The sequence below is a fragment of the Parus major genome, chromosome 2 (genome assembly GCF_001522545.3).
Source record: "Parus major isolate Abel chromosome 2, Parus_major1.1, whole genome shotgun sequence".
Classification (NCBI taxonomy): domain Eukaryota; kingdom Metazoa; phylum Chordata; class Aves; order Passeriformes; family Paridae; genus Parus; species Parus major.
In genome coordinates, this window is record NC_031769.1 from 139,388,719 (window position 1) to 139,456,701 (window position 67,983).

General features: G+C 40.5%; 1 protein-coding gene across 1 annotated transcript; it reads left to right on the forward strand.

Annotated features, from left to right (window-relative positions):
* The first annotated feature begins 1,991 nt into the window (after positions 1 to 1,991).
* FAM91A1 (family with sequence similarity 91 member A1) lies at positions 1,992 to 29,116 on the forward strand. Its single transcript, XM_015619214.3, has 24 exons — positions 1,992 to 2,144; positions 3,889 to 3,973; positions 4,641 to 4,792; positions 5,608 to 5,665; positions 7,243 to 7,310; positions 8,513 to 8,626; positions 9,670 to 9,760; positions 12,041 to 12,103; positions 13,175 to 13,281; positions 14,005 to 14,043; positions 14,149 to 14,261; positions 15,144 to 15,262; positions 15,689 to 15,801; positions 16,006 to 16,092; positions 16,519 to 16,651; positions 17,297 to 17,445; positions 17,864 to 17,998; positions 20,142 to 20,255; positions 21,168 to 21,240; positions 22,452 to 22,601; positions 23,115 to 23,222; positions 23,485 to 23,608; positions 24,614 to 24,683; positions 26,006 to 29,116. The coding sequence occupies exons 1-24, from the start codon at positions 2,073 to 2,075 to the stop codon at positions 26,180 to 26,182; spliced, it is 2,514 nt and encodes an 837-aa protein (XP_015474700.1). The 5' UTR covers positions 1,992 to 2,072; the 3' UTR covers positions 26,183 to 29,116.
* The last annotated feature ends 38,867 nt before the right edge of the window (positions 29,117 to 67,983 follow it).

Here is a 67,983-nt window from a genome sequence, read left to right on the forward strand (position 1 = left end):
AACTTCAAAGACCTCAACTAAAGTTCCAGGAGTTCAGACTTTTATCTACAACCTTCATTTAGAAAGTGAAGTTAAATCAATGGTCTGCAAACCATTGACTCTCAAACTCATTAATAAACACAGAATAATTTTGTTGTATGGTATCCTTTCTGGTACTAAATTAAAATCCTCAAGTACTCAAGTACTTTCATTGTTCATTTCTAATCACAGGTCTGCTCAGTTACATTGCCTTTTTTGTGTCAATACTTTCTTTGTAATTGTCTTGCTTTTTCTTCTCTTTTGCCAACCCTATAACTGAAAAGTATGAGGCAGATGATAGCAGTATTATTATATGATATTAATTATATTAAAAGAATAGGAATACTCCCTAAATTACTGTTATTCTGAGCATCTGGGTTTTTAGCTTGTGGATTCTCACATCTGTGTCTTACTGAAAATATATTCAGGTGGTGGTGTGTCTAACAAGAAAATTTACCTGAGAACCATCTGAGAAAAAAATCGTCCTGCCTTATTTAAAGGTGTACCTTAACTGCTGATATCAAAAGTAAACAGACAGTACCAGCCAACAGCCCGTACCATCTGGTTTATGTGGCAATGGGCAAGATAAACCACGTTTTTTATTAATGTCTTTTCACAGCTTATTTATAAACCATTGTGGGGTGTGACAGACAAGGGCTCTTAAGAAATCCAACAACTGGCATTAAGAAGAATTGAGGGATGAGGTCAAATTTGCAGGCTGTGACTGTGCCTAGACTGAATCATGTTGGTGATATGAGCAGGGAGGCCTTATCATAGATTCTGGAGGTGGTGTGAGCTGCTTCTTACTGCAGGGAGCCCTGTGTTGGCACCATGGGGCACGTCCGTGGGCTGAGGCTTTGTGTCTCCGCAGTCACATGTCAGTGGGATCCTGAAGATGCCATTGATGCTAAAGGAGAACTGGGTCTGTAGCTCTCTAGAAATTTACTCATAACAGAGCACTGAGTTTCCTTCTGCTGCTACTGGTCTCCTTTCAGCTGTCACCACTGCTCCAAGATTATTACTGAGAATGCACCAAACAGCCTTGAAAATAAATGGCACAAGGGATCAGGGTGTCACGTGCTTTATTTTTTTTTTTCTTATACACAAAATTATTCACTTTAACATTGCTTAGTGTTAAAAATAGAGAGCCCTTCCCACATCAGTAATTCCCCAACAGCCAACAGTAAGAAAATACTTGGCAGTGATTTCGACACAGGTAAAATTTTAAACGACTCAGAAGCACTTGGATCCTAAGGTCAGGGGGGCACCTGCACTTGGATCCTAAGATCAGGGAGCACCTGCTGCTGTTTTATTTGCAGCAGGGTCTTTGGTGACACTCTCCAGCGGCCCGGGGGTATATGCAGGATGGGACTCCGAGCTGCAAGCTCCCAGTCACGGCTGAGCACAGCGGGGCAGCTCCGCCGGGCAGCCCCGGGCCATGGGGGCACGTTCACTCCGTTCCACTCCACACCGGGACGGTCAGCCCAGGGACCACGGTGGGGGTCACCGGCCCTGGAGGTGTTTAAAGAAAAACTGGATGTGGCACTCAGTGCCATGATCTATTTGACATCGTGGCATTCGGCCACAGGTTGGACTCGATGATCTTGGCGGTCTTTTCCAAACTAATTGATGTTGTGATTCCTTGCCGTGGAATACTCGTTTGCGCCCCTGCAGCCGCCCTTGCTCTGAGCAGCAGCTCGTCTGCCCGGGCGTACCCCGAGCGGCATTAGGCGGACAGTGCTGTTAAACCGAACCAAGCAGGCAGCAGAGGCATTTCGGGCTTGGCTCTGTTCCCAGTTAGTGTCAGTCCGCGGTCGGAGGTCGTAGGAAGGTGAGTGATCATCTTCCCGAGGCCCCCAAGGCTCCCGTCCCGTCCCGGCCGCGCCGAGCGCCCGCCCCGCCCGCGGAACTGCGTGCGCGGCGCTTCCGGGGCGGTTCGGGGCAGCGGCGGCGGGCGGAGGGCAGGGCAGCGCAGGGCGGCCCCGGGCCGCAGCGGCTCCTTCCCGGGCCGGAGCGCCTCCCGGCGGCGGGGCTCGCCGTCCGGCCTGCTCGCCATGAACATCGACGTGGAGTTCCACATCCGCCACAACTACCCCTGGGCCCGGCTGCCCGCCAGCGTCAGGCAGGTGCGGACTGCCGGGCTCCCGGCCCGGGGAAGCTGCGGGGGGACGCGGGGCACTCTGCCCTGCCTGCCCCGGGGCAAGGCGGGAGGGTTCCGGTGCGGGGTGTGGGGCTCCCTGTGAGACAGGGGGGATATGGGGTGTGCACGGCCCCTGTGTGGGGAAAGGGGGCTCTGTGTGTGTGCGATGTGTCGGGAGAACGGGATGAGAAAACGGGGTGTGCTCTGTGTGTGAGAGCGGGGAGTGTACGCTTGTGTGTGTGGCCTCAGTGAGGAGAGTGGTGAGTCGGGGTGCCTTGGGGACCCAGTGGTCAGAGGAAGGTGTGAGGTCCTCGCTCAGCTTGTGCAGGTGTAAAACTGCTGAGTCGGGTGTCTCTTCTGCCACCCCTGAGTGGTGGCAGCCGGACCAGGTCGGGCGCCTTCGGAGGCTTGTGCAGCCCCGGGTTTCAGTAGGCAGGGAATTGTTTGCTGCAAGTGGCTCATAGCAAAGAAAACCTCATGAAATTTTGATTGCCTGGATTTAATGGGCCTCTGATAGCAAAGGGGAGGTATTGTGTCGAGTTGAGAGGAGGTTCTTGTTCCAAAGTCTTAGGCTGCTTTACAGCAGGTGCTGTTAAGCAATTCCTTCTCTTGCACAGAGGAAGGGTGGAGAGGATGAGTAGTCGCTGCAGGCCACAAGTAATACAATTTCTTGAGTTTGAGATTCCAGGAGCAGTAAGAGGAGTATAAATGATGATTTTTTTTTTTACCTGTCCAGCTGAGTGCCATATTGTTTGCTTTGTGATTCAGGATAGAAAATATGCCAGTATTTATTGCATTATTTAATAATGTAACTTCTGGAATACTATTTTGTCTACTTTAGTGTTAGTATAGTCCTTAATATTTTTGTCCTTTGAGTAAGTATTTTGGCTCCCTCTTTGGATATTTAATTAATTCCAGAACCTGTCTCTGATACCAGGTGCTACTTTTCTAATACCTGATTCTGCAGTTTGTCTGCAACTTCCTTGTTTATGCCATATGTGCTGTAAAATACTCTTTTGTCAGAGGATCTCTTTTAATATAAGCTTCAGCGAGGGAACCAGGAGAGGGAAGAGAAAAACCAAACAACCCAGATCACTTGTTGCAAATGCTAGAAGAGTACTATGGAGGGGACAGTTCTTGAAATAAGCATCTGAAGCATGAACCAAAGTTCTCTTTTTATCTTCTTTTGTGATAGTCAAGTAATATGCTGTGCTTGTTCCTTAATCTTGTGACCTAGGATCACTTGATAGTTTTACTTCCGCAAAGCTGAAACTTGAGCTTTTTTTGTTTTAGTTTTTGTTTTTGGTGTTAGAAGTTTCTTTAGGTGCAGCAAATAAAGTTTCACATCATTCACCATGCTTGTTTGTGCTGCACTAATTCAGGGTAATTTCTTAAGGCTGAATGACACTGAATACTTGGTAAATGTGATATATCATGTCTTTGATTTGAAGATCAGATACTCCCTTTATCAGAGTGGTACTAGGAAAAAATAATTGAAAAATGATTGCTTCAATATGCATCCTGTGTAGAGACCTATTTAAAGGCATTTTTGAACTCAAAGAGAGAATAAAGATGCTGTCATATTGAGCTGGAGGACTCCTGTGCAATGACAGCTGCCTGCATATGTTTCCCCATAACACACTTTACAGTGTGTTTTGTTTTAACAAACACATTTAACTGAAATTGTGGGAGATTGTGCAAGTCAGCTAAAAAGCCTTTATGTTTTCAAGGGTCTTGGAAACTCCCAGAGGGAATATGAAAGGCAAGTTGTACTCTACAGCATCCGCAATCAGTTGCGGTACCGGAATAACTTAGGTGAGTTATTAAAGCAAAGTTACTTCTGATTCCTGCCCCATTCTTCTGTGTGGAAGCTTGCCTCTACTGCAAAACTGCAAGAAGAAATCCAGTTCAAAGTTCCTTCCTTCCTTGAAAATAAATGTTTCTAAATAAAAAAAAAAACATGAAAAATCTTGACTTTTTCAGTCCATTTGGCAGCTTTTCTAATGAAGTAGTCTTGAAGGTTGCTGAATTGACAGGTGGAACTGAATTCCTACTGTAGTTCTGCTGCCATTTTCCAAGAAATTAAGTGATGTTAGTTAAGCCTCTCAGGTGAGATGCAGGCAGTTACCTTGACTCACAGGAGCTTTTGGCTATGACTTGTTTGCAGACTTTCAATTTTGTTTACATTGACTGACTCTATTTGTCCTACTAAAGCAGATAATAATTCCACTAATTAAAAGGTAATTTTCTACAGGCTGCATAAGTTCTGTCTCAATGGGCCACTTCCTAGATTTTAGATAAATCTATTCCTTAAACTCTCTGAGGCTACTTGTATCACGTTTAGAAATCCTTAGATGTTAAATTCCACTACTTTATTTTGCTTGTAGTTTTCTGTCAATTGCCATTATGCTATTTTAAATCCTTTGTTGTAACACTTTTTAAAAAATTTGAAGATCATAGAACACTTTTTCTCCCCTTGTAGTTAAGCATGTCAAGAAAGATGAACGAAAATATTATGAAGATTTGTTAAAATACAGTCGAGATCACCTCATGTTGTATCCGTATCATTTGTCTGACATCATGGTAAAAGGTCTGAGGGTAACACCATTTTCCTATTACACAGGCATCATGGAGGTGAGTGCAGAGCTGTGGTGGGAGGGTGTTGTTCTCTGTCTGGAGATGTTGGTAATGGCCCAGTAATGCATATGAGGCAGTGTCAGGTAGTTTTTTTGGTTTTGTGTAGGCCTGCCAAAAAGTAAAGAAACAGTAAGGAAAGTTTGTTGAGAACCGCTTTTACCTGCAGTGTTTTCCCTTCTGCCCCATTAGCCTTTCAGGAGCTGGACTTTGGTCATATGGAGCTGGGGTGGAACTCATTCTGAGACCAGACTTTCTCTTTTGATGTTTGAGATTTGTGAGTCTTCACTTAAAACTGCAAAAGACATACCTCATTTTAACCATACTGGAAACCTTTTGAGAAGCCTGAAGCAGATCTGTTTTTATGAGAACAATGATGCTTCTGTCTTCTGTCAGCACTCTGACAACCTTCTTTTATTTTTATTGGATATTTGAAGTGCTTTTATTTTATTTTGTATATAGTGATTGCAGACATAATAGATTAGTTGTTTGTTTATTCTGTTATTACTGTTAGCAATTCTACGTGCTGGTTTGTTTTTGTGAGGAGAGACACAGGATTTTGTTTATTAGTCTTTCAGCCAACTTTTTTCTTTGCAAAGCTTACGTTAAACAGGAGTCTCACATTTTATGTATTTAACTTACTGTGTAATGATTAATCAAATAATTGTCAAGTTTGATAAGGTAACTGACTTTAATAGATCTCTTTAAATTCCATTTCATTCCTAAAGTAGAAAGGACAGGCAGAATTTTGGACTTGCTTCTCTGAAACGATGGCTTTTTTTCTTGCAACTTAAAAGTTTTATTTTCTTTTTGAGGATATAATGAACAGTGAAAAAAGTTATGATTCTTTACCCAACTTCACTGCTGCTGACTGTAAGTATTACCTAGAAGAATTACTGCTTTCAGTGAGTTAGAAATAAAGAGCTTCTGAAAATGGATTTGTGGGCATCTGTTTGCTTGAATATGAGCATGTGAATGAAGGTGTAAAAACATTTAAATAGTGATATTAAGAAGTGTGTGCTCTTCGTACAGGGTTCTGTCTGTACAGGCAGGACTGGAATTGGGCTGGTTTGAGTACAGAGAGGCATGGTACAAAACCTTGCCTGTGTCCTTGCTTGCTGTGCATTCCTGTTTGCCTACACTTGCCATTGCTGTACATCAGCAAGCTGAGCTGCTGGTTCTTTCCCAGTGTGTGTTTTTTGGCATGTGTTGGGCAGAAGACTTCAGCAGGGCACTGAGAGGCTGCTGACACTCCCGTGAATTGGCATCAATGCAGATTGAGGGATTATGTACCAGAAAAGAGAGGCAAGATGATCTGGTATTTTATTACACTCTGGATGTGCCAGAAGTTTTATCTATTACACCTGGGAATGAGATGGGAAAGCAGAAACCTTGAACCTGCTGGAGGAGAACAGAGTAAGATCACTAGCCCACTGAGAATTCTTATAGAGCAAAATGTAAACTCATGGCACAGGCAGGTTGTTAACCTGTGACTGAAATGTTAGATATATTTAACACTGATTTCCTTGCCTTTGCTATGCATTCATGAAGTTCATTTTAAGGATAGTGCGTAGGCAGGTGAGGAATAGCCCGCAGCTTTTGAAAACAGTTGATTTTGGTTTTAGAAGGATATTCTCAGTTAACTACTGGTTAGCCTCTGTGTAATGTTCACAGCAGAGGAACAGATGAGGAAGAAATTTCCTCAGCACCCTACTGCTTATTGGAAATTTAGTGGTAGTCAGGAGTTTAAAGAAATAAAAGGTTTTCCTGCTTTTGTTTGATTTCTGCTGCCCTCAAACAATTCCGTTATTTTAGCACAGCTGCTGATTAGTGGCTGCAGTGTAATTGACTTAAACTTCCTTCATTGCTTCTTTTCATAAGTGCTAGTGTTGAACTAGAAAGTTGGAGTTAAAGCTGAGACAGAATATGGATTAAAACTAATGAATAGTTTTCTACTATCTGTAGATAGTACCATCTACCATATGTTTGTGGTACCTTAATGGTTGAAGGCTAGAGATTGTGGAATTAAATTTTTATTCAGTTTAATTCAAATATATCTCAGTCATATTCCTTACATGATTAAGTGGCCTTTTGTGTCTAGTCCTTAGAGTTCTAATCCAGTGCATGGTATGGATGTTGTTGAGGGAAAGAAAAGCTATCACTATTAATCTGAAGTTGTTGATGGGAGTATAGGAGGAGTTAGATTATTACCTGCTACCCTGTGACTTGAGCGATAGGGGATTTCTTTTTTTTTTCCCCCTTAACCTAAACACAGTGAAAGAATGGGGATGGACTATGGAATGAATTTAGCTCCTATAACTGTCCTTGTATTTTGGATAAAAGTAAATAAAAAAGTTATTTAAGAAGAAGGTCTGATGCTTTGACAAAGGTTTAATATATTTTCAGCTTAAACTTGTCTTAAGATAGATAAAATATTGCTTATTTTTCAGGTCTAAGACTTCTTGGCATAGGAAGAAACCAATATATCGATCTAATGAACCAATGTAGGTCTTCAAAAGTAAGTTTGTCTTTAATTTTCTCTCCCTTTCCTTTACCCTTCTGTCCCTCTTTCCCATACTATTTCATAGGAAATTAAGAATGGAACCATCTTCTGACTCTGGTCAGTTTAATAGTGTGGCTAATTGAGTGTGATGTAGTGTATTGTTAATTATATTATGTTTCCTCAAGTTAATAGAGCTTTTTGGTTTAAAATTAAAGTATAGTAAAAATTACTAATTTTTAATTTTTATTAGTCTTTTCTTTTTGGAGCTGTACTATATAATACCAGATAAATAATGTCTCCTGGCCACTATAAGCAGGGAACAATGATACTGGTTCTGAAAGAACTATTCCATGTTTCTATGTGTGCCATTGAGATCACAGTTTATTCTGTAACAGTGATCCATCTAGGTGTAAATTCTTTCAGTGTGTAAGTTTTTCTCTAAGACAATGCTAATGAGTGCACAGACAGCCTTGGATGTGAACAGCCCATGTGGAAAGCACTGTGATGGTTGATAGAAGTAGAGCCTTTAGTTTGCAACAATTCCTTCCTTTCTTCAGGGAACTCAGAAGTGCTCTTGCAGTAGCTTCATAGTCCTTTAACTGAAAGTGAGCTTACCAAAACATGCAGCTGATAGTGAACCAAAAAGCAATGACTGTGCAATGAAAGAGAAGGTATTTAGCTCTATAAATAAACAAACAAACAGTAACCTCCAATTTTTCTTTCATGGATTGACACTCACTGTATTTTTATAGCACTGTGCTTATTTAGAATGTTGTACTTTGTCCTTTAAAGTAAATAAAATATATTCCTAAAATGTGTTTTTTGAAACTCACTGAACTTCTTTAAAATACTGTTTCCATACTTTGCTCTCTTACTGGTTCAAATTAGAAAATGTCACAAATAGTTTAAATTTGGACTTGATCCTAATACAATGGAATAGTGTGGATTTTAATTAGCATCCCCTACAATATGGAGCTTATGGGAAGATATAAAAATATCAAATGGAATTTTTTTTTACCTTTCTGTCTCCATGTGATCTGAGAGAGGAGAGAAACTTTTGCTACATGACAATACTAATAGCATGTATGTCTCCAGTCTGTAAATATATTGTACTTAAAAATGGATGTTTATACAGATCAGTTTTTATAAAGGTAAATGAATGTCTGTGCATGTGAAGTGCTCTTTATTACTATCTCAAATGGACTGTACCACTGCAGAAATTTTTCAGAAGGAAAACTGCCCATGATCTGTTACCCGTGAAGCCTGTGGAGATTGCTATAGAGGCGTGGTGGGTCGTGCAGGCTGGTTACATCACTGAGGATGACATCAAGGTAGTGTAGTATGGACTGCCTCTCTAAATCCAGGTTAATACTGATAGTTCCTGAAAGCAGGGACTTTCTTTCATGTGAAATACACAAAGATTATATTACAGATTTGCAGCAACTCTCTTAGGAGTGTCTTAGAGATTGGAACTAACCGGAAATCATGATGTTTTCTTTGACACGTTCTGCCTTCTCTCCCCTTGGTACTTTCTGCACTATGTACAGTGTAGAGGTTGTTCTACATCAGTCAAACTGTGATAACTTATGTGCGTGATCATATGATTTGTAGGAAACAAGCAACAAAGTATATTCTCTTGAATTTCATATTTAAGCCCGGACAGGTCAATTTTGACTGAATCTTTAACTTCACTATAATTAGTATCAGAATGGTGGTGGACTTGATACATATTTTCTTTGTTTCTGTTCTTTGTGTCTGCTTAGTTTTTCATTGTTTGCACGTGAAAACCTTGTGAGATGACTTACTGTTTCATCCTCATTCTGCTTTCATTTCTCACAGGTGTTTTTTTTTTGCAGTCATTTGATCTAGATTGATTTTCTTCTAGAGAAGTTTTTTGTTTAGATTAGAACATACTTAAAGCAGTGATGCAATCCCTTTTTTGAAATACCTTAGGCTACTCATGTTCGGATATCCCAGCAACCTAGGGTAGTTCATTTGAAGCCAATCACTTTGATATTGTAATGGGCCACTTTCTAGAATATTCCAGTTGTGTGGCTGAACACTCAGTTGGGAAGTTTTAAAGAGCAAATCTGTTATACTGGACTTCACTTGCCAAATTCTTGTGCAATTAATTTCCTTTCCTAGAGCATGCATAACTTTGTGTGGGGACAAGCTAAAAAATTTAGAGACTTCTGACAGGAACTGCAGTAAATTCTTCAGTGCAAATCTTTTAGTTAGGAATGTGGGTTACTCCCTATACTGTTACATTACTTATGACTGATTTGAGGCTTAAGTGTTTGGGAGTTTATTGAGTGGTATTAAGTTACATAGACTCACTTCTGCAAGAAACTAATATTATTTTTTTTTAACCTAGATTTGTACTACATCAGAGAAGTCTGCTATTGATAAGATAATTGATTCAGGTCCTCAACTTGCTGGTTCATTAGACTTCAATGTAGTTCACAGTAAGTTTTAATGAACATTTCTGATTTTAGATATTGCTTAGTAAATCCTAGTAGTGTCTGGAAATTAGGAGTAAAGGTGATGTAAACTGCTGAGGCATAAAGGAGAGTTGGAGGAAAATATTCACTAGCTTGTGCAGACTGCAGTCTAGATCCTGTAAATGGTTTATTGGTGAAAAATTAGCAGCTCTGTTATTGCTCTGTTGTTGTTTGAGTCAAAAAATTCTTTCATTAGAAGCTGTCAGTAAAGATTGTGGGGGAAGAGAATGTAGATGAGAACAACAGAAACTAAAATTAAAAATGTCAGAATTGGTAATCCCAAGTAATTAAAGTGCACTCCTTGCTTTTCAAAGGAGAGTTTTTTAGATTCTTCTACTATCTTAATCCCATAAAATGGGGCTGTCTTGTTTCACAGAAGTCTGCAGCTGTTACTGGCTTCTCATTTCTGTGTAACAAGTAAAAGGTACAGACATATCGTGTTAGGGAGTAAAAATTCACTGACAAAATCCTCCTGGAAAAGTCTGTAAAGGCTTGTCTTACTACAAGCACTCAAACCTGCACATGGCAGTTTTTCATGAGAAATTGAGGCAGAATTTCATTGCCTGTTACTGAGCAGAACGAAAGAATTACAAAAGTGAGGTTGATGAAATTCATACTCTTAAGGGGATCTAAAACAGTATAAGGCTTAATAAAATTCCAAAACCACTTCATAATCTTTTTTATAAATGGCCCAGTGTTTTTGGAGAATCTTACAGTACAGATTTAGTAGGTTTAGAAGGATCTAATGTATGGAAAAAGAATGTACATGCAGTTAATGTAATGGGACTGTGAGAAGGATCATATTTTCTGGGCAAAGAAGACTGTTGAGTCTAGACTGTGATGCCATCAATACATTTCAGGTGTATAGATAAGGATGTATCAATCATAAGAGCTGAACCTAAAGGAGAGACAGTGTAAAGCATGGTTAGCATGTAGATGACTTGTAATATCACCCTGATCTATAAAAACTGGTTTGTTGATACACATCATTGTGTAAAACTGATTGTGTTACTGACAGAGCTGAATGGTGAATCAGCATGAATCTAAGTCAGTTGATGGGTTAATGCAGGTGTTTTATTTAAGATCTGATTGAGGATGGTAATTTAACTAGATACAATGATGGTAATTTAACTAGATAAAATATAGTTCTACAGGCACATACTGTAGCTGAGCTCTCTGTGTGTATAAAACATCCTGACAGTTCCACTTCAGGTGTTCGGTACAACTTCACCTGAGGGCTCTTGGTAACTTCACCACCACCATAATGAATATGGTGTAGATGCACTGACCTTGGGTAACACCAAAGAAACCACAGATAATAAATTTGGCTTACTTGTGCTGTGCAGTTCAGCTTTATGCCTTGCCATTAAAATATAGCTAATGTTCAAGAAGCATTTTAATAATGCTTTCAGGCAGATGATGTGATTCTTGGGGCCAGGAGTTGGACTCCATGATCATGATGAGTCCTTGCCAGCTCAGCACATTCTGTAATTCTGTGATAGCTGTTAAAAGCTTAGACTCTAAAGATTACCATACTGTAATTTTTTTCTCTTTCTTAAGATCTTGGTACTGGCTTCTCTGCAGAACTGAGTTGAGATGCTTAGTGCTCAGTTTTGAGCTGGGAAAATGCAATTTACATGTTTACCATATTGTTGTCCTTGTTGTATACAGTGTCTGTCTATATCTGCTGCAGCTTTGCTGATTCTTTGTGCTGAAATGCACCAGAATTTCTTTTTGTAATTGTGTAAACAACACAATGTGTGGCAAGGATGTGTAAGGATTGGTGTGTTTTGTATCCTTGCTACCACGTGTGTCACTTCTGGCCTGAGTAGCCAAATGCCAGCATCCTCAGGTGACAAAGCCAATTGAGGATAAAACCCCTGCATCTTGACAGTACAGTGGTGATGGTGAGAACTCAGTTAACATTTAGGGAGAGATATGATCATGTTTTTTAAATGGAGCTGCTTTAATCTGTGGTCATTTCACTGTGCTGTCCTGGAAGTACTTGTAGAGGTCCAAGTGTGCTGCATCAGGCTGCAAGTGAGGAGCTCTGGTTTGGGGTGACACCTGGTTGGTATTAGGTGTGGTGTATTAATCTGTGCATTGCAAAGAAATACTGGTGAGGATATGAGGGAAAATTACTTTAGAATCTGAGTTTGTTGGTGGGGAAGTCTGCTTTTTATCTTAAATATTTTGCAAAATGCTTTTTTGCTTTTTTTCTAAAATGTCCTTTTGTTTAAAAAGGTTTGTATAACAAAGGATTTATTTACCTTGATGTACCAATATCTGATGACAGCTGTATTGCAGGTAAGTAAATACTTCATGTTATTATACCTGTGTTGTCTCAGTTTCCTCTGAATTGTCCTGTAATTCTCTGTCTTGGAAGCTGCTTGTCTATGTGCATGTGTGTGTTGAAACAAAACATTTGAGCTATGAAACTTTTTACTGACTAAATGTTTTCAATCCTATTAAAACATCAATTTTATTGTATATAGAATTTGTTTCAACTTGAATTGTTAGGTTATATTGAACGCATATGTAGGTAAGATGAGATTCTTTTATGGGAGTCATGGCATGAATTAATAAGTACCCTCCTATAAGTTTGTAATGAAAAGGAAGATGAGCATATAGAATTGTAGTTACCTTACCAAACAGACATGGGGTTTTGACTTCTTTTTAGACAGATGTAAGTTTCTAATAGATACCAGTTCTATTCTTCATGGGTATTGTCACCTCAATTAGTCACAGACTGTGCCTGGGGACTGTGTAGGAGCTTAAACTAGCACAGCATGTGGGCTGGCCTTTGAGCAGCTTGTTATGCTGTGATAGGTCTCAGGGGTTTCTGAATTCACTATAATCAAAGGCGTAAGTTGTTTGGAACTTGGTCTTAGAAAAAGTACCTGGCATTGCTGTACAGAGATAGTTTAAGTGAAAGTTCTCTAAACACAGGAGACTTACTGCTTAGGTAATTGCTCTGATAGTCTCAGTTCTGGAGTATGTGGGTGGTGTGAGATTGTTCATGTCCTGTATCAATCACAGTCATGATTTAATCTCCATCCACATTACAAAATCATTTTATGGGCTGGACACAAAATTATCTGTAGTTGATGAGCTGGAAAGTGCAAGGCTATGATGGAAGGCAGTGCAGTTTATTTTCTATAAGAAAACATACTGACAATCATTACTGTCCTAAGGAGTGGCAGAATTTTAAATACCTCATTTGCTATGTTCAGGTTTTTGTTCTTTGTGCTTGGGAAATCCTCCAAATTGCAGGTACCATGAAAACTAAAGTGTAAACTCATTTTTATGTTTTAGTATAGTTTCAGTTCAATAAACTAAGTTACCAAATTGTAATTTTGAAAGTAATTCTTATTTCAGTGCCACCACTTGAAGGTTTTGTGATGAACAGAGTGCAAGGTGATTACTTTGAAACACTATTGTACAAGATATTTGTTTCAATAGATGAGCATACTAATGTGGCAGAGGTAAGTAAAACTTAACCTGTATCAGGGAGATAGGAATAATTGAAAATGGCCCAAAGCACAGTGCTAAAAATACTTAAAGGTACTGATAGATAGACAGTGATTTTGTTAAGATACAGTGCCAGACTTAAGATGCAACCTGTAGCTTTTATAGTGCTTCAATCTTGAAGGAGTACCTTCAGTTCAGTGAAACAATTACATTAGCTGAAATTAATTTATACAGAGTTGACTAAAGTAGGCTTTTATATAAGTTAGAACTGGAACAAGGTCTGTTTTGCTAATGTGAAAAAAATTCAAGTAATTTTTTCTTTGGCAGTGAAAGCACACAGGGTGTTGGCTTAAAATAGGAATGTAGCTTTTGGATAAGCATAGTTTTAGTATGAGACCTTATGTTTTCATAAGGTCTTCCCAAACTTGCTGAATAAATATCTGAAAAATACCCATTAAATGTGTCCAGGATTTGTTTTTTTCTTTGTGTGTCTTCTGACATACCTGGCTAACTTAAAATGATATATACATGGTTAGCCTAGAAATTACAAAGTGGAAGCATGCAGAAGAAATATGAGGCTAAGAGGTTTCATGCTCTTTTTTCATGATCTTTGATGCAGACAAAATTTCTTCTACCAGTACAGGTTTAGAAATAAGACCAATAAAAAGATGCTAAATCCCACAAATAGTGATTACCTGTCCTGTTAATTTGCTTTCTTGTCTTTTTTTATTTTTAAGCTGGCAAACGTGTTAGAGATTGACTTATCTTTAGTAAAGGTATGTGTGTACAATGCATTTGTTTAACTGGATACAGAAAGTTCACTGTCCTGCAGCCTTGGTTTCATACAGCATTTCCTTACTCTGTGTGTGTGTGTTCTGCAGAATGCTGTGTCCATGTATTGTCGGTTGGGCTTCGCTCATAAGAAAGGCCAAGTAATAAACCTGGATAATCTTCATCCATCATGGAAGAATGTTCCTTCAGTAAACAGACTGAAGTAAGTGTTTTTACTCTTTCTTAGGCTTATTTTTCCTTTTGAAGGGAAAACTTCGAATATCTGATTTTAAAGCTACTGGTTGCTTTCTTTGACTTCTGCAATAACAAATCTCACTTGGCTTTCTAATGTGTATAATGACAAGAATACATGATTCTCATGTTAAACTGAGGATGAGGAATGGTAATTCAGCCTGTAAGTTCAGAGTACTCCATTTGGTGCTATTACTTAGTGCTGGCTTTTTGACCTTTAGGTACCTAGTTGCTCACTTTTCCAGCAGATGAATGTGTGTTTGTTTTAGACTCCTGGGGCCAGAAATAACAGCTGTCAGTGTGCTATTAGAGGGGCTGTGGCTCTTGGCACTGCTGGCAGTGAATATGTGCATAAAGTTTGCTGTCAGGACCCATTGAAGTTGTCAGTGACACTCTCACATAAGTGTGCATCTATATCACTTCCCAGGAAATTGCTGTTAGTACCAGTCAACAGAATTCTCCAAGTCAAAATGGCAAGTTGTATTAATTAGGAATTGTTAGGTGCTTTTAGTTCTGCTAAGCCACTTAAAATTACTGCTATGCCTGTTTCTTTAATGCTTTTTCAGACTGTGAGAACAAAGTGGATTAGATTTTTTCCATTGGATTCTTCAATGATGGTGGTTTGATTTTTAAGATCTCTTCACAGTCTGATATTTTCAGCCCCCCAGTAAGCCTTTCTGCTGAAGCTAAAGCAGGACCCTGAGGGATATTAAATTGGACTGATTTAGGGCTTGGACATACTGAAAGGCATGTGTTGGGTATGCCTGTGCATGAACTTTTAGGACTGGAAGGCAGAGATACTTCTCTGGTGCTACAGTGACCGATAGATGTGGATTTTAATTCACATTAATAGGAGTACTTTGGATCCTCAAAAGATGCTGCTTTCATGGGACAGTGGGGAAAACAGAAGTCCTATACAGGAAGCTGGGTCATCAGCCACAGATACAGATACCAACAGTCAAGATGATCCAGGTTAGCACTAACAGTAAATTTTAATACATTAGGATCAATTATTTTTATATTTGTAGAGTGGCATAGGCTGTAAAGAGGTCTAGAAACAAGTGAAACACAGATTATGTAGATCTTTTGTCATATGGACTACTCAGTGGGGGAGGTGGTGTCTACTTCTTGGTTTAAGAGTCTTGAGCTAAATAACTTCTTTCTGAAGATGAGACTGATATGTATTGTGCATATAAACTTGACACAAAGATACCAACTTCTGAATTAAATTAATCAGTAGTTTTGTAGTAATAAGGGTATTTTGTTTTACTTGGTATGGTGGTAACTGTCTTGGTTTCCTTTTCTTTTTTTGTTTGTTAATAGATATGATTAGACTTGATTATAGTATTTTAAAATAAAACAAATGTGTTCATCTACTTCCTTTTTATTTTCTATTAGCTGAAACAGCCAGTGTGAGCAGCCTGAACCTGTCCAGTGGACACACAAAGCGCATTGCCTTCCTGTTTGATTCTACTCTCACTGCCTTTTTAATGATGGGAAATCTCTCACCAGTATGTCAAAATTGTTTGATGTGTTATGCCAAAAATAAATATGTAGAACTTTAAATTACTTTGCCATCAATATAATACAGCTTTATTTAAAAAGTAAATACTAGGAAATCTTCTGTATTATTTGTTAAATAAGAGTTTTGCTTAATACAGCTTCTACTTGCCCATTCTGTTCTCAAAGAAGACAGTTTTGTTTTGTTGTTCCAGAACTTGAAAAGTCATGCAGTCACTATGTTTGAAGTTGGGAAACTGTCAGATGAGAGTCTTGACAGCTTCTTGGTGGAGCTGGAAAAGGTAAATTGTTACAGTTTTGACAAAATGCTTTTTCAGCGCTTGAAGTGTTAAAGGGGGCAACTCCACCTTCTAAAGATAAGATAATTCTCTAAGTACATCTGTAGAATCATGTAGGAGAAGTGCTGTTAATTGCTGTATCATTTCATACCAGTCAGGATGACTGGACACTTCTATCCTTTTACCTAAAGAATGAATCACGGTTCTAATTTATAGATAATGTCTTTGTGTGCTTTTTGACCATTCCACTAGCATGGCCAAGGCCTGCCTTTCATTTAATAGTTGCTGTAGATACCTTTACATATAAGCTGCAGGGTTATTACTCAAGAACAATGCTTTAGAATGCTAATTTGTTGATCTTTCCTTTGTGTAATTGATCCTTATATAAACAACCTGCCACTGTATGCATTGGTTTTGTTTCTTGTTTAGGTTCAAAGCACAGGGGAAGGGGAAGCACAGCGATACTTTGACCATGCCCTTACGCTGAGAAACACAATACTGTTTTTGCGGCACAATAAAGACCTGGGGGCGCAGGCTGTACAGCCTGATCAACCAAATAATGGTACTGTGAGCACTTCTGGAAATCCTTCTAAGTTGGTTTACTTACCTGCCATGGACTCAGCTTTCTGCTCTTGCTGCTCTTGTAGCAGTCAGTATCCTACTTGACTGAAAATATTTTGAAATATTTTTCATCATCCTTTGAGCATTTGTTACTGGGTTTGCTTGTTGAATGACAGATTTGGTTGCTGAGTCTTGCGCTTAAGATCCAGAGCAACAGATTAAAGCGTAATGAAGGCAAGACAAGCTGAACTTGAGAAAGATTGTTTCAGATCACATGCTTCTGAAAGCCATATAAAAGAGTTAGCTATCAGCTGTTCTGTCAAAGAAACATTCTTCAAGCCATGAAAAGGAATGTATTTTTCTAATGGGGACAATTTTTTAGGTTTTTCTTTTAAAACTTAGTTGACTTTCTCATTATCTCTGTGTTTATTTCCTGTGTTCAATTAGTTGGTGAGGAACTAGTGTGGTGTCAGACAGCCCTATATGCCTAGAATTGCTAAAATTTTGTACAGATTTACTAAAATTCACCCCAATTGTTTTTGTGGAAAATACTGGCTTATCAGAGAATGGAAATTCTGAAATCATACTTAGTGTTTGTATCTTCCACTTCAAGTGATAATTTAAGAATCTTGTATTTTGAACATAGGGTTCCCCTTGGACCTGTTACGATGTGAAAGTTTGCTTGGTTTGGATCCAGCTACCTGCAGCAGAGTTCTCAACAAAAATTACACTCTGCTGGTTTCCATGGCACCTCTCACCAATGAAATTCGACCTATTAGCAGCTGTACACCCCAGGTGAAAAAATGTCAGATGTCCCTTTTAAAGTGACAAAATTATTAGCATGTAGAATATTACTGTAACTAATAAAAGATGTTGAGGAAAAATGTGAATATTTAGTAAATCATAAAATAACTTTGTTTAACTTACTAACAGTTTTTCTGTTCAAGTTAGCAAGTGACACATATTTTGTTCTTGAATTTAGATTAATAGCAAATACATTACTGTCATCTTTCTGTGAAGACTCCTGTGTAACTGGACTAATTACCTAGAATATAGTTAGTGGAGAGTAATGAATATGTACTTCAGTGCTCAAAAACTGGATTTATATTTCTTTAAAATTGTTGCTTCTTAAATTAAATTCTTAAATTAAATCTGTATGAATGATGGTTGCAATCTGAAGTTATTTCTAATTTCTTGAATTATCTGCCTTCAGCATATTGGGCCTGCAATACCAGAAGTCAGTTCAGTTTGGTTCAAACTGTATATATACCATATAACTGGACAAGGACCACCCTCCCTGTTGCTCTCTAAAGGAACACGTCTTCGAAAACTCCCAGATGTTTTTCAGGTAGTCTGTGTATGGATTTATTCTCCTTTCCTTCTCCAAGTGTTTCAAATATATGCTGTATGCTATTTAGAGGTAACAGTTGAAGTCAGAGGTACAATTCATTGTAGATGATCTTCCTTTTCTAGAAGCAAGTTTTAGGTAGCATCTTGATTTGTTTTCTTTCAAAGTTCTGAAAAAGGAATGCCTCTTACAACTCTCCCTTTGTCAGAATGTGACTTCAGTATATTTAATACCACCTCTTTGAAGTTTAGTGTAAAATGTGGCACTGCAGTATTAAGAATTGAGCTTTGTTAGCCCATCCACAGAGAGTGTTAGAAAGATAGAGAAGAGCTGTGTGAAAAGATGGAGACCTAGTATATTGTGCTTTTTTTTTAGCATTGTGCAAGAAACATCACTTCTACATACAATTCTGCCTGGTTTAGAAGATGGCTAACGTGATCACTTACAACTTGTCCAGATCTGTGCTGGAGACTTTGGAGTTATTGGCTGTAGTTCTCCCTGCAGTTTAAATGACAGAATAATAAGGATTGCATTAGGTTGGAAAAAAGGTCTTCCTTGCCCTGTAGCCTGACTTGTAGCAGTGTCTGGAAGGAGGAAGAAGCAGCACATTGTGCAGTAATTCCTTGTAACACATTTCCACTCTCCTGCATGTTCTGGTCAGGAGCTTCCTGTACACACAGATTGTGACTCAAATTGTTGGTTGTGCACTGATGAGTTGATTTCCTTGGTTCCTTCCAGCCTGGAATCCACCTAACTTTTTAGCATTCATACAGTGCTTTGGCAAGGAGTCCCACAAAACAACACAGGTGATCAACTTCTGCCTGAAAGATTTCAGATGCTGCCTTCTCCCATTCTGTCTCTGAGATACTAATAAAGACAAATGTACCACAAAGGAGCACTGCTGGGTATTCTGTATACTAGACAAATGTAGGTGGAAGTGGCCATGACAACTTCTAAACTTGCCCATATTGACTTTAATTTGAAATGCTGTGGGCATTTAGCAGTGTTTGGGTCTTGCTGCTCACAATGGAATTTGTAAAATAGTATTGTTCAATTTTATAATTGCAGAGAGGCCTCTAAAGTTTTTGTCTCATTTTTTTCATCCTGTAGATACATGAGGACCTAAATATATTAAGAAGGTTTGGAGACATTCAGAGAGGGAGTGGTTTCTTTGGTGTACCTATATCAGCAGTCCTCTCTAACACTAGGATCTGTAGATTCCATTCCTCAAACCTTTCATGTGTCCCTTCCCTTGTGATTTCAAAAATTTTGTAGATACCTGTATTTCTAAGATCTATTGTAAGATCACACTGGATTAAGTGAATCAAGTCTTCTAGAGCAGAATGCATTTTGTAAGGCCATTGGTGATGACCATGATTAAAACTGTAGTTTGTCATTAGGTTTAAACCACCTGTACATGTACAGGTTGTGTGCTTTTGTTAGTAAAGAAGCATTCAGTGTGGTAGCCTTGGAAAACTTAAAATATAAAACTTGGAAAACTTAAACATACTGGATGGATCTCAGTGTGCTGACAAGACAGATTTTCTTGAACTAAACAATCTCCCAGTCTGGTTCTTTTTTTTTTTTTCCACTGTGGGAATATGAGTGCTTCTCTCCTGCTGCTGTTTTGTAATGTCATTTTCTTAGGGAACTGTCAAGATACTTCTAGAAATCTTATGGAGATGCAGTGGAATTCAATCTTGAAAACTGAGAAACCAAGAAATTTAGTGGTTTTGTCTTCTTGTTCCCCACTGTGCCCTTGATAGATGTTTTGGGGATTAATTTATCTTTGTTCTTTACTGATAGTATTAGTCTATGCAGTTTATATTTTGCTTTTAAATTTATGTGGGATTATATCCATCTCTTATTTGCTAGAAGGCTGCTGCAATAGCCACATACCTTTACAGGATATGGTGACAGATACCTCCTGTCCAAAATGGCACTTTGAGGTTGGCAAACTTCTGTCTTTACCAAGAATATGAACATGAGAGAGCCTTGGTTCCAAGTATAGCATTGTGGAGCTGTAGTTACCTATGGTAATTTCCTAGTCACAATGGTATGCTAATGCCTAACTCAAATATTTCACTTTATGTGCTTAGATAATTCATTACTACTACACACACTCTTAATTTCTCTCTTCCAGGGTTATGATCGCTTACTAATAACGTCTTGGGGTCACGACCCAGGAGTAGTTCCTACTTCAAATGTGCTCACAATGTTGAATGATGCTTTAACTCATTCTGCTGTTCTAATTCAGGTACAGAGTGCTCTGTATAAATGATGAGAACCTGCTTAATTTTTTGAGTTAAGCTGTTCTGTGGTAGAGGATATTAACAATGTAGAAGAGCTACACTTTTGTCAAGAGCTGAAAAATATGTTTAACTTCTGTAGGCAGTGCTGCTGTGATTCAGTGGCTGTTAAGACAGGTTCTGAACTGAATTCATATTATGTATGTGTTATTGTATTATGGGCAGGCATAACAAGTTTTGGTAGCTAAAGTAGAGAAAAAAGTAAACTGGGATGAAAGTGAAGGGTCCACAAGGTTTTTAGACAGCAGTGACACAAGGTAACCGGTATTACGAATTGTTAATTAAAGATATACAGCTTTTCAGACTGCTTGCTATTTAACTCTTGGAGTAAAGTATGAACAGAACATGCTTTTTATCCCAAATAGCAGAATAGGTTGGGTTTTTCTATTTGGAAGAATTAAAATTGTTTCCTCATCAGTTTCTTTGGTTCAGCTGAACTCTCAGAATCAGTAATCTAAAAAATAGGTGTTTAATATTGTAACAAACATAAAATTACACATTCTCAAAGGCCAGTTTGTAAGCAGCCTGTGACTGCTGAAAAATGTTCTGTGTGCAGGGTTGGGAAGTCCCTTTTGCTCCAGAACTGCTCAGCCTTTAGGAAAATACTATTATAGCCAGTAATTGGAGAGAAAAATTGCTTCTCTTCAGCGAAGGGAACCTCACTGTGTTTACCACATGCATTTTAAAGAGAAAGGTGGGGTATTTCAATTATTTCAGCTAAGCAAGATGTTTAATGTGTAAATACCTCCATTGGTTTGTTTCATCAACTTGGCTGGTACTCCTTAAAAGGGAGCAGAAGTGGGACTGAGCTAAGCTGATGAGTATTTTTTCTGTTCCTGATTTAATTTCTTGCTGTTCAGGGTCATGGCATGCATGGAATTGGAGAAACAATGCACATACCTTTCCCTTTTGATGAAGCTGAGCAACAGGGAGGTAACAGATCATCTTCAGTGCAATTTCTTCTTTACATTACACGTCTGTTGCACATCACCTTGTGCAAGAAGGTTGCAATAATCCTTTTAAAACAAATTTTGTTGATCTTATGAGTCATATGAGAAAATAGAAAGTTTTAAATGGTTCATAAGTCTGTTCTGAGCTTAGAGATACCACCTTCCCCTTTCTGTCTTCTCTAAGTAGAATGTGTTTTCTTGCCTCTTATCTCCTAACACAAATGTAAAGAAGTAACTTCTACAAATACCCCAAAATCCTTTGTGCATACTTGCTTATTAACTAGCATATTTATTAACTGCATAAATAAATTTTCCATATATTATATTGAGCATTTCTTAACTGTAAGACAGATGAGACCAAAAGTGAACAAACTTACCTTGATTATTAGCACCAGAAACCTACTGTGGAGGTTTTTTCCTCAGGAAAAGCTAGCAAAATCTATTCTTTCAAAGTCTGCCTAGTTCTACTGATTTTGAAAGGGAGGAATTAACAAGTTCTCAATACTCCTTGATGAGTAGTACAGAAGCTTTGCATAGTTGAGGCTATAACCTCTCCAAGTGAGAGCTGTCATAGAAGTATGAATTTCCAGATGTGAAATCTAAAATTATTTTAAATATGCTTAGAAGATTCTGGACCAAGTAGAAATAAAACTAACTTCATAGTATAGTTTTTACTAGGTTCAAAATTCATTACTATTATATTTGCTCTCTCTGATATGTCTGGTTTTCCATCTAGTATCAAGCTGGAAGAAACCCTGAAGTTAGAATCTCTTAAGTTCTGACATGAACAACTTGGTATTGAATTTCATGTTAAGCTCTAATGCTGTATTCTAATTCTTTAGAATTTCAGATGTGTGAAGCATGTATCTTTCATTGCATCTGCCATAAAAGATCTGGCACTGAAAGAGCTGGACACCTGATTCCTGGCTGAACCTTGCCATTTCTGTCTCTGAATGTGTCTGTGTAGGAGAGAGATTGTCTTTTTTTTGGTATTTTTCTTTCTCCTTGACTCTATTACTGTATTATAAAACACCTGGTGTTTCATGCTTGGTGTTATCCCATATCTAACAATGTGATCACTAAGATGGAGAATTACAAGCAGGAAAAATCTTACCCTGGCCTTGACAGGAGCCCACATGGTTATGGGGAGGCCTCTTTTAAAATGTGCTGCAATATGTTTTCTTTCCTCCTTAGACTTCTCTCGTGTGAACATGGGCATTCATACTGCTTTAAAAATACTGAGGAGCAAAGTCGACTTGCAGCATTTTTGTGGCTATGTCACAATGTTGAATCCCTCAAGTCAACATGCTAACAGAAAGCTGAGTGATGCTTCTGATGGAAGAGGTTGGTTACCAGTAATTGTCTTTTTCATCTGTGTCCCCTCAATTTCCCATGCGATCCCTTAAGTAAAGGTGAGCAAAGGATTAAATTCTTTGATTTGTAACTCTACAAAAATACTATATACTCTTGTATACTGGTCACTCTACAAAATACTATGTACTAATACAGATAGGAACCCATTTTGAGTGTAAATCTATTGTCAGTAGGCTTGCTTCCTAATTCTTCTTTGAGACTTGGCTCAGAGATACTGAATACAGACTGATATATGACTGAGCTAGAGCAGTCAGTAAAGGGAAAAAAATACTCCTTTAAATATTAAAAATAAATTGTGCTGCTTTTATATGCCAGCGCTTAATCTTTCATAAGTGTTGAGGATCCCTAAATAACTCTTCAGTCCCAAAATGAGTCCAGCCCCATGTTTCCCTTCTTTCAGTTTTGTAGCTTCATACTCCTTGGGAAAAGGTAACAAAACTTCTATTTGTGTGCCTGTTTATGTAAGAATTACTTTGCCTTTAGGAGAGCCTGAACTAGCATCAGGATCTGATGTAAATGGGAGCACAGAATCATTTGAGATGGTAATAGAAGAACCCTCAATGGATTCTGCAGTCAAGCAAAGCCTTGAAGGTAAAAACATGACAAATGGCTTGTACTAAAAATTACCTTGTTTTTAAGGATCGGAATTCATTGTTTGATTATTCTCTGGGACAAGTCCAACGCAAAATTCTTCTTCAGATTCCCTTAAATATTTGAGTAGTTCAGTAAATGAGCTGTCTTTAAAGAGCATGAGTTGTCTAGTGGATCCAAATCTAAGATCTTTGACCCCAGAATGAGCTTTCTTGCTTTCTTTTTCTTACACTTTCCTTATCTCTTGTTTTTCTTTCTGTAGTACCCACAACTGAACTGGAATGGGTTCCCCTGGAGTTATGCTTTGGCATTCCACTTTTCAGTTCTGAGTTGAATCAGAAGGTTTGCAGAAAAATTGCCACTCATGGATTATGTAGAAAAGAAAGGTGAGCTGTAATTTAATGGTTGCAAGTTTAACAGATGGTGTGTCTGGAGATTCTGCAAAAAGAGATACCTACAACTTGATGACTACAAACCAGAACTGAGCTATGTTTATAGAGTAGCTTATTCTGATGCAAAAGAGTTGTTTTTTGGCTCATATGTGTACAACTAGTCCTCAGTTGTGGTAAGATTAAGATTAGGCTATTTTTTATAGTTTCTGTAAAGCAAAAATTAGTTCTTTGTTGTAAATTGTCTATGAGCAGATCAGGAGAAAAGCAAATTTGGGTGCCATCCTACTTGTTTTCCTTTCCTAGCCTAGCACAGGCTTTTTTTTCCTCCTGACCGTTCTGGAGTAGGGGAGGAAAGTTTGCAGTTGTGCTTTGATGTAAAATACATTTAGCTCTTAAGGAAATTTTCATTACTGTTGGTATCATACTTGATAAGTTTAGTCACAGCTTATGATCCAGCTTTTTTCTTTATGAAAGATTATTCTTTCAACAGTGGAATTTTGGGGTTTGTTTCTTTTGTTTTGTAGTGGGGTTGGTGGAATTTTTTAGGATTATTTTTTGTGGCTTTTTTTTCTCTAAGGCATGGCTCTGGAAATGAAAAGGCTGCTTGAAAATAAGGCATATGGCCCTTGCTATAGTAGTTGACCTGCTTTTAACAATATGTCACTAATGAAGTTCTTAAAAGCCATGTTACCAGGCTGTCCTAGATAGGAATGAGTCTAATATATTACTTTACTTCAAATTATATTTTCCAATTGCAGTAGTTTCATTTCATTCAGTGTAAATGGTGTGGAAAATAGCTTTTACCTGACTAGACTGATGAGCAGGTGAGTCAAGCACCTCTTCAGTGATGATAGTATTGTCAAGCTTTAGTGTGAAAGCTTTTGTCACATGATGTTAGATACCACTGGAGTTACTTGTGAGCAAGGTACTACAGAGGTACATTACTGGTAAAAAATTGTGTACCTTGACCATAGCTTCTTTTCTTTTGTTTTTTTACAGCCTTCAAAAACTCCTACATTCCAGTAGAAAGCTGTCTCTTCAGGTCCTTAATTTTGTTCATTCATTCCAGGTAAGGAGCAATAACCCAGATGTTAATTGCTCTGTATGCCTTTCTGCCCTCTTATTTGCCTTTCTTGGGCATATGAAAACATACATGGTTTGTTTTATTTGCCTTTTCTTTAAATGGTAACTGTATTAAGCACTCAAGTGCTACTTGAAGGACAAAGCAAGTATTATATATATATATATATATCCCTATTTTAGCCTCATTTAATACTTATCTCAACAAGTGTTTGCTTCCAGTGTGTAATTATTTTCATTGTTCTTTATGGCACTTGCTCAGCAAAGTTGTCCTTTCATTCATTCTGTAGTAACACAGCCTACTCTGCTGGTTATGTGGTGGCTGCTTGGATATGTTAGAGAGATTTACTGCAAACCAGGGAGATGCTAAGTTTATCTGCCTCTCAAGTCAGTGTTTCCTTAGAAAAAAACAAAATATATTAGCATGGATTTCATGCTAGTTACTTTTGTACTTGTCCTAAGATCCCTCTAGACCTTAGTGTTCAATGAGATATGTAAAGCTACATATTCTGGAATGATTTTTAGGAGTGTAGGTAGGAAATATGGATCTTGTGTAGCAAGCAAAGATGAATCCCAGGTCTGAAGCCTGCTCTGATTCTGCCTGGAAGTAAGCCATGTTCATGTGTAACATGGAGTATGCTTAGCTTCTCTGTCTTATGATACTTTCCTCTAAAACTCTGTTTTTAGTAAGGTAATGAATTTGCAAATTAATTAACCAGGTAGTGTTATGGATGATGTCATCCTGAAACTGTCTCCAGATGAGAATACTGGAGATTCCTGATAGGTTTGAAGCCCTGAAACCAACTCTCAGTCTCAAGTGACTCCAGTCCTAATGTGTTAGATGTTATCTCTAAGATACACTTTTCTATATGATGTCCATAGAAAGGAAAAAAAGATGCTGCTGTGAGTTTTAAGATGAGAAAACCAAACTTCTGGGAAATAATGCCCTCTGCATATGGTCAAGTAATTGCCTCCAAATACATGTATCTGTCTTAGCAGGGTACAGGATAAATAGCAGTCTGATAGATGTTCTGAAGATTTTGGAGCTTTCCATTAATTTTTTCTAGGTCTTCAGTTTTGAGTCTTAAGCTTCCCTGAAGGTTTCTTGGAAACCAAATCATACATGCAAAGATACAGCTGAGGCATCTGTATGCTTATTTTATTTTGTTTGTTCTGTTTTTACTTCCATATTTATTTGGCATTCATTGGATTATAGTAACACACTTCAGAAACTTCAAGTGTATTTGCAGATTAGATTAACCCATCATATTCTTTGTTTTTAAGACATGTTTTTTTTTGTTTTGCTTTTAGGAAGGTATTTCAACACTGGATCAGCTCCATGATGCTGGTTCTTCAAGTTCACTTCTGCAGCCTATTTCTGCAGATTTGGGTGTTCCTCTTCCTGCCAAGAATCTCATGTTCAAGGAAGGTGTATTATCTGAATGGAATGGATGGGCCCCTTCCTCAGTTTTTTTCAACCACACCTAGGGAACAGGTCAAATAGAGGTTCTTGTGCATTGATCACTAAATGCCTTTCTTCTATTATGGTTAATTCCTAGTGCCAACCACTAAGAAGTGTACTGCTGCTGCAGCATAACCCGTGTAAAAGTAGTGTTACAAAAATGTGTTGTGTTGCAGTATTGGGGAAGTACTTAAACTGTCTAGAACTTGTTACTCATTACTGCATATCTTGCTGCAACAGAGAGCTTTTTAGCTGTCAGCACTATTTTTATCTTGAGACAATCTTCCTTTTATAACTAAACATGCCCTTTGTAGGCTTTCTGATGATTGTTAAATTTCTATGCTGTCACCACAAAATTGCAATAGTAGTTTTCTATGTTCGTTACTCAGACATAAATTCTGTTTAGTTTTGTACTGTATTACTGAAAATTTTTCTGTATAAAGGTAAGAGATTTGGCTCTTCCTGTGAAAGCTCAGTGATACCAACTGTTTAAATAAAAGTGTCGTGATGATATGGGGCATTAAAGATTGTTGAGTTCTGTAGTTCAGCTTAACGGTGGGGCCTTGACAAATCAGTACAGTGGGAGGAGGAGGCTGAGTTAGTGCAAACTCGGTGTCCTGCTGGATGATTTAAGGCCATTTTGAAGATGAGTGATGCACTTCCATCTCTGTCAGTATTTGGTGGAGGTATGGAATTGTGGAAGATAGGTGGTGGTTATCTCTGTTCGCACTGTTCTTACTGGTAATGGATTCATCCTCCTCTTGGTAGAAACCAGGAGTGTCTGAGATTTGATCCCGCTGGGAGTCTTCTGCTGTAATTTGAAGCTAGTGATGATTCCTGTGGGCAAACTCCTGTCATCATAAATTGAGTTTAAGGTAGTTAACTAGTTCTGTCCTGTTGATTAATGTTTGAAAGACCAGAGCTCTTGATTTTTCACATCAGTTGTTAGCAAAGGAAGGTAACAACAGAGGATGTGAAGACAGAAAATTTAGTGAATCTGTGTTCCTTGAACTATTAGCTGTTGATCATGAAAAAATTAAGCTTTTTCATCTAAAATCGTGTTCTGGGTCTATTTGTAGGGGATGACTTTATGTAGCATGACTTTACTTTGTTTATATTAGGTATTAACTTTTTGCCAGCTTAAAAAAGTCTGTTCTGTTTAGCACATGAGGAGGATGAGCAATGTAGTTTGTTAGGACTTCTTTGCTAGCTTCCTTCTTTACTAGAACTGCCTTGTTTTAAATAGTCATAACTAAATACAAGAGTTAATCATCCTGTCATTACTATCCTGCAATACACAGTGGGTCAAGGATCTGTGTCAGGGATGGTGCTGAACAGCAGCAAGGAGAATAAATGCAACATGTGGGTTTGTATCCTGTTCTCGTTAAAAAAACATGTCAAAAGCTTGAAGAGGACAAATGTACAAATGTATAGGATAATGCAGTGACTTAATTTACAACTGTGAAGATCCCATTCTTTTTCACTGGCTTTGTGTACATTCCTGAAGTGTAAGCATAGGACTTGTGCTCTAAGCAACTCGAAGTCTGTAGTGCTTCAGTTTGCTCAGTGCTGCTTTCTTACATCAGTTTTGTTCTGGAATTTTACCAGCAACAGCCGAACATGAATATGATATATTCTGCATATATGACAGTTACAATACCCATATGCAGTTGATCATTTACACTCCTGTGACTTTTTGTACTGGACATGCATACTCTCATATTCTCCATAGCAGTTTTTAAGTTGCCTTATTTCCTCCAAAGTAAATTGAAGAGGAATTTGATGTCAGTCTGCTATAAATGGCTGAGAAAACCTTTACTGTGAGAACTGTTACATGGAGATGAAGCCTATACCTGGCACTGTAGAGGAATTAAGCAGCAGAGATGGCTTACACTTTCAGGGCTATAGATGTTACTTCAAGTGCTACTGTGAGCTGCAGTAGGTGAGCTAGTTTGCTGTATTGTATTCAATTTTGCCATGCACTATCCATACTAGTATGTAAAGTGATAGTGCAAATTTTATGAAAGTTTGAAAATAGATGAAAACGTTCTGTTCTCACTGCATATTCTTCAGTGTTGCTAAGTGAAGGATATTATCCTTTGTTATTAGATTGTCTAAAGTAAAGTTTCTCGATAAAAGTAGCCTGCTCCTCACAGTTGGTTACTGTCCACAAATCTTAGAATTAATGGTGAGAATTCCAGATGTGTTGCAGTTATTTAGAACTCAAACCACTCTAATTTAGCTGTTTCAACACTAGTTTAGGAGCTTATATATTCAAATTTGCATATCTGAAGTTTACTGAATAAATTACAACCAAAGAAGTCTGTTGAAATTCCTGAAACTCTACTACAGCACCAGTGCTTGGGGTGGTCAAGAGACTTCAAACTATGTGACTTTTGTTTTAAATATTGTGTAAAAACCCAACAGGTCTCAAAGATCTTCATACCAAAAGACTCTATTTTATATTGTATTGCAAATAAAGACAAATAAAATAAATTTCTTCAGGTAGTTTCATTGACTGTGGGGAAAATCACATGCATTACACATTGTAAAGCTTCTTTTAAGTTTCTGTTTCAGCAAGATTTTTAACTTGCAGAGGATGGCTTGGCTTTGTGCTCTGGCACAACCCAAGTAGTACTGAACCTAGATGGATATTCTGGAAGATGTTCAGGAGCCAACTAAGAAGTGTGTTACATTTGTTTTCAGGTTTTTTTGATCATGATTTATTGCACTTTTTTCCTTCATTGTTCTCAAATTTTCCCTTTTTTGTTCATTGTTTCAAATGGTTTGTATTTTGGAAGTTTTAAGTACAACTGTAACTGAATACAGTTGTGCTCTTCTAGTGTGGCATTGTTAATATTATACATTGAATTGTACAAAGTCTGTGTTCAATTAAATTATTGACACATGTAACAAATGTTTACAAATAAACTGTGGTGTAGGTCAAACCATGTGCAGAATCCTTCTCATGCAGTAGTTTTATTCTTGGGCACAGCACTAAAATGTCCATCTGTCACCTTGGTGCTCAAGCCCACCAAATGTCATTAAGTATCTTTTCCCAGTAGAGCTGCAGTTCTGCAGTGATGCAGTTTCACTATTGGAAAGACTGTTCTGGTTTAGTCTTTCCCAGGCCTTGTACTTGTCCTTCCCCTTCTCAGAGGTTGAGAGATGTATGCTGCATCTCCTCCAGCCACATCTAAACCTGTTGTTTTGGATGCTGGGTATTTGAAGGCACTTGTGCATGTGGAGTCTTACCTGTTTGCTTTGGCTAAAGACATTTTTTGACTAGGAACTTGAAAAAAGTGAGATGAAAATTGTTTATGTAAGGTGAAGCAGGCCAGGGATCAGTTTTAGCAGTATAACTGCACTGAATCTGATGTCTGTATGAAAAATATGGACCTGGATGGTGAAAGAAACCAAATAACCTCCTCCTGTGTTTAAACATTCCATTATTCTAGCCTGGATTTTCTTGAGAATCATGTAACTACCTTTTTATGTGTTTTTCCTCTTCACCATTTGTTCCACTTGAACACTCCCATTGTGTCTCTAGCTTTGTCATAGACCACAAGGCTTCTTTTGGACCACAAAGAAAGGGATGTGTTTTGATTGTGCAGCACTTGAAGCTAATGTTAATCCTCCCCCAGTCCCCTGGAACAAAGCCAAGCTTCTTAATGCTTCTTGGAAATGGCTTTGGGTGACTTTGATAATCAAGATTGCTTTCTTAGGGGCTACTTGGTACAAAAGATTCCTTTTGGAAATGGTCCTCTTGGTGAGGGTGGTTTGGGGCAGGGCAGGGCTTGGGAGTGAAGCTGGGCCTGGAAACATGAAATCCTTGTGGATCTGCAGTGAGGTGCTGAGCTCAGGGTTCTGCCTGGTACACACGGAGCTGAGTGAGGGGGCACAGTGGCCTCGGGTTGTGCCAGCCTGAGTCTCTGCCCTCAGCTGCACAGGCTTTAGGGATTTAGGGCTGCACGTGACTCCTCGTGTGCACACTCCTTTGTCCTTTATTCTGCAGAGCTGTACACAAGTGAATCAAAAGTATCACACTGAACAGGGTGATGGAGGCATTGGTTTGTGATGGCTTTAATATATTATTATATTCACCTGGGAAAAAATGGACATGAAAAGAAACTAATGATGATGAGGGGGAAAGAAAAAGTCTAGGAAAAGTGTTGGGAGAGGGGGGAGAAGCATCTTCCTGACTTATGTCCTTGAGCTTGCTCTTAACCGAATAAATGGAAATGCATTTCCTAATTACTGGTGTCCAGGGACCCTTCCCTGCCAAAAAAAGAAGGGAAAGAAGCTAGACAGAGAAATGAGAAGTGCCAAGGTTGTGAGCAGAGTGGGAAGTAGGGAGTAGAAATGGAACTGGAAAGTACTCTGATTTTTTCAGCTTTCTGAGAGCTTCAATCAGCATTAATTGGCCCAGATTGTATGTTCATGAGATGTACTAAAAAAAGTGTTGAAAAAGTGTATGAAGTATTACTCAAGTCATTTGTAAATTAATTCTGATTGAGTAGCTGCTGTACTCTGAAGCCATCTGCTTGTTTAACTGTACCACAGTGTGAGTGATGCAGGACTTAACCAGAATGGGTTTCTAGACACACAAATGTCCTGTAGATGTCAGCACTTCTCTTGCTATTTTCCTGACTTGCAGCAACGGGAGTAGCAGGAAAAAACAGTGGATTTTTTTTGTTGTTGTTGGTTGGAGTTTTTTTTTAATTAAAGTATACAAGTGGATATTCTTTGCTAGTGAATGCTATTGAAGCACATTTTTATATAATTAACAGGCAGAGTTCTCCTTACTGGATAAAGAGGCTTCAGAAAATTGACTTGGTTAAAATGCTACTTGCAGAATATCCTATAGCTGTTTATAAAACTGTCTAAATAATAGGACTAAGCCTTTGGCAAATATTGAAACAAATGACACCAGTTGTAATGTGCTCTGCCATATGCAACAGCATCTCTGAGGTTAAGCACAAGCTCCAGGTTCTGACTTGAAGCAGTCATGAACATCAAATGAGATGTAGGACTTAGATGCAACTGGTTCACATTCATGTTTGTTCATCTGCTGTAAACCCAGCAAGGGCAGGCTTACTCCAAGCCAGCCTTCCTGGAGCACCCGAGTCCAGCTCTGGAAGGGTGACTCAGCAATGAGTAAATGTGACTCAGGGGTCTGAGCAACATGGAGACCTTGGGTCTGGGACACCTTGGAAGCAGGAGGAGGAGGAACATGGTTTAGCCCAGTGCGGTTTACAGAAGATTTATTTTATAATCATGGTTGGGAGGATGGAAGAGTTAATATTAAACATCTTTGTAAAGCATAGGAAGAAAATAGGCATGGAGCACCCTCTCTTTTGGACTTGGTATCTCAGCAGCCTGGCAAGTCTGATGATATTAGCATAGCCATTTGATTCAGAAAGAGATTTGGGATTTGTGTTTAGAAGCCTGCTGAAGCTCAGTTTTATAGCATTCCATGCTTTTGTTCCTCTACATTGAGCCTGGTTAGCAATTAGTCCAGGTTGTCTCTCTATTTCTGACCTCATTAATTATTAAGTATCTCTTTTTCCTGACACTTGTTTCCAAGGCAGTCCAAGAAAGTATTAATAGCTGAATTTCCATGTGGCTGTTTCTAAAGTATTGGTTTCTTTGGCTAAGGAGTGTGATTTTGTTGACTCCTGTTCTTCATTAGACCAACACTTCTTGCCCTCTTCCTAGAGAGCTGATGTCACAACTATGCAGAATATATTCTGAAGGGACTGAATGGGTGTCAGTGACAAAACTGAAGGTTTATCCACAGTAGTACACGTGATGATATTTCAGAAGGGGGAATTACCCTGCATTTTCATCTCTAATCTTCAGCACAGATGCATCTGAGATCCATTATTGAACAGATGGCAGGATCTATAATTCAAGTGTTCTGTGCACTTGTCTTTAGGATGGCTGTATAGGAGGTGGAGATGCCATGAGTGAAGCAAGATAAAATAGAGCCAGTTCCTCTGGATATGATAGTCTGGAGATTATATTTTTACTTGAGCTTATGCATTGAAATAATTAATTTATCTATGTCAAGCCTGCAGATTGAGCAACTCTTGAGTGGGTCATTAAATCTGTTTCCAGTGAGGTGAGCTGGATAAAGACCAGCCCTGTGCAAAGCTAGCAGCAGTGAAGAGCTTGGTCTTGGCTACAAAATAGACTCATGATGGTCCAAGCCACCTTTTATAAGCAGTGCTGCACAGAAGATGCTGATTTGCTAAAAGGGAAGAACTACATGGGCCTGAGATGCCTGGATGTGTGCAATGGAGCCTTGAGACTGATGGTCATCCATTGATGGATCAGACTTAGTCCCTGTTTTGAATCAGGTGAGCCATTACTCTGAACTAATATAATCTTCTTTGCTGTAACTATTGTAATTCATATGAATAGCTGCATATGATAGAATAAAACTCTTGAGGCCAGCAATTAGGGGAAAAAAAAAAGAAATCAGCATGCCATGTAGGACAATTGTTTATTGTCCTGGCTCTGAGTGGGGCAGAACATCTGCTTTGTTTTTCAAGGGGAAAATCTAGCTACTCCTTTCCTAGGATGCAGAACAAACCGTTACTTTTTTCATAAACACATTTTTAATTCCCAGCCAGTTGGACCAATGTGCTGCTGATACTGGAAGAGCACCAACTGCTGCCTGATAGGACTTTAAAATGTTGCAAACAGCAGGCAGGACTTCTCCAGTCCTACAGAGAGCAGCCTTGCACTAAAAAGATTGGATTGATCTATTAGAGAAGTGCTGTTGTGTCTCATTCTCCTAGGGTAAAAGTCAAGAGCAGCTACCCCGGAGCTCTTGATTTTTAGAAAAATACTTTAGTGTTTTCTAAACACGCCCTCTGTCTTCCTATCTCTCTTCATGACTGAATTGCCACCTGCAAAGATTGCATGAGCTTGGTGTGGAAGTTTAAACTTCTGACTGCAGCTCTTGGCTTGGCTTTTTTTTTTGGTCTTGTTTTTCCTTCATCTCTACAAGTGCCCCAGGGCTGAAGTGTCCCCTGCCGTGTTCTGGTGCGTGCCTGCAGCAGTGGTCCCCCACTGCCCACCGAGGGCCCTGGCAGGTGCTGGTGTGCTGTGCCAGGCAGCCTGAGCTGTAGTATCTCCACCTGCCCAAATGCCTTCTGTCAGGAATGACAAGTCCATAGTGTTCAGAGTCCAGCTGCCAACAGCTGTGTGCTTGCAGTCGGTGTTTGTGGCCCCGTGTGGTGAACACCATCGCTCCCTTTGTGCTTAAAAGGGACCTCTGGACCACGTCAGCCGTGTCCAACCCCTTTGGACCATCCCACACTAGGATTCATTGCAGTGGGGTGGGGGTTGGCTGGCTTGTAGCAAACCCAAGCTGGGGCCATGGCCTGATAGATTACCTTAAGTAATTTGTAGACAGGCAGCCCCTGGTTATGCTTTGCCCTTTTGTGGGCTAACAGTCAGGTAGTATTTTGTGGGAGGAGGGAAGGAGAGAGATGGGAAGAAATTATTCTTAGTGCAAGGATCTTATTAGGAAAAAAACCCCAAGAGTTTTGAATGCTCCTAATAAATTTCCATTTGCTTGAGTAGAGAACAACTTAGGTGGATTTCTTAAAATATTTAGGTGATAAGTGTAGTTTGATTAAATGCTATGTGGTCTGCTGAAGCTTTTCCACGATGGAAAAAATCTCCCCTTCTGCAATCAATTAGTCTGTACTGAGATAAATTAGCAGCACTGGTGAGATGATTTAAGAAAAGGAGCCTGACACTGGGGTACCTCTGGGCTCTTAGCAGGGTTGCAGGAAAGGAAGAGTAGAAATTGGTGGTACAATGCAACTGAGGAGATCCACAGGAATTTTATTGCAGTTGCTGCTGCATTCTGTGCTGGGACTGTTGGACCAGCGCTACTTTTACAGATCTTTCCACTCCATTTCCTCTGTCCCTGCTGTCAAACCCATGAATTACTCTGTGTTGGTATTCCAACACATAACAGCTCTTTGGGAAGGGTTTTTCCCCATGACAGTGCTGTGCTGTAAGCTGAGGCTCCTGCCTGTGCCTCACTTCTCACCTCCCCTTCCCACTCACAGGGCCTTTACCATGCTTGACAAGAAGAGATGGAGAGCAAATGTGTCCCAAACTGCTCCTGAGGGACTTGGGGTCCTGTGGCCTCAGAAAGGCCTGTGCAGGGACCCATGGTTGGAAGGGACAGCTGGTCACTGAGCAGCTGTGGCCACTGGAGTGTTTACTAAGCAGCAGAAAAGACTCAAAGAACTGTAGTGTCTCTGTAAGAAGAAATGGTATTTCCTAAAGATGTGCTCTGAGAACAGAGGCTTTCAGAGCTGCAGAGCTTATGTAGCCATTACACTCTGATGTTGTCAGAGGCCTTGCAAAGTGTTAGAAGGGGGATTATATGCATGGAAAAAACATGCAGCCAGCTTATTTTTAATTCTGTGGACCCTTTTTAATTGTTATATTTGCATCTCTGAAATAAATCTTTCTGATCATAATCACTACAATGTTTTAATTTTTCTGGAGCAGGGAGTTTAGTGGCATCTCAGGAAAAGGGTAATTATTGTTGAATGAATTCTTGAAAGAAAATTCTGAACACATTCTGAAATAGGGTTACCTTTAACCTGGGATTAGGTGTCCCCATGGGGTGTTACACTGCCATACCTGAGTAGCTGGTCACTCTACTGGAGCATTGCTTGTCCCTTCCTCTGTCCTCATGTCTTCTTACAGGTCTCAAATGCTTACATTTTGCTTTGTCATACATTATGGTCCCTGAGGTTTAAAAGTGGAGTTAAATTAATAGCAATCTTCAAACTGCCAATCCAACTTTACCTGCAAATAAAGGGAAAAATGACAAAATGTTCAAGTTCTTCAAAGAAGTCATCAGATGAACTTACCTGTCAAGGGTGTTTCTAGTCTAACATATGTCTGGTAAAGACTGTAGCTATCCTCCAGGATCAGGCTTGGCTTAGGAGAAAAAAAAAAAAAAAAAGATTTTGCAGAGCCAGGCTCCTATCTCCTTGGACTTTTGCAGATAAACATATTGAAATGTATTGACACATGGGATGCAAACACCTCTTCCTGTCTCCCATCCTGAGTTCCTCAGTAAGTGCCTGCCCCAGGGATCTCTGCAGAGCTTGGACACCCTGCAGTTTGCTCAGTGTGTAAAGCTGCTCCATGGAGACCCATCTCTATGCAGAGACTGGCCCAACTCAGCTGATTTCATTTAAGGGATCATTAAGAATGAGGCTTCAGGTTCAGGGCTTACCTGGTTGTGAGCCAGAGCAATGGAGAGCCTGAAATGGAAACCATCTGAAGTTGGGAGGCAATGGCTTCATGGATAGCAAGGCCACAGATGACTTTTAGGGATGAGATGTGCAAGGGTTGAGATGTAGTATGTTTTTGTTCCTGTTCCTTCAGTTTTTATAGTCTTTACTCTTAAAAAATGTTTAAAGAGGAGGGAGCGAATGGTGTATGACACTGAAGTAATACTGGATATCACATCCCACTTGGGAATATTTCCTGGGGGTTTTGGCTTTTTTTAGCAGCTCCAGTGAGCCAGTTTGATGTCTTCACTTCTCTGACACCTGACATGTGCATACAGCAGGGAGATGGAATGGTTTCCTCTTGGGTTTCATCAAACTCCCATAGGAGTTTTTGTATCCCCATTCTGAGCATGGTTTAGATATATTTAAAATGTTAACTCTGAGGATATATGTCTATCGTCTCCCTGCTGTGGTCCTGTAACCAGATACCTAATATTGGCTTTAAAAGTCAGTCCCAGGAAAGTGGTTTCTTGGATTATCTGGGACTATAAAGCAATTACATCCATAGCACATTTTACCTTGACAAAAGGGTTAAAATTTGCATTTGGGGAATGTTGTGTAATTTTTACTTGACCTGATTTATGCTGGGGTGAATTAGATTCCTTTGCTGACTTAGTGCTCTGCAGAAAAATGAAAATGTTATCCCCAGAGTGGATATACTTTTTCATGCAGTGGGTAGGGGGAAGCTGCCTTTGGAAGCGTATGCTTTGGAGCAGCTCTGGAAAATGATCCAAGAATTAATTGCCTTGCACTGGATCATTTGAAAAGACTGTGGAAACTGATGCCCGTTATTTTTGGGAGGAAATATGTCATCACCAAATGTATTTGAATTTCTTTGTCTTGGTCTGCAAATGTGGAGGGCTGAGTGAGAAGCAGTGACATCTTTCACAGCTCCTCTTTGCTCCCTGCTATGCTCAGAGGTAAAGAACAACAGGTTAAACTGGGCACAGGAGCTCAGCTCCTGACATAAGCACTGCTGCCAGATCCTGCTGCCCTTTGCAAGTTTTTTCTCTGCCTCTTTTTGTCAGAGAGATGTGAATGCAGCATAACTGGCCTCACTGAAGGCTGTGGGGACATACTGCCATCACCTCTGCAGAAGGTCTCACAGAGGAGGTGTGAGAGGAGCATTTCTGGTCCTGCAAGTGCAGCAGAGGGAGCCTGGCTGGACTTGTTCTGTGCTGGCTGTCCTGGTCCACAGTGGTGCTGAGCTCCCTTCTGCCAGGGTTAAGCTGCAAGAAAGCCACTAGCTTAATTTAGGCTAGGTCTTTGCTGGGGAAATCACAGGTTCAGTTTCTTTCCATCAGAGGATTTTGGCAAGACTGGGCTGGAGGCCTTAACAGCATGCCTGAGCACCCTGACCTGTTTAAAAACAATCTGATACACTTAGCACAGAGCTCATCAGGACTAGCTGGGGTTAGAACTTAATTTGGAAACTTTTGTGAAGGATAATAAAAAAGTCTTTTACAAATATATTAATGGCAAAAGGAAGGGTAAGAACAGCCTTTGTTCTCTACTGGATGCAGGAGGGAACTTAGTAACTGCAGATGAGGAGAAGGGGGAAGTGCTCAATGCCTTCTTTGCCTCAGTCTTTAGTGGGAAAGCAGCTTGTCCTCAGGACAGCTGTCCTCCTGGGTTGGGAGATGGTGTCAGGGAGCAGAATGGTCCCCCTGTTACCCAGGAGGAGGCAGCCAGAGAACTGCTGAGCTGCTTGAATGTTCATAAATCTATGGGACCAGATAGGATCTATTCCAGGGTGGTGAGGGAGCTGCCAGATGAGCTTGCAAAGCCACTCTCCACCATTTACCAACAGTCCTGGCTCACTGGTGAGGTTCCAGATGGCTGGAACCTAGCCAATGTGACACCCATTCACAAAAAGGGTGGGAAGGAGAATCCTGGTAATTATAGGCCAGTGAGCCTGACCCCAGTACCTGGTAAGGTAATTGAGCAGTTTATGCTGAGTGTCATCATGCAGCACTTACAGGATGGCCAGGGTGTCAGACCCAGCCAGCGTGGGTTTAGGAGGGGCAGGTCATGTTTGACCAACCTGGTCTCCTTTTGTGACCAGGTGACCCACCTGATGGATGCAGGAAGGGCTGTGGATGTGTCTATTTGGACTTCAGCAAGGCCTTTGACACTGTTCCCACAGCATTCCCTGGAAAAGCTGCAGCCCAGGCTTGGACAGGAGCACCCTGTGCTGGTCCAGGGTTAGGACCTGGCTGGATGCTGGGCCCAGAGTGGTGGTGAACAGTGCTGTATCCAGCTGGGGGCCAGTGACCAGTGGTGTCCCTCAGGGGTCTCTGCTGGGGCCAGTCTTGTTCAATATTTTTATTGGTGACATGGATGAGGGTATTGAGTCCTTCATTAGTAAATTTGCAGACAACACTAAGCTGGCAGTGTGTGTTGATCTGTTGGAAGGTAGGAGGGCTCTGCAGAGAGACCTGGAACAGTTGGATGGATGGCAAAAGTCCAATGGGATGAAGTTTAATAAGTCCAAGTGCCAAGTCCTGCATTTTGGCCACAATAACCCCCTGCAGCACTACAGGCTGGGGATGGTGTGGCTGGACAGTGCCCTGGCAGAAAGGGACCTGGGGGTACTGGTGACAGCAGCTGAACATGAGCCAGCAGAGTGCCCTGGTGGTCAGGAAGGCCAATGGCCCCTGGCCTGGATCAGGAATGGTGTGGCCAGCAGGAGCAGGGAGGTCATTCATCCTCTGTACTCAGCACTGGTGAGGCCACACCTGAGTGCTGTGTCCAGATCTAGTCCCTCAGTTTGGGAAGGACTTTGAGACACTGGAGCATGTCCAGAGGAGGCAATGAGGCTGATGAGGGGTTTGGAACACAAGCCCTGTGAGGAATGACTGAGGGAGCTGGGGTTGTTTAGCCTGGAGAAAAGGAGACTCAGAGGAGACCTTACAACCTCCTGAGAGGTGAGGGTTGGTCTCTTTCTCTAGGCAGCAACTGACAGAATGAGAGGACACAGTCTTAAGTTGCACCAAGGGAAATACACAAGGGAAAAAAGTTTTTTATGGAAAGAGTGATAAAGTACTGGAATGGTCTGCCCGGGGAGGTGGTGGAGTCACCATCCCTGGATGTGTTTAAAAAGAGACTGAATGTGGCACTCGGTGCCGTGGTTTAGTTGAGGTGTTAGGACTGGCTTGGACTCGATGATCTTGAAGGTTTCTTCCAACCTAGTGATTCTGTTAGGACCAGCCAGCCTGTCACTGCAGTGATCTTGTGTCCTGTTGTTCAGCTGCTCTTGTGTTGCCTGACTGATAAACCATCCTGACACTGTGGATGTGACAAGCAAGCAAAGCCCTTTGCAGGTGTGTTCTCATTTTGCCACCCTGAGCTGCATTGCACTGTAATGTGTCCCTGCACACCCCAGTTATGATTGTGGAAGGGAATGCAGAAACCTTGGTGCTCAAGCTGCCATTCACTACCTCATTTTTCTGCATCTCTATCACGTTAACAGTGAGCTACAGCGGCATGAAAGAAAAGAACCAAATAGTTGGCTTTGGACATTTAGAAATTGGGGGAGTTTGTTAATGCCTGTCCCTAGGATGACCCCAGTCTCACATGTACAGAGCAGGAAGTATGCTCTGGAATTTCATAGCACCACCTGTAGCTGTCTGTGCCCAGCCCTGATCTAGATGTTAACATTTCTGTAGGTAATGAGTACAGTAACCAGGATCCCAGCAGGCTTTTTATCTCCTTCTCCAAACACATCTAGATTCCCATGTAATTATGAAGCCATCATGCTAATTAGAGCTGTGGGAAAAGTTGTCCCTATCTGCCAACAGTTCATCCCTATGGCTGAGGCACAGGTCAGGCTTGGGAAGAATTAATGTCACTGTATTTGGTCACATTAGCAGTTCTAGGCTTTATTATTAAACAGCACAGACACCCTCTGTTAACCCATTGTTCTGCTGTGTCTGTCACACGTGGGCTTGGGGCTTCTCAGGCTGCATGAAGCTGTCTGTGAATGGGTGATGTGGGGAGCAGGCTCAGGACAGGGACTGCAGTGTTCAGGGAAGGAAAGGATACTTAAACCAATGAAAATGGATGAAGGCCTTCTGTGGTTTGGGATATCTTATTAATATTTAGAAATAGAGCTCCTAGCTGCAGAACAATGCTGTGGATCAAGTAATTTTGCTGCGGGCTTATCTTTGCTCTAAATGGAACAGAAGACAATGCAGTATGACTGCATTGTGCCTTTTTATTTTTAAATAAAAATAGTTAGGCCACCAGCAATTTTGCTATAAGCAATATATTCCTTCTTACTAATAAAAAAAAAATCTTCACTCACAAAGGTGAATAGAGATCTTCCAGCTGCCAGTGTAATGTTTGCATGGTACCTGCAGAGCAGAGCACTGCAGTTAGAGAATTGATGGAGACATTTTTCCCCAGATTTACCCCTTATCCCTGGGTTGCTGCCAGAGCTCTTGCCAGGGTTAGAGTCAGCAGGAGGTCAGCTGTGGGTGAATGGAGGGAGATGAGTCAGGAGGTGTTCAAGCTTTGTCCTGCCTCTGTGCTGGGCTGTGTCTAAAAAGCATCAAGCCTCAAAGGAATGAATTTGCTGTAGATTTGCAGACTTGACTGAGCTTTAATTGCCCAGAAATCTGTTGGAAGGTTCTTCTGCATCCTGCATGGCAGACACAGCCTTGTCTTTGGTGTAAAGAGCTCTCATGTAATGTTGCCTGCTGCTTCTGAAGCCTGGGAGTCTGATGGATAGTTTTGGGAAGCTGGTAGGGAAGCTGTGTATCTGTGCAATGTGTGTATACAGTGCCACATGTGTTCCTTTCCTCTGTGCCCTCCTTCCCTTCTCTGATGTGTCCCCCTGCCAAGTGCCTCAGGAGGAAATGCTCTCAGGTGAGTCTGTGTGTGAAATGCAGAAAAACCTCCTACCTTATCACCCTGCCAGGGACACTCCCAAGGGATGGATCCACATTGTCTGTTTATGCCTGATGCCATTAAGAGAGATCTCAAGTATATAAATTCACAGCAAAAAGTCATCTTTGTCCCACATGATAAGCTGATTAAAACTCCTACACTGATATGCTGAGGAGTAAAAAAAAAAAAAAAGGTGTTAATGAATAGTTTGGAGCTAATTAAAGTCTAAATCTGGTAACACTGTGGAAAAAGCACAACTTTCTGTTCTAGGTTCTGCCTTGTTTCAAGATAGATGATTCTCATGAAGTGACTGAAATTAGCCAAAGTGGTCATTGTTCCACATGCTATCAGATATGCAGCCAGCATGAATCTCCCCAACCTGAAAAATGTTGTAAAATATTTTAAAAAACCTGTATGTTAGGGGTTTTTTGTCTTTGACTGTAGAATCAGCAGTATATGCTCACACCATGGGCAACAAGTAGGTTTTCTAACACACAAAGATGAGAGCCAAGCATAGTTGCATGGCTCCAGGAGGAAACACCAAAGTCTTTTGTACTTGTGGCATCAGTTATGCCACAAGAAAACTTTCTGAAAATTTCGGCAATAAAAAATGGTTCATTGTATTGCAAACAGCAAAGACTATAAAACATCAATTCACAGTCCAGATCCTTCTTTTTCTTAACTTCAAAGAATACAAATTGTTTTAAGGAAAGGAGAATTTACTTTTGAAGGTAACCTTTTCTTCCCCACAACTTTCTCTCACAAATTCTTTAAATACTTTGCACAGTTAATTGAAATTATTATTATAACAATTTATTACGGTTCAGCAGCAAAATGCACAAGTGGGTATTTTACCAAGTTGGATTGTAAAAGCATGCAGCATGTGATTGTGCTTGGAAGAAACAAATGAAAATTTGCAAATATGTCTGTGTAATATTCCTAAAATGTCAGGTCAGGGAGACATCTCTGAGCTTTTGAATGGATTTGGTTGAAAGCACTCAGGAAGGTAGCAAAGAGATTACCAAAACTGAGCTGGGGCTGTCCAGGATGAGGAGCTGCGTGAGTGCTCAAAGCATGAAGCAGATCTGAAACTTGTCTGAGCATGGGACTGATGCTACATTGATGAACAGTGTTTTGTCACTGTATTTTGAAAGTTTACTATAGTGTCTGCAGACTGCAGCTGTGCTTCATGGCATTTTGCTGTCATATATAATATTTACTTTTTTACCATAATTTTTTAACTTCCTAATGTGATTTTTGTGAACCAGCTGCCCTGCACTCAACTTGATATTTTTATCAGACCATCCTGGTAGAAGATGAACGGGAAATAAAACTCAACCCAAATGTGTATGAAGCATAGTCATGCTACATCAATTTATGTCTTTAAAACCTATTAGACTGTTGTATGGCTCAAATGTTTGTTTTATGCACAGGAACATTAACTTAGTATGGCTCAAATGTTTGTTTTATGCACAGGAACATTAACTGGTATTAGTTGTTTTAGCAGCTCTGGATGGAGTTGCACCTCTGAGAAAGGATTGGAGGGTTTAGCATGTGCCTGCTAAAAGAGGTTTTTTTAAGTGACTGTCTTCCCTGGCATTTAATCCCTGCCTAACACCTGCTGCCCTGATGCTGGTGTTGTAGTTCTCTGCAAAGTGTTCAATATTTGTACAGGGTGCTGGGATTTCTGTAAATGGGTTTTAGTTATCTGTTCTGAGGAGGTTGAAAAGTCACTGAATCAAACTCTGGAAGAGCTGTTCCTAGTTTTACAGATCATTTGAGCGTGACACTCGCTTTTTCCAAAAAGGAAGGGGAAGATGAAAATTAACAGAATAATGCAGGTTTTGTATTTCAAGCAAAGAAAATTTAAAAAATCCAAGTTTTAAGTTAGACACAAACTTTTCAATCTTTAGAAATTTATTCATTTGTGATTGTGAACTGTGCTTTCTTACATGTTTGAAGCAGATAATCAGAGCTGTGGCAACAGCGATGCATTTTAATTTGCTGCCACTCAGTGCTCAGGTGAGAAAGGCTATTTTCAGCACAGAGGCTTTCTGCATGCATTTTACTTCATGAATTTCGTGTCTTGAGCAGTGATGTTGGAACGGAAATCCATCATGATGGTTCTGTTAAAGCCCCCTCACTGTGTGAGCTGAGCTGTGGCAGCTGAGCTCTGTCTCTGAGTGCTCAGCCCTGGGAAACTGTAATTAACACATCCCCACCCTGGGCTGTCGGGCTGATGTAGGGTGTTCCATGCTGTGGCCAGAGAGGAAAGCAGCAGCTTTCCAGATTCAAGTGCCATAAGCAGTGAGGTGTAGGGGATGGAAGGGTGTCAGGCAGGGAACACAGGCAGCCAGGAGCCTTTCCCACTGGGATGGGGCTGTTCTTTCTCTTCCTCAGTACAGGCAGGGACTGAGATTGCTCCTCTGTAAGATGTAATGCCCTGGTTGGGGTATTCCTCTCAGGGGGGTGCCATGTGCTGTTTTCTGGCTCTTGCTACAAACTGCAGCAAATCTACAGTGAGCCTGGACTGCTGCCTGCCTTAGGCAAAGTCAAGGGGAAACCAACTTCTCTGGTGGGTTTTGGAGCAAAACACACAGTTCATTGGCCAAGATGGTTGTGGCTTCTTGCTGGTGTTGTGTTTGATGCTCTTTGGGGTTTTTTTAGCTTCTTCGGGTGAGAAAGAGCAGTGGCTGGGACAGCATTTCATACATACATTATCTGGTCTATGTTTTAACTATGATTCCTCTCTGCAAAGCTTCCTACCTTGGGATTTATGGCTGAAAAAAATTTTTAGGAAAAATTCAGTAGACAGTTAGTGTTTAGGAGTATCAGAAGTTTCAATTCAGTGTGCTGTGAGCCCTGGGAAACAAAAATCACTTGAAGATCTTCCTTTGATCATATTTTATTTATTCTGAAATAGGTAGAGTTTCACTTCTGCAGCCTGTCATCTCAAACTATGAAGACTGGAACAGTTTTTGCAAATTTCTGGCCAGATATTAAGGAAGAGATCCAGCAGCCATGCCCTACACATCATCTGCTGTGCTGCATACCTCTCACAGGTGTCCTCTACAGGCCTGGCTTTTGGCAGCTCTTCCTTGGGATGAATACAGACAGTAGGACAAAAAAATTAATTGTCTATTGTGCTCAAATTTATCTCAGGATTTCACATTCACTTGATTAAAAAATTTGCAAACCAATCTGCAGTTCTGTGCAAGGAATAGGATCACAGAAAGATTTATTCCTGCACCAAGCTCTAATTTATTTTTATCACTTGCTTCAAAGAATACTGATAAGTGGTATTTCCTAGAGAAATGGAGATGATGTTTTCCTGCATCAGATATAAACCAAAAATAAACAGAAAATTGATGAAGAATTTATATCTAAGGAAAAAAAATGCTTACACTAATATCAAAGTATGTATTTACAGAGGGATGTCATGGTTTATGATCATCCCTGAAAGAATCGTTGTTTTTAAAACTTCAGGCTGAAGGGTCACCTCATTTTTTCCTGATGGAAACAAGCCAGTTAAAATTGCAGACTGGAGCTAAGACTCTATTTAAATTACTTTAGTTGACAGATAATTTCCCTGTTGAAGAAATTCAAATGAAACAGGCTTCTTTTGCTGAGCTATTTGAAGATTTAATCTAAATATATGCCATTGTGAGATACTTTGCCTATGTTTAAATTTTGGGGGGAAAAAACCCCAACAAAACCATGCTAAAACAGGTGTTTGATTAAATTCCAAACTGACCAAGGTTATGTTCTTCACTTCACTAGCAGAACCAGGCTTCCCCTCTCCTTTTGGTCAGTGGCACGGCAGGAGACAGCTGTGAGGCTGCTGTGTGTACCCTCTGGATGGCAAAGTGCTGTGCTGAGGCTGTAACTAAGTCAACAGGTTTATCTGTTGGAGAGATGTAAAGGGCAATGAGGTTTTAACTCTGTTTAATGCCTCAGTTTTCTTGCTTTTCTGAGCTGTCTGTGTGGCTGGTACCTGAAACAATAATACTTCAGAATAAGAAGTGAAGAGCTGGATGAAAATAGAACAGAAGTGAAGGGATGTCCTAATCACAGTGGCCTCCACCAGCCTCTCAGGACTGACTCATCAGCTCCACCATCACATCAGTGTTATGGATGGCATTGTGCTGGTCAGAAGTTCTTTTTGTTCACAGGAAGAGAGCAGAGACCTGTATCATTAAAATGGATTAAAGTGAAAAGCTTGTTTATTTCCTAATTGTGCCTAATGCAAGATTGCTGAAATACTCCAAAGCCGGTATGGTTACCACAACAGTGAGCTCACCCAGGAGCAGCCCACCTAATCTGATCTGTGACAGTAAAAGCGATGAAGTGTCCAAAGTGTCTTAGCTTTTAATGCAGCAGATTGGTTCTGAAAATGCCATGCAAATTCCTTTGTTGGGTAGTTTCAAATACAGCTGGTTTTGTGTACTTTTGGAATGTCATTTTGGCAGACAGCATTTCTAAACAGATAAAATGCACAGTGTCCTGCCTTTCTGGCAAATATTTGGTTAAATTGGATGTTTTTGGGAATGTGCTCTGTACTGCTGTTGTTGACACTAAGGATTTGTCATTGCAATTTAGAGGACAGAATGATGGGATGGTTTGAAATCATAGGATCACTGAGTGGTTTGGGTTGGAAGGGACCTTAAAGATCATGTAGTTCCAGACCTCTGGCACAGGCAAGGACACTACCAAGATCCACATACCTGTCCCTATGCTGGTTGTAGTAGTTTTATCCCACTGTCAGCCAAAATGGGAATTTTATTGCTGCTGTATACTTGAATTAGGGTAAAACCCCCAGCAAATGTTGTTGAATTTGCTGCTGCAGTCATTGCAGTATAACCAGACAGATAACAGAAACACAAGGTCTGGCTTTAGCTCCTCTGACCTATATCTATAGGGACTTTTGTAGTCCTGAGTTATTTAGGAATCTGCTGCCAAGATTCAAGCCTAAATATGTCCTATAAATCTGCTGGAGCCTTTAAAACTGCAAGGTACCAGGTAACAGAGGTTGAGGTAAATCTGGAAAAAGAACTGGACAGGCAATGGCTCAAGGTTTTCCAAGACAAGGGTTTGCTATATGGGAACAGCCTGTAGTTAAATAGATCTGCAGAATTGTGCTGGTGAAGGGGGACTAGAATTATGCAGTGGGAAAGCTCCAGCAACCTGGGAACTGCAATCAGCATAAGTAAGGATGGTTTTATTGTTCTTGCAGAAAAATTGGTTTTGAAGGTAGCTGATTTGAAAAAAAAATATGAAACACTACCACCATCCCTCAAAGTCTTGCATTTGCTCTGCACTTGCCTGTGCGCGCTCTGCTGCCATGGAGCCTTCCTGGGCTGCCCCAGGGCAGGGCCATCCTGCTGCCTAGCACCTGGGGGATGGGTTTGGCAGAGATTCAAGGTCTGTTTATTTTCTGTTTTGGTCTATTTGGAGAACATGTTTGTCTGCTGGCTCCGAGTCCCTGCCCGGACTCAGCACAGCCAAGGGCAGGGAACCCACAGCTGGAGCAGTTGCAGGCTCCCTGCTGCCACATCAGTAGAGGAGATTCATTGTATAAGGCAGAAGAACAAGGTCAGGAGAGACCAAGACTCATGTTTCATGTTTACTGTGAGGCACTGAACAGATTGCCCAGAGAAGCTGTGGCTGGCCCATCCCTGGGAGTGTTCAAGGCCAAGTTGGATGGGGCTTTGAGCAACCTCTTCTAGTGGATGGTATCACGATCAATGGCAGGGGAGCTGATGATCTGTGAGTTCCTTTCCAACCCAAATGATTCTATGACTAGTAACTGGCTTTATCAAGCCTCTGATATGTGGACATTTGGCTCCTGAATATATATATATAATGAAAAGATATAGACGTGACATTATTTGCAGCATGTGGTCAGAACTCTGTGTGTTCCTGATGCCGCAGCTGTGTTTCTGTAGCTGTGGTGGAAATGGGTCTCTAAGAAATAGGATGGGGCAGCTTTTGAGGGGAAAGGAAGAGAGCAGGAAGGCTTCAGGCCCTGCTTGCCAAGGGTCTTTTACCAGGAAAGGGGGAAATTAAGTGACAAAGAATTTTGGTTATCCTTTGCAAAAAAGCATCAAGTTTTCTTCCCTCCAATTCTGTTCTGTGTTTGGATGAAAATATAATGGCAGTTAAATAAGCTTTGCTAAATCTTTCATAAACCACACTAGCTGTGGAGAAAGCAGAGGAGTTAAAATAAAGTCTAGTGTTTTCCCTGCAGACTTTCTTGCAGAGACTCCTACAGATACCAAGGTCTGCAAGTCTGTGACTCCTAAATGCAGTTGCTCATTTTTGCACTCAGAAATTCCTGCAAGTGGCTCTTTTCAGAGAAATCTCACAGATCCTGAATTTTCCTCTATTTCATCTGCAGTAATTTTCACTCAAATCAGTTCCATTTGAAATTAATTTTGTTAAATTTTCTCCATCTCTAAAAAAATGCGGAATTCCTTTTTTTGGTGTAGATGTAACAGCATTATCAGGTGCACAGCTCTTTTCATAAAGGGTCAGCTAGTTATTTTAAAAGGAACCACACAAAGAGAAGAAGCAGGCTTTTGGATGCAGCTATAAATTTCTTAAATATTCCCATTTCCTGTGTATGAGTGGTTTGATAAACTACCCCTGGATATGAAACCCTGTGTGAGAGCAATCCAGGCCTGTGTTTTAGAGAGATTTTGCAAAAAAGAAAAAGATGTATGTGCTCAAATGCTGGTGTAAGTTATATTGCAGGTGACAGACCTGCATTTCCAATTTCATGGGTTTCACAGTGCTGCTTGGATTTGTTTTTTACTATTTAAATTGTATTACATCTGAAATTTCTGTTATCTTTTAATTATATTAATATCTAAATTCATATTGAAAAGTGTGGCTTATCAGCCTACACAGTACTTTTCACAAAACTGAATTAAATGTCTTTAAAAAAAAATTAATTCATGTTTATTGAGATGAATGACAAAAGAGCTTATCTGCCCTCTCTCTGCTTTTTCTTATTTATATTCCTAGATGCTTATTTTATCTGGCTTTCAGGTCCCCAGTGTAGCAGATTTTTCTGGTTTAAAATAGAGCAATCCCTCTGCAGGCAAACAAATGTTTTTCCAAATGAGAAAGATAAGTATTTGGCTTTTTGTGCCTTACACTTAGTGGTGCTGTGAGGAGGTTGGGCTGTTTTTTGTGTTGATCTTGGCAGTGTTGCTGTGTTCAGTAACTGGGCATTTCTGATGTGACTTATGGCAGTTCAGAATATAAAATATTATCCCTAACTTCATTTTATGCATATAACTATCACAAAGTGATGCAGCTTTTTGTGTGCCTCCTTGTTTAACCAGGACTATAATTTTTGCAGCATGTGTTTGGTGTGGGAAGACAATTTAATGGAGACATATTTCCTCCCATTTACAAATCAAACCCTCCCAATAAACAATGAGTCAAATCACAGGGAGCTTAGGGAGATGCCTTATCTCTCATATAATTTTCTCTTTGCTGGGTCATGGGTGATTTGAGGCAGCAGCTACATTTTCCTGTCTCTGTCAGATGGAGCTCAGTGGAATGTTGGCTTCAACATCTCACAGGGTGATATAAAATGAGCACAGAAGTGGTTTGTATAAAATGCATAATCTACTTTCATCTTTACATTTCATTTTTACTGTATATTTAGCAGAGTGTGAGGCAGTCATTAATGAAGTTGCCAAACGTTCACTGTGAAATCACTTCATCATGCAATCAGAATGTGTACTTTGTGTTTGGAGAGGGATGGAATAGTGTATACCTATTCAAGCTCCTTCTAGCCCTTGGTTTGGGTTTAAAACTCTTAATTAAGAGTCCTGGAACCAAAATGCTTTTGTCCATTCTTTGAACTCTTGGTAGGGAGAAGATGCTGCCACAAAGAGAGCTTGGACCCACGTTTCAGCCAGTTCTGTTTAGATGGTTAAAGATCACCATCAGCAGCTAAGAGAACAAAATCATGCAGGGTGTGAATGAACAGGAGCCTGGTTATTACAATTATCCCTATTGAGGCTCAGGGTCCCTTGGGGCAGGTTCTGGGTAATGCAAAGCAAAGGGGCAGTCTCTGCCTCACCGTGGTCCATGGCCTCACCGTGATCCATCCATGGATCACAGCCTGGGCTCCCTTGCTGGAACCTCCAAGGGCTTCAGCCCTGCTGAAGTTCCTGCCTTGGGGGCACACTGATGCTCTGGCATTTCTACATGCTTCTGCTTTCTTCTACACCTCAGTGTGGAGCTCTGAGCTGCCTTGTTCATTCTCCAAAGTGGGAGTTGAGTGCTCTGGGCTCAATCTGTGTTACCATACCCACCTCCTGTTTTCTTGAGGTAATTTTTTCCCAGTTTGTTGTTTTGTCAATCAGTTTTACACTTGAGTGATATAAAAGTGATATGAAAAGCAAAGTTAATGAAGAGAAGGCCACGCCTTGGGGTCTATTATATGGCAGTGCACTTACTGAAGCAGGGCCTGTTTGCTCAGGTTTATAAGTTTTTTTTGGGGCAGGAACTATTCCTCTGCATTGGTCTGAATTGATGTCAAGATGGTGGCACCCAAAGTTTGAGGAGGGTCCTTAAGGAGTTGTCACTCTTGCTAAAACTGAGATACTCTTAAGCACTTAGCAGTTGTTGAGGCTGTTCAGGGAGATATAAAATGCTTGTATTTGGCCAACAGCAGCATCTTTCTGAGAAAGAGGTTTGTGTGACCAAGGAAAAAGGTATGAAGTGCAAACATGGAGCCAGGAAGTACCTACCAGGGGCAAGGCTGATGAGATCCAGAAGGATGACTCTGCTGGTCATCTGATGTTTGCCAGCCTTGCCATCTCCTCTGTGTCCTGATAAGGAAAGTGGGTTCTCAGAGTCAGAGAAACCCCCATCCTGGCTTTGCATATTCCATCCTGATTTTGCACCTGAAATCATGACTGTGTAAATATACATTTGACAAAAGCACAAGGAAAATTCTCATAGCAGTGGAACTGAAATAACAAGATACTTCCTCAAATTTAGCTCCTTGTTCAATATTGACTCACCTGAGTCACAATACACAGTGTACAGGAGTGTTGATACACCAGACAACTTGGCAGAGTTCCATGTTATAGCCCAATTTTATATTTCTATCTGGCCTGCCATTTGATACCTACTATGCCTGAATAATTTACGATAATTGTGTCATATTCTCTGTCATATTAGGACTGATTTGCATGACATGTGGGAACATTAAACACTGCAGACCACCTGGAATGGAGTCTCCCAATGGATAAGATTTGGAGTTATTCCTTTCTCAGCCTGGTGGTTTGGACATGTGGATGGGTTTTGCTTTGCAGCCAAATCATACTAGAGGTGGAGAGTAGTATTTCAGAAAAGGCTGAGATTCTTGGGTGATATTATTCCAACAGCTCAGGCTATTTAAAAAAAACCCAAACCAAATTAAAAATGCAACTACAGTATGAGACTACAATACTTTGTTAGACCTTGAATGAGAAATCAAGATAAACTCAGTCATGGAAATACTTGTGAAAAATGTGTAGCACTGATCCTGTCCATGTAATGATTTTGTGCCCTATCCACTAGGAAAAAACTTGTTTCTTTGATATCAGAAAATGTGACATTTGTTTGTCATTTTCTTTAACTGAATTAAGCTAGTATTGACTGAGTGGTTTGCAAGAACTAATGAGAGCTAAACCCCATCTGGGATGCCTAAACCAGGGCCAGGTTATCAGATATTCAGAGGTTCCATTATGGTTATTTGTGGAGGTGTTTGCCGTGCCCAAAAATTAACAGAATAATTTGGAAAGCTTGTTTGAAGAGATGCTCAGAAGGACAGACAGTATCTGGGTAGAGCTCTTCAATGTCTTCACCTCCTTATAAAATCAAATAGGGGGAGAGTGGCACCTCATATTGCTAAGTGGGGCCAAACATGAGAAGTCTTTATCAGCAGTACTGGGAAATACTTTTGGGGCTCTGAATTGCAGTGTTTGGCTGACTGGGCATTTTAGGGACTGCAGTGCCTGCACTGGAGGCTGTTCTTCAGACAATCCCTGTCTACAGCTGTAGATTCTCTGCTATATTTTGGTTTCTGGAACTGGTCTGCAAGAATTCAGGAGGAGAGATTGCTACCTTTTGCTGCTGTGATCTCTTGTTTAGGACCTGCATGCAGCTTCAAAGACAAGCCATATAAAGACATTACCATTCTGGTCTCATCCTGGTTTGAGACATCACAGAAGAAAATTAAATAAGGAGATAATATGAAAACTGCTTTACAAATTATACCACTAGTATTTTGAAGGCAAAGCAATGCAGATAAAATACATGGAGCAATTCCAAATCCATTAGCAGCGGATGTGCTTTGAAACCCCATGCCTGTTATGGAAATTTGTCGGCAGGTGTCCATAAATTGATAAAAATGCATTCTCTAAGCAATGCTCACAAAACTGAGGCTGGAACAGTAATGGAGAAGCTATGCAAGGCATTGGCAATAACAATTCTCCATAGCTATACACAAAGAGAGAAAAATACAAAGCTGGTGAAATGAGAATCAATGGCAATCTAACTACAAGGAGAAGTGAAGTCTCACAAATGCTTATAGAAGAAATTAAGTCTGTTTAATGCAGAAATTGGGAAATTAAAAAATCGTGGGATATAATCAGATATAATATAATATTTATAATATTATCAGATACAATCAGGGCTTGGTCTGAATCACACCCAAGTTAAAAGCATTTCAAAGGTATGCCTTTGTCTTATCAACCCTGTGCTATAGAATAGGGTCTGAACAAATAAAGAAGCATGTGATGTTATAGATGCAGTAACTACCTGGTTTTGCAGAAGGTGAGAAGGTATACAAATAGTTTTATGGGCAATGTTAGCTTTGAAGCAACTTTCTTGTAGAAAATTAGGTTCAGGATCAACAGAGGACAGTGACATGATAAATTTTGGAAGGGGGAATGGAAGATTACTGTGGGTAATGCTGTGTGAGGTTTTAAAGCACAGAACATCCTCATGTATATGACCAAGCCACTGAGGCTTGGAAGCTTGCCTAGAGGTGGGATTTGAATTATGGACGCTGCTGACAAAACTCTGTATAAAGTTGCTTCTGAGGAAGAGAAAAAAACAAACCCAAACCAGACATCTGCTAACATATGGGCATGAAAATCTCACCTGCAGGATTTCAGATTCAATTTAAATGAATGAGCTTGTTGTGGATTAAATAAACCAACAGAGCATATCTGTATGAAATACTAATAAGTGCACATATAAATTTTTTTTTTTTGCTTTTCTAATGCAACATATCTGAGGAAGGAAACAAACCAACTGTACCACATTTTTAATTACAGTTGTGAATGTACAACTGTTGGAATGGTTTATACAGAACTGTTTCACAGAGGGAACTCAAAACATCTATATCTGAGCTGCAGGGGAAGCTGTAAGTATAGAAACAAGGAGATTTTTATTAGATTCACATGGGAGAAGTAAATTCCAGTGTCTTCATACTATATATAAAAGCGAGAATGGGATGTATATGAAACAGAGCTGTCTCTTTGTATGTTACTTTCAGTAGAAAGTGCTCATTTAAAGCATTGGGGAATCCTGGTACAAGCCTTTTTGAGCTGCTTTTGATTTTGTTATGTAAGACTAAGTGAAGGACATGGATGTGAAGCAGGTGGATAAGGTGTCAGTGATCACACTGCAGGACGGGTCAGTCTGGTGTGTATTTGTCTGATGTCCTTTCTACTTGATACCAGAATCAAACATTGCAGAGTTCTTGGGAAGTGCCAGCTAATATGGTGTAGGGATCCTGTTGGTAGTAAGACTTTTGAGCTCGAGGGGGATATTGAACAGGAGCTACTCCCTTCATGGTGTCAGTTATTAGCTATGTCTTCTATGCCATTAAGTGTAATCTCTGCACTGCATGACTGGGAGGAACTTTTGGGTCTTTTATTCCACCTCCTTTGCTGGGCCTGCAAATGTTATGTCTGAACCTGACAGGAGAACTCAGGTGGTTCCTTTGCTGGATGAGCCACCAGCACGAGCTCTCTAGAATGTGTTAGGTCAGCTAAGTCTCAAAATGCTCCTTTACTTCCACTGTCCAAGAGGTTCTAGGTGACCATTTCATGCATCATGCAACATTTAGTCTGCAGACACGTGGAGTTAGGAGAGATGAATCTCACCTCTGTCATCCACATCAGGTGGATTATGACCTAGGAAACTGTGACTTCCAGCACAACTCCCTTCTGAGAGGAAAGAGGAGAGGAAACAGCAGAAGAAATCTGACAGCAGGTTCAAGCTCCTTTTATGTTAGAGTTGGCCTGTTCCTGACTGTCTTCACTTTGCAGCTCTTTTATTAGGCCAGGGGGTAAGAGGGGAAATGGATTGTTTTAACATGGGGTAAGCAGATAAATGAAGTAAAATGAAAGAGAGTCTCCTCCCAATTCAGCTGCTACAGACAAAGAAAATCAATCTCTGGGGGGGTTTGGCCCCCTTATCAGAGTTTCTCAGGAGTGTGCCCTGCCTCCATTTCCCACCAGATATTCCTCTTGCTGCTTCTCTACTAACTAATTCAGAGAAAAATAGGGAAGGCTTGGATCTCTGGGAGACCTCATGCCTGAGCAACTTCCAGCACAAGCTGTTCCAGGAGAGGCTGTCACAGGCTTACGCTTTGTCCAGGCTGTGGTTGGCCAGGGATGGGCTGCAGCCTCCCTAGTATGCTCCAGACTTCACACCAGCTTTGGTTAGGCAGCATAAAATTTTATCTGCGTGCCTCGAGGGGTTCCTATTCTGAAAGCAAAGAGAAATTTTTCATCAAACTTTTATGGCAGGTTGTAGTTAATTTACATGAGAACTCTTCTTCCATTTCAGAGCATGGAAAATGTTTTTATAGTAGCTGTGCATGATGTCTGTTCCAATTCTTCTACATCAATAACCATCTTTTCAGGACTGAATTTATTAATTCAAAACTCAGTAAATATTTTCAAGAAGCATGAACTGTTAGAGAAGCAGATGATGATCTATTAATTGTGAACTTTAAAAGCCCTATTTTTAAAAAAACAGCTGTATTTGAGAACCTTGTACTCTGTGCTCTGAATGGAGTTGCTTTACCCTTAATTTCTTCTGGTATCTCAATGTTACATGGACAGGGCTAAGTAGCAGCAGCTGAATGGCTTCATCTATTCCACACTGTAGCTATGTGTTTCATGCAAAACACTTCTTCAGTGACAAACTGAACAAGTGTTTCCTGCTCATCTTTGCCATTCCACTAATGATTTTAGAGTCCCTAATGTATTCCACTCATTTGTCTTTTTCAAGCATCAGTGTCCAAGCTGTAACTTGTCTGGAAGGCACCCGTGCCCTTGGTGACCTCAGTCACTCTCCTCTGTTCCCTGACAGGTTCTATTGTCTTCTATTGGGAAAACTGCTGATAAACTGTGTGTTTAGAGCAGCATAATCCTTTTTTTCAAAAAATGAGGAAATTATGGATGCTTCATCCACAAAAGTGACTCTTGGATGTGGCCACTGCATAAATAAAATGTCCTTGTAATTAAATCTCTGAGTGAATATTCTCATGAACCTCTTTCTCTCCTCTCCCTCTTTCTCTCCTCTCCCTCTTTCTCTCCTCTCCCTCTTTCTCTCCTCTCCCTCTTTCTCTCCTCTCCCTCTTTCTCTCTCTCCCTCTTTCTCTCTCTCCCTCTTTCTCTCTCTCCCTTTTTCTCTCTCTCCCTCTTTCTCTCACTAGCTTTGCATCTGCCTGGGTGGAGTCCTTTATCTCATTGCCTGTTTTCTCATTTCTGTCCAGCAATGTGCTTTACCCAGTTTTAATGCACTACATTGCATTACCCAAACCCTCCCTTGCAGGTATAATGGCACTGTTCAAACTAATAATGATAATCATACAATGAGAACCAGCCACACCCTGTGGCTGCTCTCAGCTAAACTCTCAACCAAATTGCCTTGTCAGAGGTTTGGGATATCGGTGAGTAAACATTTATGAGTCACAGTGCTTCTAGAATTTAGCTGCCTGGGAAGCAGGAGAGTGCCCAGGCTTGTGTAATCCCTCAGCCAGGGATGTCTCCCAAAAAAGCAGTGCATTGCTGGAGATGAGTCCAGACAGATCTGCTTTCATCTTTCCCCCCACTACCAAGACCTAGTAAAATTTTCCATTGAGTAGCTGTTGGGGGGAAAAAAAGTTAATGTGTTCTTCTTGAGTTATTAGTGTCAATTAATACCAACCCAAATCCCACTGAGGACAGCAGGAGCCCCACTGTGGATTTCCAATGGTGTCAATCATTATTTCTCAATGTAAAGACCATCTATACATTTATAACACAAGATACTCTGTTATTTCTGTGAGGATACATTATCCCTAAGATATCAGCAGACTAAAAGCCTGGTATTGACACACTTTTTCTCTTCTTCTCCTTCCTGCAGACAGCAGACCTTCACTACAGTCACTGCTTTTCAGGTCACAGTTATGTTTTGCAGCCTCTTCTACCCCCATGGTGTTCAAGTGAATTAGACAGACCTCACTGGACTCCTACATGACCTCCTCCAGGACACCAAAGCATGCCTCATTTCACTTTCATTTATTTAATTTCCAAACTTAAGGAAACCAAATTAAATTACTGTCATAGTAATTCTGAGCACGTGCTCTACACAGAGATGAATGCGGTTGAATTTGTCCACTTTAAATATTAATTCAGTGTAACTCCCCCTGTGCTCCCTGTGAAGTAGAGCCATCAGAGGTCTGATGGCATCTTTCAGGGAATTAGAGAAATAGAAATACCTAGGATGAGATTAATGTCACTTAACCTCATAAAGGCCCTCACCAGTTCATGCTGAGCAGGGAGGCACAGCTCTGCTGGCCTCCGGACAGGCACATTAGAAAGCTCCCTGGAGTGCTGAATTGAGGATGGCTGATAGCTGATGGATGTCTGTCAACATCAGAGATGATTCTCCCACCTTAGGATAGGTCAGTATCCTAAATGGGAAGGAAACAACATCAATTCTGTAAGGTAATGAACAGTGGCAGCTGTAATATCTGCTGAACTAACTGTGCCCCAGAAAAATGCCCAAAATAATTATGACATGGAAGACCTGTGCTCCATGAAAGACAAACTTTCTTGAACGTGGGAGCTGCACTAATTGTGATCAGAATAGCTTGGAATGACTTTTTAAAAAATTGAGTTTCCATCTTTTATTTCATTCAGTTTTCAAAACTGAGCCCTGCAGCACTACCTATTAAAAACTATTGGATCACACTCAGTCCTCCTAAAGTGCTGCATCACAAGCCAGGTTGGAACTATATAAACACACGTATCTTGTGTCATTGGAGCTGCCATGGAGGCCAGCCACCCACAAGGGGGGTAGGTATAACACAGGAACCATGACACCTACCTTTGACCTTTGGAGCAGTGAAGGGAGACCAAAGAGGATGTTCTGAAGCACCACAGATGGCACTGGTTGCCCCTGTTGAGCTGCACTGCTTCCTTTGCATCCTTATTTCAGAGTCCTGTTTCCAATTGCTGTCCTGATGACCATTCACCTAGAGCCTTCCTCAGAAAGCTTCTAGAACTGCCCCCATGCTTAAGAAAAGGTGCTTAAGACTGTGGTTTCATCCAGATCTGAGCCACCTTGATGGCTCTACCTTCCATGGTGTCCTTTCTCCTGTTCTCAACCACATGATGGCTCTCCCTCCCTTCCTCCTGGCTCCAGACTCTCTGGTTCCTCCCGGAACACAGCTCCAAATTGTCCACTCCTTTCTGGTGGATAAATGTCTCAGAGGAGTGTTGCTATAGTTGGCATAACATATGCATCAGAAAGATGGTTGAGAACAAAAAGGGGACTGGTAAATGGGAATAATGCCCTCATCCCTTCTCAGCAGCAAAGAGCTGTTAAATTGACTCAGATTGCCATATGAGAACCCATCAAGGATAAATGTCTACACTATGGGGTATGAATATGTCCCTGTGAGTTTTCCTTAGCACTCAGAGCATCTGTGTGAGTAGCCAAGTGCTAAAACAGCCATAAGCCCTAAAAAAATCAGTTAAGAAAACACTAACAAATGTTGAAACCCTTTACTCTTTCCTTCTATAATAATCTGTTTTTAACTAAGATACAGAGCAGTTCCTGTTTGGAGAGACCTGAATTAACCTTCATGGTGTAAGACATTCCTCTTGCCAAGTAGTCAGGCTTTTCTTTTCTTCCTCATTTACTCCTTAATACCACTCTTTGGCAACACTTAGACATGAATTGCCAAGCTACTGAGCTGAGTAGAAAAATGACTGCATATGCAATGGACTGCTCAGTGAGACAGGTCCCCTGTTTTTCTGATAATTTTATTAATTAAAGCAGTTTCTTTATTAACTTCATGCATTTTTTAATACATGGAAGATGTTTACTTTTGTAAAACCATAGAGCACAGCGTACCATAGGTATGTTTTTATTTGAGACATGGAATGATGAGCTAGTTAACACCCTGTGTATTTGGTCAGCAGGATGATGTTCAGTTAGTTTAATTAGGTTAAGCAAGACTGCCTAAACTATTCCTGTGATTTGTCCCAAAGTCTACACTTGGATCACTTCAAGGATTAATGGAAATATTGTATTGGTTGTATTGCTGTGAGTTGGTAGAACATCATTTGGCATATGAATAGTTTTAAAATATGCCCCAGGGAAATAAGAAACCAGAGTGATTCCCATACAGAAGCTACATAAACTGTAATTCAGAGAAGATGTATGACCAACATCTCTAGGGAGCAGATTTTTATTCTCAGCCCATGCTGTAAATCCTGATATGCCTGCACACACCACACCCAGTGTCAGAATATAGGATCACAGGATGGGATCACAGGGCCTTTGAGTGGGCTCCAGTTCAACCTCCTGCTCAGAGTGATCCATGACTGCAGACCAGGTTGCTCAGGGCTTGGTCCAACCAGGTTTTGAAAATCTGCCAGGACAGAGATTACACAGAGTCTCTGAGCATGTTGTTAATGTTGGACTGTCCTCATAATTGTGAAGGTTTTTTTTTTATATCTGGGACATATTTTTTGTATCTAGGAGCAATATCTCTGAACCCTGGGAGGACATAAACTAAAAAAAATATTTCTTGTGCTTATCCACTCTACCAGTCTCTGATATCTTGGCCAAACTCCCAAGATTCTGTTGATTTTGTTGGGATATTTGTATACTGGGGAGAAAAGTCTGGATTGGTAAATCTGGAAAGAGGGTCTATGCATGTGGAGAAGGAGCAGAAGTTGTGTTAGTGCAGCAAATACCTGGACCACATGAAGCCCTGTGAAAGGATATATACCTCATAACCCAAAAATCCCCAGTATACCCCATTTTGGAATCCTTGCACCCCAGAACATCAGGGTATTGTGCCTCTGGAGCTGTTTTATGAGCCTAAACACTAGCTGAGCCATGAGCTGATCCCACCTGACTGCAGAAGCATGGTAGGAGGAGGAAAACAGGTCTCTGTGAAGGAGCACTATGAGCCAAAACCACAGACTTTTGCTAGGCTTCAGTAAGCAGCTGGCTGCACTTGTACACTTGAGTGCTTTGGGAAACCTTATCTACAATAACCGTCATGGATATAACAAAGTGTTTAAACAGCCTCACCCCACTGTGGCGGATCTCTCGGTGGTTAATCATAAACACAGGCAGAATCCTGATGGCAGCCAAAGGAAGAAGACTGGAGTGTCTGGCATGTGTGGGATGAGCTGCTGGAGGCCTGCTTGACACCAGACAACAGGAAGGTGTAGGAGATGGAGGAAAAAAAGCCCAGGTAATGTCTCTTTTTATTTTTATTTTTTTTTTGGTAGTGAAAATGCAAGACATTTGCACTTAGAAAAAAAATAATTTTAAGAATACTTAGAGACTTAGAATTTTAACATTAAGGTGCTTGAACAACTGTTTCATTTAAGTCAGGAAGTTTGGGTTATTTTTTGGTGGTTTTTTTGTTTTGGGTTTTTTGGTGGTTTTTTGAGTTTTTTTGTTGTTTGGGGGGTTTTTGTTTGTTTGTTTGTTTTTTGTTTGAAAGTCTTCAAGAGAAGATCATGAATTCTACTGAACTGCAAGTAGGAGATTAATGTCTCTGGCAAGCATATTTTCTTGTATCTTTAGGTCTTTCTTTTCTTGTTCAGTGTTTTCTAGAATTTCAGTGTCTTCAGGACCACTCTGGTTCACACTTGGTGTTCATTGACCCAGCAGTGCAAGCTAAGAGAACAGAAATCCCTTGGAGCACCCTGGTCCAGGGCTGTGGGGCTTGAGTGTGTAAGAGTGGTTTCTGTGCCTGCATCAGTTGGCTTAACATAACTGCTATCTCTCCCTGTAATTTTGTGATTCTGTTCTGAAGAAGTACTTAGAAACAGCATTGCTGTGTTTCATAGGTAAAGGTAGATACATATATCCATCAGTTTATCCATTGAGAATGTCTTTTGATTTCAATAGGATGCACCTAAAGGCAAAATATGACACTTAAATCTTTTAATACTCAGGTGTAGCAACTGGAAATAATCTTGTTTTCCTGAAATTGATCACATTCATGAGCTGGGGATCAGCTCTAGTTTGTGAAGTGATTATTTTTCACAAGGAAAGGTTATTGGCTTTTTGCTGAAAGAGAACAGAGGAGGATGTTTGTGTCTTTAAGCATATGCAGACATATATATGTGTGTGTGTGTGCACATTATCCATGGTTATTCATACTTTTCTGTATTTCTGTTAACAGTAAGATTATTTAAATGGGATGTCCTGCTTGTAGTTTGTATTCTTTTTTCCACCTTCTTTTGCAGTAGAGCTGAATGCAGATCTAAAAAACAAATTTTGCCTTGACTGTAGGAGAACAAACCTAGAACTTTTTCATGGATTTTGTAGCATCTCTACAGATTCAGAGATGTGGAACTGAGACCAAAGCTTGGCCAAAGTTCTTAGAGAATTTGCCTTAGAATTTTATATAATTTATATAAATAATAAATAAATGGTAGCAATTAAATAAATTTAACCTAGTGACAAATTTTAATTTGTGCCTCACTCTAAATTCTAGGACAACTGCACAAGGTTTTTCTTTGTGTAAAGAGAAAGTCATGTTTTGCTCTAATGGTTTGCTTCCATCATTGAAACAATCTATGTACCTAAACTAAGCTAGCATTAGCTCTGGTAAGATTTATATAAATTTTTCAATTTCTTCTGCTGAGATTTACTTGTTCTGTGATATATATATATAGATATATATATATATGTATATATGTATATATGTATATATGTGATTTTGGAGTACAAGTAATTTAATATTCTGTAGAACTGATGCTGCAGACCAGGGATATCTCTATCAGAGAAGAAAAAATTTCTAGTTATTATCACATAGATATTTATTATGAATTATTGTGTAATATCTTTAAAATTAACAAAAGTGTTTTCTGATAAGGGCTTGTCGCAGAAGAAAAGCAAGAGGAAGCTGGGTGGGATAATTTGGATTAATTTTAGGTATTATGTTGTATCCAGGCTGCTTGATGTCCTTGAGGGAAGTACTTCTCCTGAAAATAATTCACATAGCACCACATAAGCCTTTGTGTGAAATGCTCTCTGCAAGAGCCTGTCTCCACAGGTCTTGTAGGAGGGCCCTGCCTGCTAATATGCAGTGGGGCCAAGCCCTGGCTCCCTCCCTCAATCCCAGCAATGGTGAACATAGCGGGGGCCTTTATTTCAAATTTGGAACTTTGTTCCTATTTACTACAGCTCAGCAGCTCTGTTAGGGACTGCAGCACAAGGAAAGAAAAGCAGTTGTGCTAGGGATGAAAAGGTTTTGAAACAGTCGATATGGAAAATTACTTGAGGGATTATTGATTTCCTCTTTGAGACATACAAATACCCTCAGCAAGTTTACAGATGAGAAAAAGCTGCAGCTGATTCACTTGAGGGAAGGGATGTGATCCAGAGGGGCAGGCTTGAGGTTCTGTGCAAACTCGTGAAGTTCAGCAAGGCCAAGTGCAAGGTCCTGTACATGGGCTGGGGCAATCCCCAATATCAGAACTGCAGAATGAGTGGGCTGAGAGCAGCCCTGAGGAGAAAGACTTAGGGATCCTGGTTGGTGAAATGTTGGCCATGAGCAGGCAATGTGCACTTGCAGTCCAGAAAGCCGAGCATGTCCTGGGCTGCACCAAAAGAAACACGGCCAGCAGGTGATTCCTCCCCTCTGCTGAGCTGTTGTGAGAGCCCACCTGGAGTCACCTGCCCCCACTGTGTCCAGCTCTGAGGTCTTCAACATAAGAAAGACCCTTGGAATGGGTCCACAGGAGGCCACGACAATGATGGGGGGCTGGAGCACCTCTCCTGTGAAGAGAAGCTGAGAGAGTTGAGATTATTTAGCCTGGAGAAGAGAAAGGTCAAGGGAGACCTTACTGCAGCCTCTCAATATACAGATGGCACTTAGAGAATAACAGAGAAAGACTTTTTACCAGGGCCTGTAGTGGCAGGACAAGGGTCAATGGTTATAAACTGAAAGTCAGTCAGTTTAAACTGGACATAAGGAAGAATTCTTTTGATGAGAGCAGTGAGACCCTGCAGCAGGATGTCCAGAGGAGTTGTAGACACTCCAGCCTGGGAAGTGCTCAAGACCAGGTTGGATAGGGCTTGGAGCAACCTGGTCTGGTGAAAGGTGTCCCTGTCTGTGGTGGGGGTTGGGCTTAAAAATTTTCAAAGGTCCCTTTCAACCCAAGCTAATCTACTATTCTGTGATTCTGTGAATAGAAGATTAATTATTCCTGTTTATGTTTATATACAAATGATTTATTTTACATATTAGTAATTCTTCCAGCAATCTTTCTTCAAATAATAATCTGCATCTCTTTTCATGTTTGTTTGCTTTTCTTCCTTATTAAATAGTCCTGGTAAAATATGAATGAAATTTGATCTAGAACTAATTCGTCACAAGAGGACCAAATTTTATGTGGAGACAGGCTTCTTGTTAGACTGCAGTCACGTATTTTTGACTAGCCATTTCTATCTCTGACACTAGCAAGGCTTGTGGCAATTGCAGTTGCTCAGCTGCTTCCAAGCATCTTGAGAAATACTGCAATATCCAAAAGAACTCGTTTCAACCAAATGTGCTTATTGCTGAAAAAGTGTGAATCATACCCCCAAACAGCAAACTCCTTTGACTTCCACCCTGTGATGGGAGGATGCTCTCAAGGACACTGATGAGACACAAATATTGAGACATAAAGATGTTTACTGTATGTAGTCATTAGTAGTGTTCTAGACATTTTATACAGCCTTTATTTGAGCAGCTTTCCTCTAGCAACAGTGAAACAAAGGAGCAATTTTGATAAACAGTGTTATGTTGATGGCTGTGGTAAAGGGTGAGAGAGAAGATATTTGTCCAGAACTTTCAGGCCCTCTCCTTTGAATCATAAAACTATCTTTGAATTAAAGGGTGATTTTGTGGAAAACCTGGACTGGTCACACACCTTCTTTTTACAAGTTTGGATTTTCTGGTAGCAAATGGAAACTGAGTTGCTGCAGCACCAGAGGAAAGTGATTTCTAGTCCAGTTTAAAGGTATTTGGCAGCATGAGTGTGAAGCACATAGTCCTGGTTTCAGCTGGGATACAGTTAGTATCTGGTACAGAGCTGCAAGATTAGGATTTAGGATTGAGAATAATTATTTTAGTTGTTAAACATTGTTTTAGTTGTTCTTGAGAAGTACTTACTTTCTGTCAAGGACTTTTCAGCTTCTCACGCTGCCCTGAGAGTGAGGAGTCTGGAGGTGCACAAAAGGTTGTGAGTGAACACAGGTGGGACAGCTGATCCTAGCTGATCCAAGGGATATTCCATACCATATGGCATCATGCTGAACAATGAACTGGGGGAATTGTCTGCAGGTGGTAACTGGCTGGGGACTGGCTGGGCATCAGTCTGTGGGTGATGACCAAACTGCATTGTGCATAATTTGTTTTGTGTATTATTATTATTATTATCATTATCATTATCATTATCATTATCATTATCATTATCATTATCATTATCATTATCATTATATTTAATTTCATTTCATTTATTTTATTTTATTTTATTTTATTTTATTTTATTTTATTTTATTTTATTTTATTTTTATTTCCCCTTAATTTTTGTCCTATTAAAATTCTTTATCTCAATGAAAGAGTTTTTTCTTTATTTTTATTAATCTCACCCCACTCCACTGAGAGGGAGTGAGTGAATGGCTGTGTGGTGTTTAGCTGCCTGTCAAGGTAACCCAGAAGACATGTGTGGTGTGGCACTGATCAGCACTTCCAGAGGGTCACTTGGTCACTTGGTGCTGAGTGGCAGCAGCCCTGTGTCCCTCTCACAGCCTTTGGCTCATGAGGCAATTATCCTCATGCTCTATAAGTCATTTTTCAAGGTGCTATTATTTTTCTCTCTCTCTTATGACTGGTTCAGGGCTGGAGAATAAAGGAGTTTATTTGGCCTGGCAGGGTACAGGCTATCCATACTGAAAACCAAGTCACCTTGCAGTGATTGCTGTCTGCACCAGAACACAATTACTGCAGCAGCTATTCCATAGAATACTCCAGTTAAACTTGGTATCTATAGAAATGCTGAGGACAGCATCCGCTCTTCTGGTTTTCAAAAGATACGTCTGCTATGAAGATAATCCTCTAAAATCATACAGAGGATTAATTTGAAAGTTTTGCAGATCAGGAATTTATTCTGGAATATGTGACTGGTAAACTTTAGCACTTTACAGCCCCACTGAGCCAGAAATAAGAGTCTTTTGCACTTTAAGATAGGTAAGATATTAATCCTATTTCAAGAAATGTCAGAATAACAAGCTGCTTGCCTCTTTATCTAGGAGCATCTTTTACATTGATTAATGATGGTCTTTTCACTTATTTGGACTGAACTGAAGTAGGGACAATAAGAACAGATTTATAATGGAAGAATAGATCTAAAAAGAAAAGAGATCTAATGTTGGCAGTGTGGGATCACAGGGACATAGGAAGCGAAGAAGTGTCAGTCTGTGGGCATTGCAAAAATCATAACTTTAACCACATACACAGGCATTTGTAAATAGACAACTATATTATGTGCTCAAGAACTGTCAGTAGCTTTTGGTAAAACACTGAGAGGGAAATGTATGTTCCTTATCCTCCACATTTTCCTACCAGGACCTGTGTTACTGGATGTCTGTACTTGTCTTGGTAAGGCGAGCTACAACCTTTTTGAGGCTGGAATGAAAAAGCAGTTCTGTGCCAGGTGTAGTGACTTCTGAGCTGCTTTGTGCTCACAGCTTTTTGTTTATCGAAACCAACTTGATTGTTCTCCTGAACAATGTTTGAACTTCATGTCTACTTGGTACAGAATCTCAGTGTGTGTGGGGGATAAACTGAGATGCTGAGCACTTCCCTCAGCAAACAGACTGGTTTTCTTCCTGTGTCAGGAAGGATTTATTTGGGATTAATACTTCCCTGCCCACCAGTCAATGGTTACACTCCAGTGCAAACAATCTACTGATAAAACAGAAGCATCTTTGCAAATGTCACTGCTTAATTGACATTCACAGTATATTCTATGCCATCACTGGAGGGTGATGACCCAGCCAGCAGTCTTGGGGCTATATTGTTGGGCTGTATTTTTGGTCATGAGTCCTGACACCTGTACTGGGCAGAAGGCAGAGCCTTCTTTCCCCATCAGAGCATGTGAGGCACTGACCCTGCTCTTGGCACTGACAGGGTTTGGTACAAAATAGGGCAGCTCTAAATGAGTTTCATATCTATGGCCCAGGCAGCCTTCTACAACCAGAGATGTAAGGGAGGGAGAGGAATTAAACCACTGTGATTTAACACATACCTTGACAAGAGACTAAACTCTGACTTGGGATTGACCACCACATCCAAAATATACATTATACTGTGGGCCAAGTGCACCTGGATGGGATTTATGATTCCTCTCATTTTCTAGCCCCACAATAATTTGCTGGCAAATCTTCCTAGTGGACTTGGGGAAGTCAAAGACTAAGTATATTGTGAGTACTGTAAAATAACAAACCCCTTGGGGAGAGGTAGATTGCACAGCTGAGCTGCAAAGCACGGGCTGAATACTGAGGTCTGGCACGGCCTGGGAACCACTGCCTGTGAGAAATGGCTCGGCAAGGGATGCCTGTCTGCCTGGCTTCACAGAGCAAGGCTTGGTCAGGAACAGTTCCTGCCCCAGGCATGTTTTAACACTCACAGGGCACTAAGTCAGGGATCATCACTGATTATAGGCAGATTACAGACCCCTCCAGGCTGACCTGGAGTGAGACTGCTCTGTGACTTTGCAGCTGAGCAGGTTTCTTTTGCAGACCAGCACAGCCCTAAGTCTGTCACTGACGCTTCATTACTTCTGCAGATGCAGTAGTTTTTATGACTGCACAAGTAGAACCGAAGGCATTAGTGGGGTCTGAGTCACTTTGTGCTGCCTGAGTCACTTTGTGCCGCCTGAGCCACACTGCAACACCTGCTGTACAAGCAGGGAGATGGAAGGGGAAGCAGGGGCACGGAGACCTGCCAGCAGCTGCTCACCTGCTTTGAGCAAAGCTGGGATTACAGTTCAGGGCTCTTGAGTACCACTCCCTCCACCCTTTTGTATGTATTTATCTCCCTGAAATAAAAATTTTAATAAAGCAAGTGTTAAAAGACTGAGTTAGGGATGGTATCAGAACACTGAGGTGCCCCTGGGCAGGGCACTGAAAGTAATACTTCACTTCCATAAGCACATATTATATTTCTCAAATCTGAAATATTTTTCTTTACATCAGAGCATCCATCTGTTCAATATTCAGGAAGAAATATGCTCACTGAGGTAATCCAACAGCATTGTCCCATGCTATCCTGGTTTTGCAGAGATCAGCAGGTTCTGTCTCTCCATCCCTGTGTGACCACCTTGCAACCTGCTCCCCAGAGCTGTAGGAAGCATTGGAAAAATGCTCTTGCTATGGCCCTGTACAGCCCTTGCATATCTGCACTTCTCTTGGCCCTTGGTCAGCTTTGCAGCATCATTTAGACAAGCCAAATTCTGTTCTTTATACTTGGCTTTATCAAACTTCTTTATTTATTTTCACCTGGATCATTAGTTAGATGCCTCTACGTTGTTTTTGACCTATGTGTTATTCTCTGAAAAATTTGAGAAATCCCGTTAGGGATTTATATTTCCATTAGGGAAATCCCATAAAGGGCTACCTGGTCAGTGAGAGAACACACCAATTTGCACCTGCTGAGTGGACAGCCTATTTAATGTCTTTTCTAACCAGGTATCACTTTCTCCAAAAGATGTTGTTCCAATGCTTTGAAGACTCCCTGTCAGCAGATGATTTATGCTTCTTGTTCTCTGACTTCCTGCAAAATGAAGTCACAACTGTTTATAGCTGCTTGTAGTTGGCAGCAACAGGCCCAGTTTGGTACCATCTGGAATTGTAGAATGGTTTGGGTTGAAAGAGATCTTTAATGGTCATCTGCTCCCAATGCCCTGCCATAGGCAGGGACACCTTCAACTAGATCTGATTGCTCAGGGACCTGTCCAGTCTGTCCTTGAATGTAGAAGTGGAGACCACCTGTCCCAGTGGAACAAATGGCACCAGGTCCCTCAGGGTCTCAAAGGTGCTTGAGAACAATATTCTGTACCCATTAAAGAAACTGAACACAAAACATGTGCCTGGGGTAGTTGGGAGGAACCATTTTGCCCTCAGATGCACCAGCCCATCTCTGTAAATGCTATGGTTCTGATCAGAGCTCTTTTAAAACCACTGAAGTCTGATGCTCTTCCCAAGGGACAGGTAAATCTTTTAAATCCATTAACTGAAGAGAACACTCAAAGCTACACAACTTTATTGATATGGCAGGAGCGAGGCTGGAAATAGACTCTGTATCTTGACTTTCTTCTCATCTCTGGCCTTCCACTGGAGGCTGGACTTAGCCCAGGTCTGGTCTACCTTTTTATGACAGGAGAGGGGCTGAGTCACTTTTTTAACATATTGACTATTGAAAACCTCCCCTTATGTAAACTTTCTATTTCTTGACACTCCTAAGTTCCTAAGCATCCTATAACTTGGTGTTGGGCACAGCTCTCACCTTGATTTATCAGGCAGCTCAGAGAAACACCCACTCTGTAAATACAAGGGAGTTTCTGTTCAGCCTCAGATTCATAAAATGAACATGCCATGAACTTTCTGTCCTTCTGTTGCTGTGGCACAGAGCAATCCATCAGGCAGAGGGACTTCTGTCCCATGGTGCCTGGCTGAGGCTCACAGCTGGTGCAGGGCTGTTCCTGCTGGTGAGAGTGGGAGCTGCAAAGCTGAGCAAAGCTGAGCATGGTGGTACAAAAACGATTTAAACAAATATTTAACAAATATTGCTGAAGTTGGGGAGAAAAGGGGCAAAGCTTGGTAGAGTGTTCCCCCTGAGGCAGTGATTTGTGATGTGTTTTGTGGTCTGTGATGGGCAACTGGTGAAGGAAGGGTTCCTGTGGGGCTCTTTGCTGCTGCATAGCTGGAAACTGTGTTTTCCCTTGTTTTCCACCATTTTTAATAGAATGCTGTTAATCATCTGCTGACAAAAGTTTCACTTTTGGCTACCACCACCCTGAAGCCTGTTCTCCCAACATGGGGACTGTGCTCCTCACCCAGCCCTTACTGTGTGCCACAGCAATCACCAGGATTATTATGGTGACATTTTTCACTGTCTTGGATACAATGGAAGGCAAAAACCAGGACCCCACTGTGTTTGGGTCAGGGTATGCTCACAGAAAGCCTCAGAGAGTCTCACAGAGTCTCTCAAAGTCTCTGAGAAAGTATTGAAGAGTTTTTAGTTTCACTAGCAAAGAGCGAGAGGAATGGAATTGTCAATACTATAGTCATGCACATAGGAAGTATCTGATCTAAATCAGATCTAAATGGTCTGATTTCACTAATTTAATGTCTAGCTTCTACATGGCACCCATGGATTTTCTAGTGAGTAGTAATAAATGGAAAGGGTAGTTCCTGGAAGAACACTCTCACTGTACTATGTGCTCTGGAAACATGACTTGATTTCAGTATGTATGGACACACACATGGAGTCTGCTTCTGCCCTACTTGTTGCACAGCAGTTCTGGAAACATAAACTTCAGAAAACATGGGCTGAAGTTGCACCTGGAACCTGGTCCTTCAGAGCAACAAGAACAGGAGATCCCACCCTCACAGCCTTTCCTTGCTGTTATAGCACTCAGTTATAAAACAGTCTCTGAGATTTCTTGCCAGCCTTGCCAGTCTGGAGGCACATGGACTGAGGAGCAGTGTACATGTTTACATCCACTTAAAAAAGCCCTGTTGGCAGCTCAAGGCAGGCATCCCATATGGCCTGAAGGCTGATTTACACCTCTTTACACACTGAATCTTAACTGTTACATTTCTTAAGTCTGAAAACATTTCCTACAGATTAAGCAGTCAAGACAAATTTATTCTCTACTTTCTCCTTCAACAAAGTGTCAAAGAAAAGAAAAGAAAAGAAAAGAAAAGAAAAGAAAAGAAAAGAAAAGAAAAGAAAAGAAAAGAAAAGAAAAGAAAAGAAAAGAAAAGAA

Coding starts and splice junctions, on each gene's coding strand:
- FAM91A1 (XM_015619214.3), top strand. CDS start 2,073: ATGAACATCGACGTGGAGTTCCACATCCGCCACAACTACCCCTGGGCC. Junction 12,104..13,174: donor TGATGACAGCTGTATTGCAG/GTAAGTAAATAC, acceptor TTCTTATTTCAG/TGCCACCACTTGAAGGTTTT. Junction 17,999..20,141: donor AACTCCCAGATGTTTTTCAG/GTAGTCTGTGTA, acceptor TCTCTCTTCCAG/GGTTATGATCGCTTACTAAT.